The 71543-nt window shown below is 40.3% G+C and overlaps 4 protein-coding genes and 1 long non-coding RNA gene across 6 annotated transcripts; 2 read left to right on the top strand and 3 right to left on the bottom strand.

Moving 5' to 3' along the window:
• Nucleotides 1-21874: 21874 nt before the first annotated feature.
• Nucleotides 21875-24300, top strand: LOC141642565 (autophagy-related protein 8C-like). The gene is made up of 6 exons (XM_074451405.1): nucleotides 21875-22053; nucleotides 22173-22231; nucleotides 23173-23228; nucleotides 23330-23382; nucleotides 23690-23808; nucleotides 23988-24300. The coding sequence occupies exons 2-6, from the start codon at nucleotides 22195-22197 to the stop codon at nucleotides 24092-24094; spliced, it is 372 nt and encodes a 123-aa protein (XP_074307506.1). The 5' UTR covers nucleotides 21875-22053; nucleotides 22173-22194; the 3' UTR covers nucleotides 24095-24300.
• A 1409-nt stretch (nucleotides 24301-25709) lies between these two features.
• On the top strand, nucleotides 25710-34011 carry LOC141642559 (arogenate dehydratase/prephenate dehydratase 1, chloroplastic-like). The gene is made up of 11 exons (XM_074451400.1): nucleotides 25710-26520; nucleotides 30290-30357; nucleotides 30439-30531; nucleotides 30611-30811; nucleotides 30988-31068; nucleotides 31171-31266; nucleotides 31619-31696; nucleotides 31833-31922; nucleotides 32044-32111; nucleotides 32702-32783; nucleotides 33633-34011. The coding sequence occupies exons 1-11, from the start codon at nucleotides 26211-26213 to the stop codon at nucleotides 33690-33692; spliced, it is 1227 nt and encodes a 408-aa protein (XP_074307501.1). The 5' UTR covers nucleotides 25710-26210; the 3' UTR covers nucleotides 33693-34011.
• LOC141642560 (uncharacterized) lies at nucleotides 26593-29835 on the bottom strand. The gene is made up of 2 exons (XR_012543337.1): nucleotides 29489-29835; nucleotides 26593-28943 (listed from the first exon to the last, which is right to left on the bottom strand). It is a non-coding gene; the product is annotated as an uncharacterized LOC141642560 (long non-coding RNA).
• Nucleotides 34012-34602: 591 nt separating the features above from the next.
• Nucleotides 34603-42785, bottom strand: LOC141642564 (lactoylglutathione lyase GLX1-like). The gene is made up of 9 exons (XM_074451404.1): nucleotides 42651-42785; nucleotides 41474-41609; nucleotides 41115-41239; nucleotides 40220-40284; nucleotides 39913-40125; nucleotides 38270-38317; nucleotides 38081-38188; nucleotides 37516-37668; nucleotides 34603-34852 (listed from the first exon to the last, which is right to left on the bottom strand). Exons 2-9 carry the CDS (start codon nucleotides 41587-41589, stop codon nucleotides 34811-34813), a joined length of 870 nt encoding a protein of 289 aa, XP_074307505.1. The 5' UTR covers nucleotides 41590-41609; nucleotides 42651-42785; the 3' UTR covers nucleotides 34603-34810.
• Nucleotides 42786-44035: 1250 nt separating this feature from the next.
• LOC141642561 (vesicle transport protein GOT1-like) lies at nucleotides 44036-49733 on the bottom strand. 2 transcript variants are annotated; one of them, XM_074451401.1, is made up of 8 exons: nucleotides 49472-49733; nucleotides 49325-49361; nucleotides 49114-49209; nucleotides 47269-47360; nucleotides 47087-47167; nucleotides 46886-46983; nucleotides 46732-46813; nucleotides 44036-44473 (listed from the first exon to the last, which is right to left on the bottom strand). In XM_074451401.1, exons 3-8 carry the CDS (start codon nucleotides 49142-49144, stop codon nucleotides 44435-44437), a joined length of 423 nt encoding a protein of 140 aa, XP_074307502.1. In that variant the 5' UTR covers nucleotides 49145-49209; nucleotides 49325-49361; nucleotides 49472-49733; the 3' UTR covers nucleotides 44036-44434. The 2 variants fall into 2 exon arrangements, with proteins under 2 accessions (XP_074307502.1, XP_074307503.1); XM_074451402.1 differs by having other exon boundaries at nucleotides 49114-49204; nucleotides 49472-49657.
• Nucleotides 49734-71543: the final 21810 nt, after the last annotated feature.

Below are 71543 nucleotides of genomic sequence, written 5' to 3'. Positions count from 1 at the left end.
TAATTCCGAAGCAGTTATTTGTTACCACTCGTGGCTTGTAGAATGACGTCCTTGATTGAACCCTTCTTTCGGCCTCTCCTGAAACAATGAACAAACTGAGGGCTCGGCTTTGGCCGAGCGTACTCACTCCGACGCTCAAGTCAGTGAACTTAAAGAGATAAGTTATGTGTTACTTGGCGAAGTATATGTTGTAGAGAGATAAGGAAGATATTACCAGATTATGAGGTGTTTAGGTTAAATTGTCGATCCTTTCCTCAATGAGAGTTGAGGAGTATTTATAAACTTTCACCTTTTGTCACGTAGTGGCCAAGTGGCCAAGTGGCTAGTAGGTGGAAAGACTGATGTACCCTCGGCCGAGGGACCCATGGCAGGCCGGCGGGCCCTGTTGACTCGCCGCCGAGGGGTCTTGGATATGAGTACGCGGATATGTGCACCGGCTGACTAGTTGTCCCAGCCGAGGCACAAGAGACAGGCCGACAGGCTGCGTCGGTTAGGCTGTCTAAGTCGTTGACTTGCTGTGGATATCTTTGACCTTGCTCAGTATGTTGACTCGGTCAGCGGGTGCAGAATATGCCCCATCAATTTGCCTCCAGCGTAGTCTATGCCGTGGTATGGACCTTCGATGAGTGTTGAGCGTATTCTGCGCAAGTAAAAATTTTCTGCCCCGGCTTCTTCTACCTCGGCTTGGTTCTGCTTAGGCCGTACCGTATCATATCCCCCCTCCACATGGATGTGTAATAGTCATCAGATGTGGAAAAGAAAGTGGCGCTGGCTAAGACCGAGGTTGTGAGTGCCGTGTGCTTTTGATTGCCCCCAGCCGGTGCTGCCAAGCTTGGTTGAATCAGCGGGCCGTTGGGCAAGTAGATACCAAGGAGCGTGTTTGAAGAAGATACGTCGATTGGCATTCTGTCAAGGAGCGTGTTGAAGAAGCTTTGTAACTGTTTGTCGATTGACATTCCATGGCTGCATGCTTGACATGTGTCTCGTTGTTGATTGGTTGACGCTTCATGGGCTTTGCCCTGATTGGTCGGATTGAGTGGGCTTTGCCCTATAAATAGGAGAGTTAACCCCTGAATTTGGCCTTCCAAATTCATTTTCTCAAAAAATTTCTTCTTTCTAGCCCTCTTTGACGAAACTTCTCTCTAGCTTTCAGAATCGTTACTTCGGCGTAGCACTTTTTCTTCAAGGTAAACAAACAAATTTTCCAACTTTTTATTGTTAAGTTTTTGTTGTGAACATGTCTTCTCGCGCCGGACCTAGTAACCTGCATAGGGGGGGATCCCCACACGTTTTTGACGAAGAAGAGGCACTAGCCGCCATCCCGCTGAGGTCCGGGGGCCCTAGGTCTCCTTCTCCTGAAGTTGATCCAAAAGCTCTGGAGGATTGGGAGGATGATGATGATGTTGATGATGACGGTGATGATGTTGGAAGGACTCGTCCTAATGAGGAGAGGCCGTACATCATGGATCACGGCGACGCTGTAAGGTCCGCCCGACCGACCGTGCTTGGAGCCACAAGTTTGCCGTTGTTCGGTCCTGACCTTTTCGAACGTCACTTTTCCTTCGGCAGGGAGTATAGTATTGTTATTCCTGGGGAAGGTCAGGCGGTCTGTTGCCCTCCTCCGGGCTGCATCGGCGTATACATCAGACACCTGGAGTATGGGCTCCGGTTTCCTCTGAATGAACACGTTATGGTCATAATTAAAGCTATGAACGTCGCCGTGGCCCAATTGCACCCGTTGGCCATTAGGACTATAGTCGGCTTTGTGTGGCTCTGCCTTTTCAAGGGGGAGGTCCCGACGGTGAACTTATTCCGCCGGCTTCATCACCTTCGGCCGTCAGCCCCTGGTCGCGTTGGGTGGTACAGCGTGCAGACGGAGCCGGGTTACGTCTCCGTTGATAAGCTTTCTTCCTGCAAGGACTGGAAAGATCGGTGGGTGTACGTTGAGGTTCCGGAGGATTATCCACTGCCCCGGTCCTTCCAGCACCAAGTCAATTTGCGGTGCGAGAGTAAGGCGGAGCATGATAAATGGGTCACTCGGAGTAAGATTAATATGGACGCCAGCAAGGTCCCTCTTAATGAGAATGAGAAGCTGGCGATGAGGCTGTTTGAGGCGGAGAAGAATGGGGTGCCGAAGAGATGGATTCCCCCGACGCAGATCATTCTTCAGGATGAGCTGCTCTGCCATGTCGGCCTCATACCGGCCCTCGAACGGGGTGAGTGGGGTCGGTGTGAGGCCCATTCTGCTTTTAATGTTTCTGTTTCTTGAACTTTGATTTATTTCTTCTACTTAACCCTTGCTTCGTTCCCTTTGCAGACCATTTTGGCCCGGATCTGTCTGAAGATATCCTCCGGAGAATGGGGCTTGCCAAGGACAAGACAGTTGTTGATATGCATCCTAAGGCCCGGGCTCGTGATCGCAGACCGGCGCCGAATGATCTCATGGATCAGCAGCTGAAGGGCTTAAATGTGGAGGCGGCCCAGGCGAAGGTTGCTGGTAACATGCCGCGCCGAACGCGGAAAACAAAGTCTTCGGCGGCGACGGCGTCGACATCGCCCACCTCCCATCCCTTCAGTCCAGAAAGAGACAGTGGAGGTCGTTGATATTACCGCCGAGGAGGTGGTCACCTTGGCAGTGGAATCTCCTCTCTTCCGCAAGAGGAAAGAGCCTACCACTGCCGCTGATGCTTCTGCTTCTACTGCTGCCGGCAAGGAAATGCGTCCTCCGACCAAGAAGGCCAAGCATGGTACAGATCTATCATGTGGCTTAGACTTAGCCGGTTCATTAGGCGTTCCTGATGACAGGCTCTCTGGTATGTCCATGTATGTTGACACTGATGCTTTGATTGAATTTTTTGTAGATCAATCGCTGCCGTCTAGCGGACACAATATTGAACGGCGTCCTGAGAAGCGATCTGCGCAGGCAGGTGGTAATAATGACACCATCGTCACCTCCTTCCCTCAGCCTACCCCCGTCCATATTAGGTCGGAGGGCCTAAGTTTGGCCAGGATGCTGTCGAAGTGGGCTGATACGGCCGGTGCTCTTATTGTGGAGCAAGAGAAGGCCATTGTTTGAAGCCGCCCACGCTCGAGCGGCTCAGGCTTGAACTCGACGCTGCGAACAAGGAAGCTGAGAGGGCTAAGGCTGAGGCCGAAGAGGCAGTCCGTGCTGAGAGAAAACTTAGGGAGGACGCTGAAAAGGAAGTCCTCGCTGAGAGAGCCAAGGCCGAGGCCGCGCGGCCGAAGTGCTAAGTTCTTTGAGGGGCGTGACCACCTTCGAAAAGTCGCCGACTTTCATGCTAAGCGAGGGGACGAATGGACGGGCATGTTTCGAGCCCGGGGAAGGTGGTTCGGAATAAGGATGCTATCATCGCCCAAAGGGAGGAGGACATTGAGACGCTCCAAACCGTTATCCTCCCTAACATGTGCGCCCAATACCGGGACCTGGCCGAGGAAGCCGCCAGGGAAGTGATTGGGGAGCTCTTTCCTCTTGATGGCTCCTTTCCGTGGCCAAAATTTGACGAGCTGCTTGATGACAAGCTTGAAGCTAAGGAGAAGGCCGCGGAGGAGAAGGCCAAGGAGGAGGCAAGGGTGAAGAAGGAGGAAGAGGAGGCCGCGGAGAAGGCGGCCCTTGCTGAGAAGGCTAAGGCGGCCAAGGAGGAAGCTGAGAGGATGAAGGCAGCTGAGGCTGCTGAGGCTGAGGCTGCCAAGAATGCTTCTGGGTCGTCTACAAAAGATGATACTGCTAACGTCGCCGATGGCGGGCAGCAGCAGGCATAGGGAGACGGGCGGTCGTCACTAGGCTCACCCGGCATCTCGGATAGCTTCAGCTGTTCGGGGGCCAATTATTAAGCCTTTCCTCCCTGCCATCTTTTGGAGCTTCAAATGATATATCTGTAACCTTTTGCTCTTCTTTTCCTTGTTTTTTGTAAAATTTTGGTAGGTTGTGTTTTGGCTTATCCCTATGGGGACGGCCGTCGTCTGTATTCTCCTTACTTGTAATCATTTTTTAATAAAGCTTGTTTATTGGCCCTCGGCTTGGCCGGGGTTTTGATCACAATCCTTCACTTGTCTTCTTGCGTTATTAATTGAGCGCTTTTTCGTTTTTACCTTCGGCCTGGCCGAGGCAGTTAGAATGCGTATCTCAACTGTGTTTAACGTCTTTTTCTTAAACATGTTAGCATGTTAGTCGCTTCCTCTTTCACTCTCGGTCTGGCCGAGGCGTCCGATTTGCGATTCCCAACCGCCGCTGTGAACATGTTAGCGTATCGACCGTTGTGTCCCCTGTCAGGCCTTCGGTTGGCCGAGGCGGCTAGAGGTTACGGCTCGACAGCGTTCGTATCTGTAGACATATTGATCGCTTCCTCTGCCAGGCCTTCGGTTGGCCGAGGCGGCTAGAATTGCGTCTCAACTGTACTTATACGTTCCTAAGGCATGTTGGTCGCTTTCGCGAGTATCAACTGCGCTGATAGTGACTGCCGTGGCGTCTACTTCTTGGGGTGACTGCCCGGCTGTGGCCGTGGCGTCTACCTCGATATGACTACGGAGGGGATAAACACTTTGATGGAAACTTGGATGATTCTTCATTAGATATAAACACGCGTTGGGGTGCCAACAATTGTTTTGGACACCTCCGCCGCTATACAAAGTATTTCCTGAGATTGTCAGTGTTCCAATGGCTCATCAAAGGCACACCCTCCATGTCTGTCAGCCGGTATGTACACGGCCTCATTTCTTCAACCACTTTGTAAGGACCCTCCCAGTTGGCCGTCAATTTACCATGAATGTTTCCTTTGTTGGTGGCGGCCGACTTTCTTAGGACTAGATCCCCTACTTTTAAGTCCCTTTTGTGGACTCTTCGGTTGTAGGCTCTTCTCATTCGGTTTTGGTATACTGCCAAGTTGAGGCGTGTCAGTATCTCGGCTTTCTTCGACCAAGTCTAGGGAGGTTCTTAAACCTTCCTCATTTTCAACCGGGTTAAAGGTGGCCGTTCGAATGTCGGCACCGTTGCTTCAATTGCGGATCGCCGGACCCGTAGACTAAGTGGAATGGACTGTACCCCGTTGCTTCTTTCTCCGTGGTTCGCAGGGACCACAGGACGCCGGGTAGTTCATCGGCCCATCTTCCCTTTAGGTCTTCAACTGTCTTCTTCAAACCGTTGAGGATTGTTTTATTGGCTGCCTCCGCCTGTCCGTTGCTCTGTGGGTGGCAGACGGAGGAGTATGCAAATTTGATACCAAGTTCTTCCAACCAGTTCATTATTGTGTCACTCCAAAACTCTCGGCCGTGGTCAAATACCATGACTTGGGGTAACCCAAAACGAGTTATGACATTTTCCCAGATTACCTTTCTTACGGCCGCCGTCGTCTTAGTTGGCACTGCGACAGCTTCAACCCATTTGGTGAAGTAGTCAACAGCGACAATCAGGTACTTTCTTCCTCCGGATGCCGTTGGAAATGGCCCTAGTAGATCCATCCCCCACTGTGCAAAAGGAAGGGGACTAAGCACCGGCTGCAGGTCTCGGGAAGGTGCATGTATCACCGGAGCATGCATTTGACAGTTGTTGCATTTTTTGGTTTTGGTTCTGGAATCCTCAAGCATGGTGGGCCAGAAGTATCCGGCTCGGAGAGCTTTGTGGGCTAGTGTTCTTGCCCCCATGTGATGACCACAGATGCCTTCGTGAATTTCTGTCAGTATTAGCTCCGCGTCGGCTGGGCCGACACATTTCAAGAGTGGCCTTGTCACGGACCTCCTGTATAATTCTCCTTCAAACACCAAGTACCTTGCTGCGATCCTCTTTATCTTCTGTGAGAGACTGCGGTCCTCCGGTAATTCATTCATCAGTTTGTACTTCATTATCGGAGTCATCCACGTCGTCTCGGCCTCTATGTCGTCCACCATGCCGACGGTCTCAGTAATGCTTTTGGCATTCCTGATGTCCACCAGCACGGTTCGACTGACATTCTTGATGGTTGAACTGGCAAGCTTTGAGAGAGCGTCGGCTCGGTTGTTCTCAGACCTGGGAATGCATTGTATCTGGAAAGATTTCAATTTTTAAGTGTCGGCTTTTACCCTTTCCAGGTATCTTACCATCCCGTCGTCTCGAGTCTCGTACTCTCCTCTGATTTGATTAGCCACTAAAAGTGAATCTGTTTTCAAAATGATGTGCTCCGCCCCAGCGGCTCTAGCTAGCTCGACCCCAGTTATCACCGCCTCGTATTCGAATTCGTTGTTTGAGGCCGAGAAGGTAAATTTCAAGGCGTACTCAAACTCGTCCCCGTTTGGGCTGATGATAAGTATGCCGGCTCCTGAGCTGTTCGCCGTGGAGGACCCGTCGGTGTATACTTCCCATACTCCGGGGTTTTGCTCTTCTTGATATGTGCACTCGGCCAAGAAATCTGAAAGTGTCTGTCCCTTTATCGAGGGCCTCGGCTTGTATTGAATGCCGAAGCCGGATAGCTCTACTGCCCATTTGATGAGCCTGCCGGATTGCTCAAATTTTTCCAATGCTTTCTCCAATGGTTGGTCGGTTAAGACCGTCACGGGATGTGCGTCGAAGTAAGGCTTCGCTTTCCTTGCGGCAACGACGACGACAAAGGCCGCTTTTTCAATCGGTGGGTAATTTCTTTCGGCGGGCAACAATGTATGGTGACAAAGTAGATTGGGTGTTCTTTGTTTGTCTTCTTCTCTCGATGATCACGACCGACCGTGGCCGAGGTAATCGCTATGTATAGATATAGAGTCTCCCCAAAGATCGGCCGACAGGGTTGGGAGAGTTTGAAGATGAGCTTTCGGTTGCTTGAAAGTCGCGCTCTGTTCCTCCCCCCCACCAAATCCTTATTTCCCTTCAACACTTTGAAGAATGGGGTGCTCTTGTCGGTGACCGAGAGATAAAACGGGCCGAGCCGCCATTCTCCCGCCAACATCATAACCTCTTTTCGATTCCTCGGCTCCGGCAGTTCGGGATTGCTTGGACTTTCTCTGGATTGGCATCAATTCCCCGGCGCCGACAAGCACGCCGAGGAACTTACCTGACCGGACACCGAAGTTGCATTTCATTGGGTTAAGTTTCATCTTGTATTTCCTTAGTGAACAAAATGTCTCGTGTAAATCGGCTAAGTGCTCGCTATCAGACTTGCTTTTTACAATAGCATCGTCAACGTAAGCCTCAATGTTTCGCCCTTTTTTATTTTGGAACACTTTGTCCACCAGTCTTGTGTAAGTCGCGCTGGCGTTCTTCAAACCGAACGGCATCATTTTATACATGTATGTGCCGTTACCGGTGATGAATGCGCATTTAGGCATGTCTTCTTCGGCCATGAATACCGATGATACCCTCGAGAAGGCGTCCAAAGAAGCTCGGATAGTGTAGCTCGCCGTGGCGTCGATTAGACTATCTATTCGAGGCAAGGGATAGCAATCTTTGGGGCACGCTTTATTAAGATTGGTAAAATCTACACACATCCTCCACGCCCCCGATGATTTCTTCACCATTACAACATTAGCTAACCACTCAGGATAAGTACAAGGCATGATAAAGCCCGCCGCTAGTAATTTATCTACCTCGGCTTTGATGGCTTCATCTTTCTCGGCTGAGGAGTTCCTCATCTTCTGCTTGACAGGGCGAGCGGTGGAGAGTACGTTCAGCTTGTGAACAATTACCTCCCGGCTCACGCCTGGCATCTCGGCTGCTGAGTAAGCGAAGACGTCTTTGTTCTTCCTCGCAGTCTAGGAGAGCGGCTCGAATTTTGGCTCCAGGTTGACACCGATTCTTCGGTGCGCCCGGGTCAATTTCCACTTCTTCGGTCTCGGCTCCTTCGACCATGCCGACGGTTGCATCCATGAGGTCGCCCTCCTGTTGTAAGGATGGGCTCTTCCCCTTCTCTGACTTCTTCGCCACTTTGAGGGATTGCATGTTGCACCCTCTGGCAGATATCTGGACGTTGACCACTTCGTCTTTCTCATCCTTTGAGACGAGCTTTTGCGCTTCCCCCCGGTCCGAGACATACATCAGTGTCAGGGCCCGGATGGACATTACTTCATCGGCCTCGCTCAGAGTAACTCGGCCTATGAGAACGTTGTAGGCGGACGAGCCGTCAATGACCACGAACTCAGACAAGACGTTCTTAGCCGCATTCCCCTCGCCGAACATCACCGCGACTGATTGACCCTGGGGTACCAGGCCGGCCCGGAAAAATCGTACAACGGATTGGTGCGGGGGCTCAAGTCCTCAACCTTCGACCGAGGTTGAGAAAGCACTCCCGAACATGATGTTCGTGTAGGCGCCCGTGTCAATCAGGCACCTCTTGACCATGTGGTTGGATATGTCCAAGTGGACTACTAGTGGGTCGCTGTGCGGGGCGATGACTCCTTCGTAGTCCTTCTTCCCAATAGTTATGTCGGGGATGTTGGAAGCGGGGGTCGCTGTTTTGGGCACAAAGTTGATGGCCTGATATAGTTCGTTCAGGTGCCGTTTGTGCCCATGAGCAGACCCACCGTTCTCGTTGCCCCCGATGACAACATGGATTACTCATATCCGTTCAAAGACGGACTTTTTATTTGAGCCGCCGGTATCCTTCTTTTGGCCTCCGGCAACATACTTGCTGAGGCTCCCCTTCCGGATCAGCTCTTCAATGGCATTCTTCAGATGCCGGCAGTTGTCAGTTAAGTGACCGGTGTGGTCGTGGTACTCACAGTACTGGCTCGTGTCACCGTCCCCCCTCGCCTTGGGAGGCCTTTCCCACTTCTGACCCTCGTTCTTGCTCAGGGAGAAGACCTTGGCAGCAGATACGACCAAGGGGGTGTGGCCATTGAACCGCTTTTGGTAGTACGGTCCTGAACTCCCCCCGGCGCCCGCCGAGTTCTGTTTCCTGGCCGATTTGTCAGACCGTGACCTATTATTGTCACGGCGTCCTTCATCCGGGTTGTCCTCCCGGCGGTTCTTTCTCTCTGAGTGCCCGGCCTCGCTGGGGCCTACCCAGGTTTTGTGGTAGTCCTCCACCTTTATGGCTTGGTCGGCCATCTTCCTGGCGGAGTCTAGGTTCAGGCCGCCGCACTTGATGAGCTCATTTTTTAAGTCTCCTCTCGGGAGGCCTTTCATCGCTGCGAAGGCCGCCAGTTCATTGCTCACTCACGAATCTGCTGAACCTTGGCGTCGAACCTCTTCACATAACTCCGAGAGACTCGCCTCCCTCCCGTCGATAGTCGGGAGGTCCGATGTCTCGACGGCCCTCCTCTTGTTGCAAGAATATCGGGCCAAAAATGTGTCCCTTAGGTCGGCATAACAAAGATACCGACCCATCGGGTAGCCCCTTGTACCAACTTTGTGCCATCCCATGCAGAGTCGTTGGGAAGACTCGGCACCAAACCTCATCAGGTTGCTCCCATACCGACATGTAAGACTCGAAAGCCTCGGCGTGGTCGGTTGGGTCGCCTTCTCCTTTGTATGATATGGGTGGCAACTTTAGCTTAGTCGGCACCGGGACCTCTAGGACATAGGCATCGAGGGGCTGTCTGACCACGTGTCTAATGACACGCGGCGATCGGTGTGGGGTAATATCCGTATAAGACCCTTTAAATATAGGACTATAACGTAAATTTAACATGTGAAATATGGTCATAAACGAAATACAATATAGAAACGACAAAGATAAAGAATCAACCTCGGGTCCTTTGTAGTGCGGCGTAAAGAACAGAAATCAACAGAGATTCCCTCCTAATTGTTGCACCCAAGACCGTCTGAGACTATGCCCTTGTGCTAGAAATGCTCTCTAATTGACTTGCAATATTGAGAGAGCTATTGTGAGGTTTTCAGATGTGAGATCTAGGTTTCAGAGAGAAAACGATCTCCAAAACCCTAATTTTTATCAAAAATCAATTCCGTTTCAAAGGAGAGGAAACCTCTCCTTTTGATGGCCTCGGTCCGCGGGTCACTTAGAGGAGGGAGTGGGCTTTCCACTTTCTCCTCATTTAACTCGTGATCCGACTGATCCGACCCGTCTCGCTAAAATGTATATGACGCGGTTTATATTATAAATCGTCATCGGTTATCGGCTATTAAAACATCAACTAATAACATGGGTTAGTTGAAGTATTAATACATGTCCGACAAAGACGATATTGTATAATTTATTCAATATAAATTAATTAAATATAATCGTTTATATTTAATTTACGAATTAACTGTTTAATTCGCCTTAGCCCATTTTATTTAATCCGTATTAAATATAATATCTCAACATCACATTTTGACTAATTACTAGTCAAATAACTCGGACTAACTGGTTAGTCAAATTTGGCATCAACATGACTGTATTTTCATACTGTCACATCTCTCAAACGTATCCTATAGGTGTGACTTTTAGGGACCAGTTGATCACCGCCATCTGTATGACAATAACGTCAAACTTATCTAGCAAGCCAACCGTTATTGATAAACGTGGATCAACTGATAATAATACCAAAAGTATGCCCTTTGATCCTTTTAGAGATTTATAAGTCCTTGCACTAACTGTTAAGGACACCAACCCCAACAAGCTCCCACTTTTCCGTACAAGTGTATGTGCAATGACGTTATCCGCACTAACTGGAGGACACAAGCTCCAACAAACTCCCACTTGTCCGTACAAGTGTATGTGCGATAACCGATTCTCATATTCATTTAAAAATTTCTCCCACTCAATGTAAAACAATTTGCAGATCCGGATCCGCAAAGGTCGTATTTTACAATCGATCTGTATCAAGAGTGGTTTCCCCGACTAGAGAGTAACTTAACTGATAAAACGAATCCGTATCCGAGCATGGCCATGCATTTCGATTCTGACTCCTCGAGTGGGCCCCGAGAAATATCGAGTACCTGATAAAGGCTGAATATTTCCTTCAACTCGACTCCTTCCGATCTAAGCACAGCATGAAATGACCCAGAAAAAAATCTACTTGGCCCCCTGTTACGGATGACCGTGAGAAAGAAACCAAAGTCACCCAAAATCTGTCGTAGTCTCAAGAGACAGTCGATAGTCAAAAGAATCGACTCTTAGGATCACCATGGAGGTCCTATCCACGACCGGGCAGCGAATGTTATAAAACATTTAGGACTCCACGTCGATGTCACAATGGTGTCCTACGAGATATCCGTATAACTCGCCTCGTGATTGGTCACCAACCGGTTGACTTATGGCTCGTTGAACCCACCATCAACCAACGTCACAAAATAATTGCCAGAGTTATCAGCTCATGTGGGCAATTAAGGACTAAAAATATAATGTTTGTTCAGTTCACTTTGTGGTGTTCAAAATTGTCGTACAATTCCACATGAAAAACAAAATATATAAATATCAAAACGATGATGTTGTATAGAGTACAAAAGAGAATGAATCTAATCCATAAAAGAGTACTACAACTTAGGAACACGTTTAATTCCCATGGAATTAACGTGCCCTTCATGCTTATCTTTTCGTAATGGTTTAGTGAGAGGATCTCGCTATGTTTTCATCTCGTAGCAATCTTTTCTATCACTACTTCCTTTTGCTCCACGTAATCTCGGATTAGATGAGCTTTCCGTTGTACATGTCTAGACTTGTTGCTAGACTTTGGCTCCTTAGCTTGGAAGATGGCACCACTATTGTCGCAATAGATGGTGATCGGGTCATTCGAACTAGGCACTATCGATAGTCCATGTAAGAATTGACGCATCCATATCGCTTCCTTTGTAGCTTCGCACGCGGCATAGTACTCGGACTCGGTCGTAGAATCTCTTAACAGTTTGTTTGGAACTCTTCCACTGATCTGCAGCGCCATTAAGAGTAAAAACGAATCCAGACCGAGATTTCGAGTCATCTCGATCCGTTTGGAAGCTAGCATCTCACGAATCCGGTTGCGCATAGCTTTTGTTCGCCTCCATAAGTCAATGCCCAATCTTTAGTCCTCCGTAGGTACTTAAGAATGTTCTTGACAGCCAGCCAATGTGATTCACCCGGATGCTTTGTTGGAATCGACTTGTCATACTCAATGCATATGCCACGTCCGGACGTGTGCATATCATGGCATACATGATTGATCCTATAGCCGAAGCATAAGGAATCTGTGTCATGCGCTCTTTCTCTTCTGGTGTCTCTGGTGCCTGAGACTTGCTCAAATGCACCCCTGGAGCCATAGGAAGAAACCCCTTCTTGGAATTAGTCATGCTGAATCTCTCTAGGACTTTGTCTATGTAAGACTCCTGACTGAGAGATAACATCCGACGTGATCTATCTCGATAGATACGGATGCCCAAAATTCTTTGTGCCTCACCCAGATCTTTCATCTGGAAATGGTTTTTCAACCATACTTTCACCGAAGTTAAGAGAGGTATGTCATTCCCAATCAGGAGTATGTCGTCAACATACAATATTAGGAAGACAATCTTGCTCCCACTCGACTTGATATATAGACATGGTTCCTCGACCGATCGAGTAAATCCATTTTCTTTTATCACTTGGTCGAAGCGATGATTCCAACTCCTTGATGCTTGCTTAAGTCCATAAATGGAACGCTTAAGCTTGCACACTTTCTTAGGGTGTTCTGGATCGATGAAACCTTCGGGTTGTACCATGTACAACTCTTCCTCCAAAAAACCGTTTAAGAAGGCGGTTTTCACATCCATTTGCCAAATTTCATAGTCATGATAAGCGGCAATCGCTAAGATAATCCGAATGGAACGCAGCATGACTACAGGTGCAAAAATCTCATCGTAGTGCAAACCTGACACTTGGGTGAAACCTTTAGCAACTAGTCGTGCTTTGTAGATATCTTGTTGACCTTCCACAGAATGCTTTATCTTGTAAAGCCATTTGCATTGAAGGGGACGAACCTTAGCAGGTAAGTCAACAAGATCCCACACGTTGTTCTCATACATGGAGTCCATCTCGGATTGCATGGCCTCAAGCCATAGCCTTGAGTCAGAACTAGTCATGGCACCTTTATAGGTTGCGGGTTCACTACTCGTTAAGAGTAGAATGTCATCTATGTCATGTTCCTCGACCATACCAATGTATCTGTCCGGAGAAATAGAGACTCTACCCGACCTCCTAGGTTCCTCAGGAATGTTTATCACAGCCGGGATTGAAGGAATAGATTCCTCCAATGATTGCTCGGTACTTGGTTCTGGAATCTCCGACAGTTCGAAGGTTCTATCACTCTTTGCATTCTCGAGAAATTCCTTCTCTAAGAATGTCGCACTAGCCGCAACAAAAACACGTTGTTCGGTTGGCGAATAGAAGTAATGACCAAATGTTCCTTTAGGATAACCTATAAAGTATGTCTTGACCGATCGCGGGCCGAGCTTATCCTCGTGTCTCCACTTGACATAAGCCTCGCAGCCCCAAACCCGTGTAAAGGACAAGTTAGGGACCGTTCCCTTCCATAGTTCATATGGAGTCTTGTCAACAGACTTTAGACGGACTTCGGTTAAGTATTAGAGCAGGTGACGAAGAGCATAACCCCACAATGAGTCGAGCAACACGGCGTGACTCATCATGGATCGAACCATATCAAGTAGTGTTCGATTTCTCCGTTCGGACACACCATTAAATTGAGGTGTTCCAGGTGGAGTTAACTGTAGGGCAATCCCACAATCCTTTAGGTGTTGATCAAACTCGTGAGAAAGATACTCGCCACCACGATCCGAACGTAGTGTTTTAATCTTTCTACCCAGAGGGTTACTGTACCTGTTCGGTATTCTCCGAATTTCTCAAAGGATTCACTTTTGTGCTTCATTAAGTAGACATAGCCATATCTACTTAAATCGTCCGTGAAAGTGATGAAATACCTATAGCCTTCTCGTGCGGTGATTGACATAGGTCCACATACATCCGTGTGTATGGGTCCTAATAGGTCGCAGCCGCGCATTCCAACACCTTTGAAGGAAATCCGAGTCATCTTACCGATGAGACATGATTCACACGTGCCAAATGATTGAAAATCAAAGGCCGAGATAGCTCCATTCTTTATGAGCTGTTTAACGCGTTTCTCATTAATGTGTCCCATACGGCAGTGCCATAGATACGTTTGATCTTTGTCACCAACCTTTAACTTTTTATTCATTACGTGTAATATTTCGGTTGTCTGATCTAAAACATAAATTCCGTTCATGGAGACTTCCTTGCCATAAATCATATCGTGTAATGAGAAAATTCAAGTATTATTCTCTATTACAAATGAAAATCCAAGTTTGTCAAGTGCAGAAACTGAAATAATGTTTTTGGAAAGACTGGGTACATAATAGCAGTTATGCAAAGATAACTCAAATCCGCTAGGAAGCTGGATCACATATGTTCCCCTCGAGACGGCAGCCACTCGTGCTCCATTCCCGACACGCAGGTCCACCTCACCCTTTACGAGGGGTTCGATGTTTCGGAGCCCCTACACATGATTACACAGATGAGAACCACAACCAGTATCAAGTACCCAAGTTCCGTAACTTGCGTGGTTAATCTCAATCATATGAATAAAAGTAGAAGAGGAAGAAAACATACCAACAGGTTTAACACGACCTGCCTTTATGTCCTCATGGTATACGGGACATGTACGCCTCCAATGCCCAGTCTTGTGGCAATGGTGACATTCCATGTTACCATCCTTGCTCTTTGTCGCGCCTGATGAGTTGCTCGACTCACCAGGACCACTCTTACCTGAACCCGACTTCTTAAACTTCGCTTTACCTACTGCTAGGTTTGCCTGAGCTTTGCCCTTACCCTTGCCTTTGTTTGACACAACGAGAACATCCTGTTTCATGCTCCCACTGAACTTCATGTCCTTCTCGGTCTGTACGAGAAGGGAGTGCAGTTCATGGGGAGTTTTCTTCAAATCATTCATATAGTAATTCGCTCTAAAGAGCGCAAAACCATCGTGGAGTGAATGAAGCATGCGGTCGATCACAATGTTCTCGCTGATCTTACAATTAAAGGTCTCCAGCTTCTCGACATTCTCAATCATGCTGAGAATGTGTGGGCTAACTGGTTGGCCCTTCTGGAGTCTCGCATCAAAGAAGCGAGTGGTATGCTCATAGGTCACGATTCTCGGTGCTTTCGAGAATTACTTGGTGAGCGTGGTGAAAATCTTGTTTGCACCATGGGCTATGAAGCGTTTCTGCAAATTGGGTTCCATTGCAAAAATGAGCACGTTTTTAATCGCACCCGCTTCCATACAGAAATCATTAAACTTGGTGATTTCAGCAGCTCTAGCCGTGGGACCTGGGTTTGCCGGGATGGGCTCTAATAGATATTTGAGCTTCCGTCGCCAGCGGCAGATTCCGTAATGCCGCCTCCCGGTCCGCGAAGTTTGATCCATCATTCTTCACCGAGTAGACCGATTCATCCGATTCATGAAGATCCGAAGCCGGGACTCACGGTCCAATGTGGCACTTGGCATTGGGTTATCGAGAACCACCATTTGTTTTTAGCAGTTTAAAAGTTCGTGTTCTACACTGAAAAAGAAAGAAAAACAAAAACGAAATAAGCAACTCATCGAGGTGATTTAAGTCTATTTAATTTATATTAACGTGTAGACTCAAGCACTTGCATAATTGATCTCCCTCAAGAACAATACAAGTGATCCCAAGACTCAACTTCTGTAAATTGATAAGCCAACTATTTAGCTAATTCTTCCGTAAGAACTCTTGGTCGATAGATTTCCGTAAATCCTATCTATAGTCCACCATAATCACAGGATCGTACGAGTGACCATAGTGTTGAGATAAAATAGGTCAATCGGTTCCAACTTACCCGACGTAGAAGGGGTCATATTATGCCTACCGACGAAGAAGGGACTCATTGGAGTTTGACCTATAAAGACCGTTCTCAATTTTTGTTTATACGAGGAAGATCCCATCAACTAAATTATAATTCATATTAAGTGAACGAATAACTAGCGTCTGCGTGAATGAATTAATTTGGGTGATGGCTTAAAAATCGTGTGACATGAGAATGTCAAAGAAAACTAACTCGTGACCTCTATATGTGTCAGTTTTCATGCAATAAATAGGTGGTTTGGTTTTTAGGCGGAATATGATGCATATTATCGTTGCGAAAAATAAATAAAAGAATGCAATACGTAAATAAAATTCCTAGTGTGGCCTATCCTAATAAAAAGAACATAAAACAACTTTGGAATCCACCGTTGGACCCGAGAAGCTTGTCTTGATGTTCCATCTTGATCCATGTAGCGGGAGTGAGCATCCGGTCTCCATCTTTGGTCTTCTCAAAAATTACAAATAAAATTACAAAATATAAACCTATTTACATTCTAATTAAAAACTGTAATTACAAGTGAAAAATCCAAAACGGAGATACAAGATCTCAAAATACAACCAAGACCGTGTTCCATCATTACGGTAACACGTTCTACTAAGGCCACACTAAGTTACAACCGTTTGTAAAATAAATAAATACGTAATATAAAGCATTCACGGCATTCAAATCAACGATAAAAAAATGCATCAACTAAAAACAAATTCATTCGTGACATAATTCCGTAATTATGTTAAATTTATCCAAACCACCTTTTAATGATTAAAATTCATGTGATAAAACCGCTTCTATCAATTTAATTTTAATCAAATACAATCCGTTACTTTAAATACGCTTTAAAATAACTTAATGGTACGTGTGTGAACCGTTTCACAATCATAGCGAGTGTACAATATCCGTATAATGTACATTTTATGGCCAAAAGAGAATTTTTAGACAAAAAGAGTAAAATTCAAAGCTGCCAAAACAAAATCCCTCGATCCAGGGACAAAAGTGCTCGATCGAGGAACTAAAGGGCTCGATCGATCAATCGCTAGTCGATCGAGAGGTATGCTAATCAGAAGTATTCGATCGGCGAACCGGTGGTCGATCGAGGACTTATATCAAGACATCTTGCTCGATCGAGTACGAGGACTTCTCGATCGAGCGTGTGAAGGTTTTTAAAAGTGGTCGATCGAGTACAAAGAAGGACTCGATCGAGAAACAACAAGACAGAAAAAGCTCTCGATCGAGTAGAAATCCACTCGATCGAGACCAAACAAGTTCTGAAAACCAAAACCCTCGTGAAAACAGATTTTACGATACAAAACCAATTTCAATTTGATCTAAAACACATAAAATCAAATCAACAATTGACAAAACTTGACATGTTGCTATAATCTCCGTATAAAATAACAACATGTAAAAGAACAAATCGAAAAACAAACCAAAACAGCCGTGTAAAACATGTGACGGCACAGTTTTCTAGACAAAAACAATCGTTTCAAAATCGTTTTATGAAAAATCACAAAGAAAATTTACGTGGCCTCGCTCTAATACCACTTGTGGGGTAATATCCGTATAAGACCCTTTAAATATAGGACTATAACGTAAATTTAACATGTGAAATATGGTCATAAACGAAATACAATATAGAAACGACAAAGATAAAGAATCAACCTCGGGTCCTTTGTAGTGCGGCGTAAAGAACAGAAATCAACAGAGATTCCCTCCTAATTGTTGCACCTAAGACCGTCTGAGACTATGCCCTTGTGCTAGAAATGCTCTCTAATTGACTTGCAATATTGAGAGAGCTATTGTGAGGTTTTCAGATGTGAGATCTAGGTTTCAGAGAGAAAACGATCTCCAAAACCCTAATTTTTATCAAAAATCAATTCCGTTTCAAAGGAGAGGAAACCTCTCCTTTTGATGGCCTCGGTCCGCGGGTCACTTAGAGGAGGGAGTGGGCTTTCCACTTTCTCCTCATTTAACTCGTGATCCGACTGATCCGACCCGTCTCGCTAAAATGTATATGACGCGGTTTATATTATAAATCGTCATCGGTTATCGGCTATTAAAACATCAACTAATAACACGGGTTAGTTGAAGTATTAATACATGTCCGACAAAGACGATATTGTATAATTTATTCAATATACATTAATTAAATATAATCGTTTATATTTAATTTACGAATTAACTGTTTAATTCGCCTTAGCCCATTTTATTTAATCCGTATTAAATATAATATCTCAACATCACATTTTGACTAATTACTAGTCAAATAACTCGGACTAACGGTTAGTCAAATTTGGCATCAACATGATTTGTATTTTCATACTTGTCACATCTCTCAAACGTATCCTATAGGTGTGACTTTTAGGGACCAGTTGATCACCGCCATCTGTATGACAATAACGTCAAACTTATCTAGCAAGCCAACCGTTATTGATAAATGTGGATCAACTGATAATAATACCAAAAGTATGCCCTTTGATCCTTTTAGAGATTTATAAGTCCTTGCACTAACTGTTAAGGACACCAACCCCAACAATCGGCTCCTCACATCCTTAGTCCGGCTCCTCTCCCCGTGGCGGGAAGGACTTCTTCTCCGACTCTGGTGAGTCGGGCTTCTTCTCCGACTCTGGTGAGTCGGATTTCTTCTCCGACTCTGGTGAGTCGGACTTCTTTCACTCCTCTGGGGCAGGCCTCGTCGGTGCTGCGGCGACACTGTCCTCCCGCGGGTGCGGGAAGGACTCAGGTCTACCACTAGCACTTTGGGCTCCCCCGGCGTCTTGACAGAGTCAACTTCCTCCAATGCTTCGTTCAAGTTTCTCGGAGTCACATTTTGGGCCCTGGTCTCCTGTGCGGGTGCCGCCGCTCTTGTCGTTGTGACAGTGTGAGTCAGCGTGCCACCCATTAGGTCTAGGAGTAGCTTCAGTTTAGCAGCATCAACCACATGTCTCATGATGGTGACTTGGTCGGCGGGCAGCGGCGTGTCTGGTATTATTGGCATCCCGTACGCCGGTTGAATTACTCGGCCGGTGGAGGGCTGCACAACCCTGCATGTGGACGGTATCATCTTCGCGAGACTTCGGTTTCGTCGACCACAATTGCTTCCGGCTGTTTTGACATCTTCTTAGCTTGTTGGGTGGGTTTTGTTTTTGTGTTTTTTTTTTTGTAAGGGATTTGACTAGCTTCTAGTATCTGTTTTCCCACAGACGGCGCCAATTATTTCGGGTGTAATTCCGAAGCAGTTATTTGTTACCACTCGTGGCTTGTAGAATGACGTCCTTGATTGAACCCTTCTTTCGGACTCTCCTGAAACAATGAACAAACTGAGGGCTCGGCTTTGGCCGAGCGTACTCACTCCGACGCTCAAGTCAGTGAACTTAAAGAGATAAGTTATGTGTTACTTGGCGAAGTATATGTTGTAGAGAGATAAGGAAGATATTACCAGATTATGAGGTGTTTAGGTTAAATTGTCGATCCTTTCCTCAATGAGAGTTGAGGAGTATTTATAGACTTTCACCTTTTGTCACGTAGTGGCCAAGTGGCCAAGTGGCTAGCAGGTGGAAAGACTGATGTACCCTCGGCCGAGGGACCCATGGTAGGCCGGCGGGCCCTGTTGACTCGCCGCCGAGGGGTCTTGGATATGAGTACGCGGATATGTGCCCCGGCTGGCTAGTTGTCCCAAACCGAGGCACGGAGACAGCCGACAGTGCTCGTCGGTTAGCTAGTCAGTTTGTCTAAGTCGTTGACTTGCTGTGGATATCTTTGACCTTGCTCAGTATGTTGACTCGGTCAGCGGGTGCAGAATATGCCCCATCAAAGACAATGTCTCTTTAGATAGACCTCTTACGGAGTTGATGTTCCTCAACAACATAACCGACATACCACACTTGGTAGAACATACCATTATGAGTTATGTTAAAAATTCATCATGTATATTCCCTTTCCTTCTTAATAAACATCTTTCCCATTGCTTCTCAAGGGTCAAACGTCGTTTATAACATTGACCATTAATACGTCAAAAATCATGGTCAAACTAATTCATTGACGACTCTGCAAAAGCAATACACAGGATCATTGCGAAGAGTATGCCGTACATTTAGTGTGAAATTCCTAAAAGATAATGAATTTTGCTCCCAAAGTCTAACGGGACTAAAATACTCTACAAAGTCTCGAATAATAGGAAAAAAAACGACTCCTAACAGTAAGGATGTCATACGAGCGAGGGAACAGGACGAATATAGGCTTTCTCATACCCATATTAATTAGAAAAATTACATGCCTTTAGTTGTCACAAGCAAAAATTTTCAAAATCATACATCAACTTGTGTAGATCGTAAAATAGTTCATTCCATATAAATGTTATATTCTCGCTTATTCTATAGGTTTCAAATATTTCTGATATTTTATTTACCCAGGTCTAGCTAACACCCATGGTTGACGTGATTTAAAATTCAGTTTGAGTCTGAAACTTTATTTATATTCGCTGCATCTAAGACAAAAGAGATATAATTGGACAATTGTGATAGATTTTCCTCTTGATCAAATTTATTTTTTCTTATTGTAGATTTAACAATTTTCTTATATGGCACGCTATTTATTTTGAACAATTGCTTATTTATTCTATTTCTCATGATTATGATATATACGTATTTTGTGTTACAATGTCTCATTGCTAATATTTATTCTGAACCAATAGCTATATTTATTTTATTAATCAAGTTTATAAAATTAAAAATGTAACATGAGATTAACTCCTAACAATAGGTTCAAAAGTAGGTAAACATGGGCAAAAAAAAATATCAAAAAGAAATTAATTTGATTATGGAGGTCAAGAGATCATGAAATTAAAAATCTCATATTTAGGCTCTGTTTCGAAAAAAATAAGCTTAAATTTATCTGATCAAAATTTCATTTATCTTTTTTGTTGTAAGTATTTGGTGGATAAATTATTTATCAAAATAAGCGAAGCATGCGCGAAATAAGCTACCTGCTTTTTTTTTTTTAATAGTTCAATTTATAATATTAAATATGGAGTACTTACTATGTCTTTTTATGCCATATTTTCAAAAAAGCTATCTTTCGGTTAGTTAAAAAAGCATTTTTTATTTAATGGTTAAGTGATCGGTTCCGAATTTTCAGGTATCTTCTAAGCTCAGTTTTTAGGTTTCGGTTAATTTTAATAATGAAATATGAGATATAATATATGAATAATGTGTATGACATTAATATACCATATAATTATTTACATAGTGTATTTTGATATGTAGCACCTACTATTTCATAATGGTTAGATTACTTGGATATATGCTGGCGGTACATATGAATTTTTGTAGTAGATGAAATTAGGTGATACTACTAATGAGTGGGTCTAGAACCGATCATCAATTCATCATATGAATAACACTATGAGTTGTTTCATTGTTACACAAAAGCTTTGAGTTGTTTAAACCCCCAAATTCTACTTCAGTGTTTTTCGGTTTCATTTCTCCATCTAATGATCTCCACATTCTTATAGAAAGTAAATTAGTTAAACAAAAACAGTAATACATATAGATTAGTGAAATATTTTATGTGTTGATAACTTGAATGTATATGGAGGCGTTTATATTTATGATTTCTATACACACACTCCAATGATTATTTAGTGATTACATTTTGATTAAATCGTAATTTATACTTCGCGTAACTACGTAAAATTACACTACATCATCTTAACATAACTCTTTAAGAAAATAAATTCATCTTTTATCCGCCAGCTTCTTGAATTTTGATGCGAAAATACAAACTAAAAATGTATGAGACCATAAATGGAGGGAAATAAATACAATAACTTGAACTATTATAAATTTCTATTATCTATTTGATAATTTTAATCATCTACTTATATTAGGATAACTTTATTAAAATATATTTGATCTACTTATATAATTTTATTAAATTTTGTTTTAAATATTAAGAAATCTACTTTTATTAGGATAATTTTATTTATTTAATTTTTTTCGAATCTATTGATTATTTATGAGGAGTATTTCACCAATGTGAACAGAAATTGGGACGGCCTTTCCTTAAAAAAAATAGAATTGGGAGTTGGGACCGACTAGGATACTTGCAAACAAACTTTATATTTTCTACATCAAATTTCCAAAAAAAAAAAACATATAAAAAGGAAAAATTCCAGTTCATAACTCCGTATTTAGGTCTCCTCAAAAGTCAAAACCCTTTCGAGTTTTATTTCGTTTGATCATAACAGTACGAGAAGTCACACAAATTTATCCAGGTGCTGTTTTCTTGCTCATTAATTAATTTTCTTTTTTCTTTTTTATAGTTTTTTTTTTCTTTGTTTTTGCTAATTTATGCTTTTGTTAGTGATCAAAGTGATTATGTTGTTTCATACAGATAATAATACCAATTTACTGAGATGGGTAAACGATCATTCAAATTGGAACACCCACTTGGTATGTTTTTAGTTTTCAAGTTTTGATTCATAATTGATGATTTGTTTACTCATGTTAAATTTTGAGTCTGGGAAGTCTTATTATTGATTGGTAGTATATACTTGAATTGTGTATGGTTTTAGTGGTACACTTGACTTTTGGTTACGTGTATCGTGTCCGACACTTGTAGCCGAGTCAAGTCCTGCAGTATAATTGTATAAAGTATTTTTGCTAGCATAGCATAGTATTGTTATTTGAATGCAATTAAATTTCATTGGGGTCGGTCATATTATCATGGGGACAAGGACAAGTAATTGACTTTATTATTTTATTATTCCAGTATGGATTTATAAATGGAGTACTAGTTTTAAGACTCTTGATTCATGTCAAAATTGGGACCTTTTTTGCCTTTATTTGTTGGATAATGTCCAACAACAGCATTGCCTCGGCTCCCTATAAATTGCGGGGTAAGGGTGAGTCGTGTCTTAGCAACACAAAAAGGTTGTTTCCAAATTATAGGATAATGTCCCAAATATACAAATTCTATTTAAAAGTGGTTTGTACTTACTGAGATAGCCTCATGATATTGTATATAATGAGGAATACAGATTCTATCTAGTTAACTGAATTTCAGGGAAGTGATCGAGGATATAAGGAATTGATGACTAGATTGCTGTACCCGGAGAAACTTAATGTTTTATTCTTCGTTTAGCAATAGGGTTAATGACTTGGTTTCATACAACCGTCTAGCACAAGACTCACTCACATACAGACAATAATTCTCGATTTAGCTTGATGTTTTGAGCAATGGTGAAGTTTGAATTTTTGGACCATGTTGTCTGTTAATTGAATATTTCCGTCAGTGTATTGAATGTGTCTTAATTACTGACACATGTCCGGTCCATTCTGTCTTGATAGAAAGTAATTTTATACAGAAAGTAATTAGCTTTTCATGGTTTCAGAAAAGAGGCAAGCAGAAGCTGCTCGGCTCAAGGAGAAATACCCTGATAGAATACCTGTAAGGCTGTTTGTGGGTTATAAAACTGTTAATTTACCTGTAACTTTGTTTTTAGCTCGACTGATAAATCCTAACCCACTCGGTATATGTATATATTGCAGGTGATTGTGGAAAAAGCTGAAAAGAGTGACATTCCCGACATCAATAAGATAAAGTAGTGGCTAATTCTCTTCTTGACTGTTCCTTAATCTGTGCGCAAAATTCTTTTCTTGTTACCCCTAAAATAGCCGATCTGTTGACTGAGAGTGTTAAATTTATATGGAGTATTAGCTTTAACAATTTGAACTAGTCCCTCAACCGCGACCACTAGGCCAATACTTACCTCATCTGTCTCGACACTTGTTTTTATGCATAGCTTTAGTGATGTTTCTGTCTTTCGCTTTATGGCTCGCTTTTTTTTGTATACATATGGCTTTAATTGATGGCAAGTTGTGAAACATCTTCTTCATAAATTATTGCAGGTACCTCGTGCCAGCTGATTTGACAGTCGGACAGTTTGTGTATGTCGTGAGGAAGAGAGTAAAGCTCAGTGCTGAGAAGGCCATCTTTGTGTTTGTCAAAAATATTTTACCGCCCACTGGTGAGCTTTAATATATTCTTCTAATGGCATATACTCTTATTTATACCATAAATTAATTAACCAAAAAACAATACGTGCAAAATATGAATGAATGAAGATAAGCTGATTAAGTTTCGACAGTAGTTGGCTTTGGTATGTTTGTGCTGTGAGTATTGACTTTAACGCTGACATTGTCACAGCTGCCTTGATGTCGGCGGTTCATGAAGAAAATAAGGATGAAGATGGGTTCCTCTACATGACTTACAGTGGAGAGAACGTGTTTGGATCGAGTTGCAGCCATAACTGAAGCATGGATATTTAGGTTATTGGTAGGTAGTTGGCAAATAAACTTAGGCTTGTAAATTCTTGGTTGCAGCATTTTGCAGAGATCCTTACTCCATTTCTTGTTGCAGAATGCATTTTATTACGTAGCTAAACATGGGTTAGAAAATGTTGACTTATAATCATGGTATTAGACAAATAATACTCTTTAATACAGATTCGTACTCTTTAATACAGATTCGTTTAACGCTACTTCGATATAAAACCATCAATGTTCACTCTTATGAGTGGTGAAAGTTTTACTCCGTTGTGTTAACAAATGGTGTCATGGAATCTATTCTTTTAACCTTTTTTTTTTGCCCTTGAAGGGGCTACTAATTAACTTAAAATTGCTTGGTGTTACTAAAAGATTCTCATCTCTTGAACAAATACAGAGTAGATAATAATCATCTCATTTTCATTTTGAGTATGTTTCGTTGGTAAAAACTCGCCGATATCAAACAAAAGTTTGGCAACCCTAATTGCTCAAAGAAAACTTTCATTCTTTCAAAGAAGATGGCTATAGTCTACGAGTCTATAACTACCACAAAAGAACAAGAAAGAAATTAGCGTAAAATGTGAAAATTGAAACTTTGACTGTATAATGTAGCACAAATTCTCATTATAGACGGATACTATTTGTTTATAATGAAAGACGGCCAAATACAATACCACTTTCCTAATTAGACAAATAATAAGTGGGGTGGTGACAAAAAAATGTCACCACTTTCATTGTATTTGACCTGTCTATAGCAATAAATAGATATACCCGTCTATAGCAAGACTAGCTGATAATGTAAACCATTAAAAACATTGATAGTGCTTTTTTTCTATTCATTTCACATGTGTATATTTAACCCAACTTAAAATTTTCTAATACATTCTACTCAGTACTTTTCTACATTTTCTAATACATTCTACCCAGTATCAAATACTCCCTCCATTCAACTCCACACTACATCTATTCCTATTTGGGACATTCAATTCCACACTACACCTTTCTAAAAATGGCAAAATAAAAGTCCATATTGTCCCAATTAGACAAACATATTTACATAAAATGCCACTCAATAACCTATTCTAATTGGACAAAGCATTTTTACTTTCCACCTATAGTACCTTTTATTATTTTCTATTGATTTCCTTAATATTTGTGCAAAAAGCTCAAGTGTCATGTGGAGTTGAATGGAGGGAGTAACAACTAGTCAGTACTTTTTTACATTTTCTAATACATTCTACTCGGTACTTTTTTTTCTATTCATTTCACATGTGTATATTTAAACCCAAACTTAAAATTGATAGTGCTCATTTAAATTAGGTGGCTTTAAACAAGAATTTGTGATGAAAGAAACATAAAAACTTCATTTACATAATAATTACTCCCCCGTCCCGGTTATTTATTGTCCTTTTTTCATATTGGGGTATCTCGGTGAGTTGTTGTCCTTTCTATTTTAAGAATGAACTTGATGAACAATTTGATCATTTACACTCAATTTATTCCACTTGACATTTATTAATCGACTATTTCCTCTCTTTTTTTGTTCTGTCTTTGTGCCAAAATCAAAGAACAACAATTACTTTACGGAGTGAGTACATTCATTGCATTTGCCCCATTTCAGTTCTTGTTCCGTTTTGTTCTTCACTGTTTTTTTATCAACAGTTTTTATCAACAGACATAAAACGTTCCTTTTTATTTTATTCTATTCTATTTTCCCTCATCCTTTATTCAGATAAACACATCCATACACAAAATTAACTTCACAATTTCAATCTTTCTTACTCACATTTTTGCTAAATTCCTTCATACATTTATCACTTTCTTTTCTATTCTGAATAGTTATAACTTAATTGCGTGTAAATTTAATTAATTTGCTCACCTACCAACTCTCATCTACTTTTCTTCACAATTTTCCAAAACAATTGGCCTCTAATTGGTAGTATAGTATTAAGATATTTCCTTGGAAAAAAGTTGTAATCTTTAACATTGTTTTTGACAATGTTGAAATGGGTATCTCAAAATCCAACTTATACTGCTTATAACATTTGTGGGTATATCAATTTATGCTTGTAAACATTGAATTCTGGTTAAATTTGAGTTAAAAATGGCATTGAAATGTGATGGAATTGTAGTAGTAGAATGTGGTGTATTATCAAGTTTTGAATTGTTGGGAAGAAGGAGAAGAAGGGATTATTTGGGAGGTGGGTTGAGTTTTAGGAAAGATGTTAAGAGAATGGGAAAGTGGGAATGTTGTTGTGGGGTTTTAGGACAAAAGGCTATTACTCCTGTTGAAGATGACAAACCATTGAAGCCTTTAGCTTACCCGAATCCGAATCCGTTTCCGAATTCTAACCCTGCTGGTGTCAATCAGATAAAGCATATTGGCTTTCACAAGGATTTGAATTCACTGCCTAGTAAGTCTACTTCTTCAAATTACTCCCTTTGTTTCCGTCATTTGTTTACGTTTTATATTTTTCTATGAAGGGTATTTTAAACAGAGGTAAACAAATGATTGACACGGAGGGTGTATACGTTTTTTAATGTTAAATGTAATGGTATGTTATTGTCGGTGATTTGGAAACCGCCTCTTTGTGGTGCTAGCACAAGGGTAAGGCTGTGTATATCCTCCCCCCTCCCTCCCTAACCCACAATTTGCAGGAGCCCTTGAGGTTGTAGGGGTAATATTGTTATTGTCGGCAAGGAATGGTTCATAGTTGAAATCTGGGAAATGTGAAAGATTTTAGCTTTGTAAGGAGTTGAAATGGTTGTGTGAGACAAGGGAACATTTTGATTGCTTGATTTTCCCATTTTCTATTGTTGTCGGAGAAAGGATGCAAATTGTTCCCATAATTTTAAAATATGCCACTACCACTCTAGGGTAATGAAATCATGATGGTGATAATGTTTAATGGTATTTGCCTTGCATTTTTTATGTTTTCAGTAAACCCCCTTGCGTACTTGACAGACCGCAAACCATGCTTACTAGGTATTCCACCCTTTCTAGTAGTGTGCACCATCAAGACATAGTTTAGGCCAGATTGCTCCTATGAGGGTTTGGAATTGAGGCCAATGAGTTGTACACTAATCACATTTCAAGTGAGGCAACCCATACCGGTATCTCCCTTATATTTTTGACACATGACCTTTGTGAGTTGTAAGATTAGTCTCAATTGTGTGCTATATTATTGCTATATGATCTTCTAGTATCATTGGCTTACGTAACACGAATTTCAGCTTGCTTTTTTCCAAGGGTGATTATAGTCATAATGATGATAACTTGTGGTGATGTTTCTCTTGGATTGTTGATGCCAGACCAGTGTGAAATGCAAGACTAGTGGTTTGTCATATTTGTATGACATGACCATCTAATATGTCAATGGGCTACATAGCTGGAATTTGAGCTTTTCTTCTAAAAAATATTTATTTGTTCACTCCTTGGGTGCTTTCTCGAAGCCTTGTTTGTTCGTTTATTGGTGGTTCCTTGGTCCTAGATTGTTAGTCACCCATGGACTTGCTCACAAAGATTGAAAAGAGAATGTAGTTCTGAGGAGAAAGATGGAAAGTCTTTATGGGTTGTTAAAAAGGATCCAAATTTAGATGAAAAGTTAACTTATAATGGGACTTCTAATTTTGAGAATGCAAGTAGATTATCTAGGCGTCTGAAGATAAGTTACTTATAAATGCAATACATTGATACCACTTACATTTGTATACGTTCAATAGGAAGTGATACATAGTTTAAGATGTACTCCATAGAAAGGATCAAAGGTTGAGACTTGTTTAAGTTCTTGTGCTGAAGTTGAACTAGATTTTTTGTTACATGATATTTTGTGCCGTGAGACTTTCCTATATCGATTTTTAGTATTGAATGTCTAGGTGTTAAAAGGAAATGTAGGATTAAGTTGCTTATTGAGTTTTGTTTTTCTGTCTAAGGATACTTTTTAGGATGCTTATCTATTTTTTTTTTATCGTGGTCCCGTACGTACTTTGTAGACAAAATAAGAGAAGATAAAGTAGTTGTGAGAAAAAAAAGGAGGAAAAGTCTGTATATGATCTTAATGTGGATCCAAGCTGGCCAAAATAAGGGAGATTAGACATTTTGAAACTGGTTTATGTATTAATGTCATGTTCTCATGGATAATTGTATTTGTTATTGTGGATGGAAGTCATTGTTAAGAACTGGGAAGAATATTAGACTACTGCTTAGTTTGAAAAGGTGAGCCCTGGTCTGGATGAGGCACTATCCAAAACGCCTTGGTGCGATTTAGGTGTGCCTTTTAGATAAGCTCACTTAGCGGGGTTCATTAGTACATCTAAATCGTAATATGCCTTTTCTTTTCCCCAGTATTCTTAAATTTTACTCCTTTAGATGTTAGTTGACTTGAAAACTCCTAAAAATGGTATTGTTGCCCAAAATTTTATTTGGTAAATAAAATAAAGTTCCAAAAATAAGGCGCCTCGCGGCTAAAAAGTGTGCGCCTTCGCCTCATGCCCTGCGCCTCAGCCCTCAACGCCTCAGTGTGCCTTGTGCCTCTTCAAACTAAGGATTAGAGGCTTGGAGCTTTTCAAGGTTTTAGTGTTTTACACTATAGCTGGACCAATTTTCTTAAACCGTGACAATGGTATATGGGATAATCATTGCTCTGGACATGTAACCTTGTGCGACACAGCAAAGTTTATTTAAGTCTTATATTGTCTGTTAAGAGCCTTTAGTAACTTTTAGAGGTAATAACAGATAACATAACTTCAGCATGGAGACATAGCCTTATTAAGGGTGTGGATCCTATTCAAATGGTATTTCAGGAATGCTTACTTATTTTTGTTGACCTGTTTGAACCTAACCCTTCGACATGGTTGAGAGTGATAGAGCACGATATGAGATTTCTGGGGCTTGAGGAGAGTATGGTGACGGAGAGGGCACAATGGAGGGAAAGGATACATGTGGATTTTTAGTATTTGATGTTTTTTTTTTTTGACATATTTATTGTTTTTATTTAATTTAAAGAAATTAAATTATTTATTCTTCTCTCCTTTATTACACTTTTTTACCAACCACTTTCTTATATATTTTACTTGGTTTACTTTTAAGGCATTCCGAATCCTTAATTCTATTTCGGTTTTCAAAATCGTTTTAATCTTTTCTCTCGATTTAAATTTTAAGTTTTTATAAAAGAAATCCGGAATTCGATTTTAAAACCTCTAAGTTTACCTTGACTTTTCATTACATTTTCGTTCTCCCTTTTTGTTTTTCATTTTCCCTTTTCTATTCGCATTTTGAGGCGTGCGTTCACCAATGGACGGTTCGAAAGGATGATTCATGTCAGCCGACCCCAAATCATTTTGGGATTAAGGCTCTGATGTTGTTGTTGTTGTTGTTTGAACCTAACCCTTTGTCCTTATGGGTTATGCACACTCCAAAACAAATAATTAGATGCGAGGAGATAGATGCATAGGAAATTGCATTTGTGAGAATAAAAGGACCCCAACTTAAATGCAAGCAAATGAAATGGGACATTTTTGTTTGAGAACGAGCGTGCTTAATTGGTTGTCTATTTTAGGTGTAGACTTGTGTGCTTTGCTAAGGATATACTAACTGCCCTTTTGCCAAGAATGGGGTTGCCTTGACTTTGGTAACTTAAGTTTTGGTTTTTCTGAGGGCTGAGGTGATATTCTTTCTTGCTCTAGTCATGTTCAGCAGTTAACTTTGACTTATCAAAAAGAAAAGAAAATGTTTTATTAAATGATGGCGGCACACTGAGGCAAGGCTTTCGTTGATTAAGTTGATCATGTGCTCTTTTACCATTTTGTTTAGCGTTTGCGTTTTGCGGTTTCGAGTGCTTACATCTCTGGATTTTTTTGGGCAACATATTATACAATGTGGTTGGTGAAAACTTGAAAAAAACCTTTTGCCAGATAATTAGTAGTACCTATGTTTGTGCGTATATTACCGAATCTTTTCTATGGTGCAGCCAAGATCATTTTATCGAACCTCCGGATCCCTACTTTCAGCTCTGGCTACTCCAAAAGATTGAGAAAGTTTAGACATTTGTTTGAAAGGGCCAAGGTTTAGCAAGACTAGTTGATTAGATACATGATACATTAAATAGTAATGAGGGATTCAGTCTTCCAGATGCTCTCACTAGACTCTATTTATTTCCTGAACTAACACATTTCAAACTGCAGAACCTTTGACGGCCTCTGTTCTATCTCCATCCCGAAAAGATGGTTCAAAAGTCCGAGTTGCTTTTCAGGTGAATGCTCTCTGGTTGCGCTTTCATTCACCAAAGAAAATAAGTTTCCTGTCTAACATGTGAGTACTATCATTAATATAGGGGGTCCCTGGATCATATAGCGAGGATGCAGCTTTGAAAGCATATCCGAATTGCGAAACTGTTCCTTGTGATGGATTTGAGGCCGCTTTTAAGGTTCAATTATTTTAACCCCATTTTTACCTTTTTTGAAATTCATTCATACAAGCTTCTAACACTCACCTTTTTTTTGCAGGCAGTTGAACTCTGGTTAGTTGATAGAGCAGTTATACCAATTGAGAACACAGTTGGTGGTAGTCTTCACCGCAATTACGATTTACTCCTCCGTCATAGGCTGCATATAGTCGGCGAGGTCCAGCTAGATGTTAATCATTGTCTTATGGGATTGCCTGGAGTTCGAAAAGAGGATCTGAAGCGTGTCCTAAGCCACCCTCAGGTTCTTAGAAATGGTCCCATTCCCCATGATTTCGCAATATTGTCAGAAATTATATTTATGGGAATTAATTTGGTTCTTCGTCATTTAATTATAAGTTTATTGGGAGCCTCTCAAATGTAAGTCCGTCTCATATGAGTTTTCGTGTACTTGTTACTGATGAAGTTCTCTTTTTGCAGGCACTTGACCAGTGTGAAGGGACTCTGAGCAAGTTGGGTCTTGTTCGGATCAGTACAGATGATACTGCTGGTGCTGCGCAAGTGAGACTTAGTAGGCCCTTGATGGGCCTAAGTTCATGGTTTACTTAAAGTGTGATATGGATGACTGTGTATTTAACCATTTTCTTATATTATATTACCCAGATGGTCGCTTCCGAGCGCGCAAGAGATACAGGAGCTATTGCAAGTGCTCGTTCTGCTGCTATTTATGGCCTCAATATCATTGAAGAAAGAATACAGGTATACCTCTATGTTTGGCTGGTAGTTTAAAGAATATGATTGATGCCGTCGTCATACTAGCAACTTTATGGCTGCCACCTTGCATCTTGTGTGATAGCATCAGTGACGTAGTAGGAATAATCTAGGCGTGGAGTCTTAACAAAATTAGTGGGGTCGTGTATACCAGAAACAGAGAACCAAAATCACACTCATTTCATAATGCAAAAATTACAAAGCCGTTGATTCATCAGTAGCATGGCAAATAGGCAATGATATCTACTCAGTTCATTTTTTTTGGTACAGTCTAATCAGTCAATAATCTTAATATTGTTAAATCTATTCTTATCCCTACTTTTGACATGACTCTGAGCAGGATGATGATGATAACATCACGCGTTTTATGCTTCTTGCCCGAGAACCTCTTATTCCTGGCATCGATAGGCCTTACAAGGTATAATATTGTTTGTATATTACTCAAAGTAAGAATCCTAATATCCATCTATCAGTATAATGTAGGCTACAAGTTGAAATCATAGCGCCTCGAAACCATTATTTCTTCGTATAATTGGTACTTTTTTTTTCTTCAGACGAGCGTTGTTTTCTCCTTGAACGAAGGTCCTGGTGTACTTTTCAAAGCTTTGGCCGTGTTTGCCCTTCGAGATATCAATTTATCAAAGGTCAGGCTAGTATATATTGTGCTAACTTTTATAATTCCTGTCAACTAAAGCTCTTTGCTTATGTTGCTAGCAATTATACTTGAAAAATTACTTATCCAGTGTCTTTTGGATGCTTGTCCAGATTGAGAGCAGGCCACAAAAGAATCGTCCACTTCGGATTGTGGATGACTCAAATAAGGGTAGTGCTAAGTAAGTGTATAAATTATACGCCTCTGTTATTTTATATAATGACATTCTCACCTTCTAGACACTCTCCACAGTATCCTCGGAGTATGATAAAATATCATGAAATACTCTAATGAAAGCATTTTTCGCTACGAATATGATGATATATTTAGTTACATAACGCTCCATTGCCAAAGTTTTTTTGTTTTGTAAATTGAAAGTTAAACCACTCGGAAACGTCTTTTATAAAAACAGTGGCATATGCTTCCATATGACAAGGTTCCCCCTTCCCAACCCCACCAAGTGTGAGAAGCCGTTTTCAGCCCCATGTGGCTCATTTTGCCTAGCCCCTATGCTTCCCGTGGTTGCCTCACAACCTTAAGGCTGTGGTTGAAAAATAAATTGGAGCTATAGCTGACATGGAAATACAAAAGTAACAGTAACTATCATAAAAAAAAAGGGATGACCAACAGGAGGGTATTGTCCGTTAAACTTAACTGGAACATTTGTTATAGATTAAGAGGGTACCAGATAACATGTTAGTAATGTCATCAAAATTTGTTGCTGATTTTTTTTACATTATATTTCTTGTTTGCCTGGTTTTTTGACAACAGATATTTTGATTATCTTTTCTACATCGACTTTCAAGCATCCATGGCGGATCCTCAAGCCCAATTTGCTTTAGGCCATCTCCAGGTCAGTTCCTACATAGCATGCATATCATCATCGTCATCATCATCATATCCTTTCTTTATGCATTGTTCAGTACTTTAGTTAAAATATTAGTCTATTTTCAATTTTGAAGATACCCCGTTTCACTGCTACACATGACACCACTGACATGCTAACTATTGGCAATTGATATTTTCCGATGATCATTTCTTCTATGTTCCAAGTTTTTTGATGATGTAGGGATAACAGCCATCCTTGCCTGTATGCCTCTGTAGAATACTTTTGTAGGACACTTAGATTGATTCTCAATTCTAGTTACTTTATTAAATCTCAGTATCTCATCCATTTTGTCTACATGTTCCTTTTCTTCAGCGAGTTGTTTCTGTATGTTCCTGTTTTTTGGTACGTTTTGTGTATTAAACAACTAATAAGCCATGTCATTTGTGTTGTGAGTTGTACCCACGTGCCTGGTGGATCTTGCCAATATTCGAAAACCAAATTCAAAAACAAATAAAAGCAAATGAATGAGATACCTAGAGACTGGAGTACATAAGATTTTGATTCTAAAGGAGGGCCAAATTCAAAACTAGTGTAACATCAATACCCGTGTCCTGTGGTGAACTAGTGAGCATTCCTGCCATCGCGTACGAGGGCCCGCCTTAGCTCCGCTGCAGGTTTTCCTGATTAACCTCTGAGCGGAAATGGTTCTTTCTGCCTGCGTGAATAGTTTTATATTATGGACTGCCTTTTTGAATGTGTTTGATTGATTCTCTGCTACTGCATTGAGTGTGCTTGCATCCAATTTCCGTTACTAGTCTCGGCTACTTTTCTCAAGTGGTGGGATATGTGATTATTATGTGTATAATTTCGCAGGAGTTTGCTAGCTTTATTCGTGTCCTCGGCTGTTATCCGATGGATACATCGCTGAATTGACGAGTCAAGACTCGAGCATCCTCGTACATAAGCTACATTTATTGAAGACACTCAGCATTTCGCTGACCCATTTTTACAGAATCTGAAGCTCGAGTAGCCTACTTGTTTTTTCGTCTTCTTCACTATTCTTTAGTCAAATTTCTTTTTAAACGGGTCAACACACTGCCTTTTTTTCCGGATGTAAAATAGGATGAATTTCACACAAACCTTTTTTCCCCTTCTGGTGTCATTCTTAAGTACTCGGTCTATTTGTTGAAAAATGTATATTACAAAGTATATTTGTAACCGGATGAATTTATGCAGATTATTGTTGTGTCAATGTCTTCTCAGTCGTTGAAATAAATATCGTGGCGTTTTAGTCTCATATAACTGCTTTTTCAACAAAACTGCCATTATATACCGATTGCAGACTACCAAAGTAGTGGCTGCGGATTCTCATTGTCATCGGAAAAAGATAGTTTAAAGCAGTCGGAAGGCCTTTAAATCCTGTCCAAACACTGGAAAATCCATCTTTGTTTTTACGGTTCCAGTATCGAAAGGTTGGGAGTGAGATTATGTGGAAATTCAAGTGAACATATTTTTATGCGAATCTCATTCAATAGGCTGGGAAGGATAAAAATCATTGAATTAAATAAAGCTCCCACAATCGTTGTCAAAAAAAAGTAAAGCTCCCACCATTTGTAAATATTTAAGAAAATGGTTTGAATTTAAATTTTAAAAAAAAATTACTTAAAACAAAAATGTGAGGATTTCGTTTACCTCCTTAGATACGGGGTGAAAAAGCTTAAATAAAAGAGTTGCCATATCATAAAATTCATTGAGTTTCAAATTTCTAAAAGACGGTTTGTTATCAATTTTTAACAAAAAAATTACTTGGACAAAGATTATAAAAGTTTTAACACAATCCCTATTGACGTGAGAACACAAGAGGACTTATTTCTCTAGTGGAAATTGCGAAATTCTCCTGAAATAGGAACAGCTTTTAATAGTCTCATACATACTCAAATAGTTGAAGATTTCTCATCCAACTTTCTCATTAAAGATCTCATACAGACAGTGATTCATTTATTTAAGCAAAGCCGATGAACCGCGAGCAACTGATAGGATACTAATTCCAATCACTGCAACTCTTTGAGGAAATCTTCATTGTCAACAAGAACCTGCATTTTCATATAGACCCACATATTACTTCTTCCCATATGAAAACCTTGATAGATCCAAGCATGAAATGTTTAAAATCGCCATAACTTGAAAAATTCATATATACGGAGTATTACTTTTTGAACATGATAATACAATCCATCATTCACTCAAAAAACACTTGAAAATTTCCAATTAAATGTATTGACAAATATAATGTCGTAACGCTCCTGTTCTAACCCACTTATTCTTCGCTGACGACTCAATTGTTTTCTGTAAGGCAAATAGGAGGAACGCCGAAGCAGTGATGAATGTCATCAGAACGTATGAAGAAGCTTCAGGACAGCGCATTAATGTTGACAAATCAGAGGTTTTTTTCAGCCCGAATACTCGGAGTGATGTGAAGGTCGAGGTTGGAAATGTGTTGGGCGCTAATGTCGTGAGTCAACCAGGGAAATATTTGGGGTTACCTGCTATTGTGGGCCGAAGGAAAAATGAAGCTTTTGCACCCTTGAAGGAGAGGATATGGAAGAAACTCAAAGGGTGGAAGGAGAAACTTTTATCCTTTGCTGGAAGGGAAATTTTAATCAAAGCGGTGGCGCAGGCGATCCCCACTTACCATATGGGTCTGTTCAAGATACCAGCTTCCTTTTGTGCGGATTTGGATAGAGTGATGGCTCGGTTTTGGTGGGGTTTCAAGGATGAGAAACGGCATATTTTCTGGGTTGCCTGGAAGAAACTTTGCAAGAGCAAGAATGATGGGGGGATGGGGTTTCGACATTTAGAAGCATTTAACCTGGCTATGCTAGGGAAGCAACTATGGCGTCTCCAACAGCTCCCGAATTCTTTAGTTGCTCGTCTTATGAAGGCACGGTATTACCCTCAAACCAACCCACTCGAGGCGTCTGTGGGGTATCACCCTTCTTTTGTTTGGCGAAGCCTAGTGGAGGCACGGTGGGTAGTGAGACAGGGATCGAGATGGCTTATTGGCAACGGTGAAAGGATCAAGTTCTGGACTGACCCATGGAAATTATCTGGCCCGCCTTTTCGTGTTTGGTCCCCGAGGGAAAATCGTCCAGATTCTTGGGTGGCAGAGTGGCTCAATGATGGGGGGTGGAACGAGATAAAGATAAGGGAGAGTCTGCTGGAGGTGGAAGCTGAGGAAGTGCTAAAAATTCCCATCAGTTTGGAAAGGGGCGAGGACCAGCAGGTATGGCACTACTCAAAAAATGGCGACTATACGACGAAAACGGCATATCACTTTATCCGATGGATGATGACAAAGGACGAGGCGTCAACTAGCTATGGTGTGAAACAGGAGCTCTGGTGCAAAATCTGGAAACAAAAGCTTCCACCAAAGGTCTGCTCTTTTCTTTGGCGGGTTGGTAATGGAGCACTTCCAAGTGGGGCAAATTTGCAACGTAGGGTCACTGAGATCGACCCAACATGCTGTAGGTGTGGAGCGGCTGTTGAGACGGATGGTCACGCGTTGTTACATTGCCCGTGGGTGAGACATATTTGGAGTACAGTGGGAGTGGACGTAGAGGATGAATGGGATTGTTTCATTAATGTGAAAGAATGGCTAGCTCACATTGTGGAAGAGAGGGATGAGGCTAAGAGGAGTCGGATGCTGATGATGATTTGGGCTATATGGAACGAGAGAAACAACCTGTTTCACGGGGGTGAGGTACCACATCCGAAGGTGTTGATTGAGAGGACGTACAAATATCTGGACACTTTTCGAGAGGTCAATGAGGAGAGAAGACTGGTGGAACCACACAATGTAGAGGGAGCTGAGGAGAAATGGTGTCCCCCGCCTTTGGGTGTGAGTAAAATAAATGTTGATGGAGCTATTCTTGGATCAAAGGGTAGTGGTTTAGGAGTCATCATTAGAGATGAGAATGGCCAGGTAGAACGAACGGCTGTGCAGCAAGTTCGTCTGTGTTGGGACCCGGCAATTGCCGAAGCAAAGGCTGCTCTGTTTGGCCTTCAAGTTGCATCGCAAATGGGGCTAAGGGATGTGATTCTGGAATCTGATTCTCAAACACTAGTAAAGATGTTGAAAGCAGGGGTTCCACCTACTACCTATTTGGGGAACACAGTGAAGGATATCCGACATCTTGCTAGTAGTTTTGAGAGGGTCTCCTATGAGTTTGTAAGGAGAACCGGAAATCGCGCTGCTCACTGTATTGCTCATTACCATCCTATAGCTTACTCAACGCGAATTTGGGTTGATTTGGTTCCGGAATGTATTAGTGACATTGTCTCTACCGACTTTATGTCGGCTTTAATTGAATAAATTTAATTTTTCCCTCAAAAAAAAAAAATATATAATATGTAGAAAAACCACCACCCCTCAAAACCTCAGTTAATTTAAAATGGTGTTATACAGAGGGCGAATATGAGACATTTTTCCAGCCATCGTGTTTTCTAAAGATTATCAAAAAAAAAAAAAAAACTGCAACGGTAACAAATGCTTTATGATGTTACAGATCTAAGAAATTCTCTCTTTTCAGTTGAACTTTTTAGGGGTGCAGTGGCCAGTGGGGGAAAATTGTAACAGATTTCTCATAGATTACTCCTGTTTTATGTAATTATTACGAACTTGACTACGAACCTATTTTCCTTTATTCTTAACCAATCCTCTATATATGCTTCAACAAAACAAGAACAGGATACTTACAGTCTTCCAACCATCTGGGTCCAGAAAAGCGACGATCTTAGTGCCGAGCCCAGGAAGAGGACCAGCTTGACGAGTAATCTTTCCCCCAAGCTCTTGATTAACCAAATTGACAACCTCCCCACTCTTATAGACATCATCAGTACTAATGGCAATCTACAACAATCACACATTCATTGACTTGTCAATATTAAACAACAATAACTACTACTACTACTACTAGTAGTACTACTTGAAGTTGACACCAGCATCTCAAGGGTTTCTGTAAATGGCACGGTGAAAGAGGGGCATGTTCACAATCTTACCAAAGGTTACCTTATATATGTGTCAACAAAAAGGAACTCTCATGAAAATTACGTAAGATTGTCAGTTTATACTTAATATAATAAAGTGCACCCAGTTTAACGAGTCACTTCGCTTTGTTCCTATGATAATCTATAGCCAAATAATAATGTCATTGGTTCCATTGAAAATTACAAGCCAGCTCATTTAGTGTACTCGGTTACACCATCAGATATAACATCAAAGAAAATGAATATAGTCAAAACACGTGAAAGTTCATACATACCTGAGCATATGCAGTTCCTTTAGTGTACTCAGTTACACCATAATTGTAGGTCAGCTCCAAAACAGTTGTCTCTGGTTCAGGGGCATATCCCATCATGGCGATGGAGTACTGCATGATTATTAAAAATTAAATGAATGATGCTCAAAAGCTTTATGATTAGTAGTTACATGAGAGATAAGGTCTGAGTACCTTTTGTTCTGGCCTATCAACTTTCTTCACGACCTTCATCCCTAAGGCCTGCACATATGAGACGCAATAAAGAACTTCGTATAGCTAACAAGAAGTATTTCTCATATAGACCTAAACTAACCTGAATCATTGTTTGAAACCAAAAATAAGAAACAAAACTATGAAAACCAAAGAAATGACAGCCTCATTAAGCCATAAAGAGAAAAAGGTAAAAAAAATTTGAACAGTAGGAGAGGGGAAAAAAAAAAGAAATGTGGAAATAAAATTTAATGAAAATGTGAAAAAGAATGCCATAAAAATGTGGAGAACTTTTCAAAGATTGTTCATCAAATACTTAAACGTGACTTAAGCATATATATTCTGGACAGTATAGAAAGTATTAAAGTGAAAATAAAAGGTCTGAATATAAAACAACACAATAGATGAAGAAACAAACATATGCTCCGTACATCAAATCGCTAAGCAAACACAATCTTAGTTTAGTATAGAATAATAACCGAATCTTTACCCTCATAAGAAAGACAATTAACATTCCATTTAACACAAAATTTTGGAAACTTCCACAAAACTGATAACTGGATTATTCATTTACGTCCGCCTTAACAATCGAAGAAATAAACGCCATCTGTCTCTGCTCACTGTTATAATTAGGATTTCAGCTAAATGATAGTACTAGAACATTTTCTAGTGGCAAAGATTCCCACGCCACAGCAGGAACACAAGAACAACTAATTCTGCTCACAAGTTTTGGCCAGAATGGCTCAACATATTTCCTCCAGTCCACCCATTTATAATGTTCGAGACTTTAACAGTCAATCAATGTCAATTTTGAGCAATATTTTTCACAAACTCACAATACTTAACACTGTAGTTACCACACTATAAAAATGATAGTGTTAAAATAGTTGTCCTAATAAACACAACACATTTTACATTATATCTCTATTAAGTTTTTGAAATAAAAGAAAATGGTCAAGAATGACTGTGACAGACCCCCAAAGTCAAATTAGAGAATTAATAATATATTGCGAACAAAATGGGATCACTGAGAAAAAGCAGATGCAAAAAATTGGAAATAGTTTTCTATTTTCTGACAGATTATCCAGCGAAGACATTAAGGGAGGCTCTTAACTTGCATAGTTACATAGTGGCATATTTCCTCATACACCACTATTGCCATCTATGTTACTCAGACTCCTCTAGTCGTATCCGGCAAAATATGTATCGGAGTATTTGCCATCTATGTTACGATTTCTGAATGAAAAACATACTAATTCCAACTACTTAATACCGTCATGGTCATAAATCTACATTTGAGACTTTGAAATTGGCATTTGTCCACCATAAGTGACCAAGTGTGGCCAATCACTCATCAAAATGCAGTCATGGTAAGTTTCAAAATATTTACAATTTGGTTTGGATACCGAGATTTAATACTATGGCCATTGCCAATTCACCGAAACATGGAGCACACAAGCAAAACCATAGTATAAAGTAAGTTGTCTTTCAAAAGCAATGAAAATGAAAGTTGGGTCAGTTCACAGGAAAGGGGGAAACCACAGACGATCAGCATGCAAGCAGCAATTTGTTTCAACATCAAATCACGAGTAAAGCAACTTCATCACCAATCAAAATTTCAATACCTTCTCATAGAACTTGATAGAGCGCTCTAAATCACCAACACGGAGCATTACTTGACAAAGAGGTTCCGGAGTTGAACTTCTCTCAATGATCTCAAATAGGTAACCAGTGGGATCCTTAACAAACGCAATTACAGTTGATCCCCCTTTCACAGGGCCAGGCTCTCGAGTGACGGTACCACCCTTAGCTTTTATGTCCTCAACCAATTTGTAAACCTGAAGTAAACAAAAAAAAAAACAAAAAAAAAAAAGATCATGAGTGAAATTTGCAAAATTCACTCAAATCCTTCATCGGTAAAATGTCACTTACATCCGGGGTTGCAATTGCAAAATGTCCGAATCCTGTCCCAATATCATAACTGTCCACCCCGTAATCTGAAATGAAATAAGAGTAAGAATGCTCATTAAACAATGATACTGAATTCAGTTCATACAACCTCCACCACCATGCCCGCACTCACTCCCAATTGGCTCAAACTCTCAAAATCTAGCTACAATGTTGCAATGATATGCTAATGGAAGAGTACCACTTTTTCATGTTCTTCTTACCATAGTACTTGTAGAAGTTTAAATTTTTGGCAACGGTAATACAACAAACGTAAACTTTTGATTTACACCGGGTCACATTGAGAATGTAGGTACTTAGCGCACAATGACATAAATCAAATAGCCAATTCCCTAAAATGTGTAGTGGTACTAGAAGGTGACAAAACATCTTGTAAAACCAAGCATGGAGAACTCTCAACAAACAAGTATCCAAACGAAAGCAAATGCATAACGCAGCTAGAAGACACGTCCAATCATGACTGACGTTTTCCTGCCACCATTGTCTTTGATAACCCTATCTAAATGATTTGGTTATCGACTAAGCTCATAATCTTCATTACGAAAATTGCAACATACATTTTCAAGTACATAATTCCACCTAAAAACAGAATCTATATTTAGGCAAACGTTCACATATATTGTGCAGTTCAAATTTACAACTATTATAGGATCCTTAGCCTCTTCTTACAAGACCGGAAGATGTGGGGCATCACAAACCCGCAGCGTGGTAGATCCGAGTATCGAGCATAGACACTAACTACTGGAAGAATGAGAAGTGAAATTGTCGACTACATGACGGTTCAAAGAAAAACTAGAAATAATTACCAGATATTAAAAACACTAAATGCTAAAGAGCTATCCTTGAATAGATTACTCACTGTATGTCAACTCCACGACGAAATTTGACTCTTCAGGGCCAAACCCGAGAAATGCATTTGTATATTTCTCCTCTGGAATATCCCGCTTCCTCAGAAGTTTCATCCCAAAACACTCGGTGTAAAACCTAGCATGAATATTGTAAAAAGAAACAGATGAGGGCCCCAATCCCTTTAGCAATGAGTCCTCTATGAAATGGTCTTAAATGTGAGAACCCAAATCCTTATTTATTCTATATTTAGTAATATAGTTAATGGGTAGGTCTCACATGTGAGACCATCTCAATTACCATACAAGTATTTGTGTCTATTTAGAAGCACATATCATAATTCAATACTGTTAGCAGGCTGCAGTGCATTACTTAATAGTTTCATCGAGATTGCCAACACGGTACACAACATGCAGGAACCTTCTCTTGTCCTTTTGGGGCCATTCCAGCAATTCAGCATTGGGAGCAACAGCTTCAGTCTCAGCCATTTCAAATTGTTGCAAACTGTCTGTTGTATGAAACATCAACGAAATATACAATAAGAAAAACAATACAATGTACAAAGGCAACCCACATTCAGTAATTCAACTCGAACTAGAGTCCTCTTAGTTGAGAATAATGTGCTAATATAACAAATTGACAACCATATTTAATTACTATAACAACAAAGAAGGGCACTGCAGCAAAACGAATAGATACACCATTCGAACAAAAAAACAAAGTCTACCTAAATGCTTCAGTCACCTATTTCTCACCGGGATTTAACAAAATGTCAAACAAAAAGGGATGTCCACGACAGTTGACTTATAAGACTTACTCCCTCTGTCCCATCATTTGTTGTCCTTTTCCATATTGGGGTGTCTCAATCAATTATTGTCCTTTCTATTTTAAGAATGAACTTGATGAGCAATTTGATCATTCACACGCAATTTGTTCCACTTGTTATTTAGTAATTGGCCCATTCCTCTTTCCTTGGTCTTTGTGCCAAAACCAAAGGACAACAATTGATCAGGACGAAAAAACATATCATAAATTACCCGGTGAAGATGAAGCCTATGGTACAAGTCTCTAATGCAACAAGAGCATGTAACAAACAGCGGAGAGCACAAACTTTATCCTCCATTTACGTCTACAATAGCAAAACTCCCTAATATGCTCTCTATCTACTCGATTTACATTCAAAGAAAAACAATTAATTTCAGTAACACTCAACATAGTTGGCCTACCGTACATACCAAAAGAAATGAAAAAGACAAAAACCGGTGTAAACCTTCAACATTCCCATAAGTGGCGGAGCCAGAATTCAAAGTCGGAATGCTAAAAACACAGGCTGAAGATTTGGAGGGTATAGTAACCTTGCACAAAACGGATAATTTTAACTAGAAGTTTCAAAATTTCCATGGCTTTGCTAACCCTAATTCACATGTATCTAGACAGGGAGTATGTCCTGATGAATTAACAGTGTTGATGATCAATCTTAATTAAAAGTATTAACAATAAACCATCGAAAAAATGTCAACAATAATTAGAAAGGGGGAGAGATTCGTACCAGAAAAATTGCGATAATGCGAAGCAGAGAGTGGAAAATGGTAATGAAATGATCAGGATGTCTGGTTTACTAGAAGTGTCTATTTATAAAGCAGTACTCGTAATATTCTTGCAAGTGTACGCTTGTGGCCTGTGGGCTGTGGCATATTATGCTTGTGCCAAGTGCCAACAGACCAACAGTCGAATATGTGAAACTAAATTCGGGTCGGGTTATTTCGGTTCAGTCTCCTTTAATTTCGTTCTTTTTTTTTTTTTTTTTTGTCAATTTAATTGGATTATTATTATTTTGTGTTAATTTTTGCGGCTTATTTTGGGTCATTTTATTTGTAATTAATGTCGGTTGTTGGAACTTGGAATGTGTAGATAGATAAAATATGTGAAGATATTTTGATTGGTTAGTTTTCAAATTCGTTTAAATTGAGCAATGTTTGGGTCATTCATTGATTGAAATGATTGGATTTGGCGGAATTATGTTTCTAGCCATGTTAGAATAGATGCATATTTTGGTCTAATTTGAGATTGGATCATCATTTATATTGGGTCCTTCTAGTCATTTCCAATCGTTAATTATTGGATACTCCCATCCTTACCATAATTTCCATATGTATGGAAATGACTTTGAAAAAAGGGTTAAGGGATCCAAGAACTACTAAAGGTCGAGGTCGAGTTCGAGGTCGAGTTCGAATGTGTGGTTGTGAGTTGTGATATTTGTACACGTGATTAATGTGTCAATCATCAATAATAAGGAAAATGTAGGTTGAACATGGAATTCTGAGTAGTGAGTGAGTCAGTAGTGTATTGAATTATTGATGTTGCTGTTTTATAACACAGTCGACATCTTTTCTGATTTGTGGCCAAAATTGGTCTTCCACTGTTGGTTGAGCTGCCAAATTTGTGCTTGTGATATTGCACACGTTATTTGTAGGCCACTTATTAACAGTTTTCGACGTTCTTATAATAAGATCAGATGCATTTGCGTTCTCATAACTAATGCTTGTACGTTGTAAATAGACCTCATTAACAAGTCATCTTGATTGGGTTCGAGTTCCCGTAAATAGTACCAGTCTACCAGAACATCTCCCTCGAGTCAATTAGAATTCAGGTAATTCTGGCTTTAGCATTATACAACGAGTTGTCCAGGTCAGACATACAAAACATTTTTACTTCACACGGGTTATTTCAAGCCATATCTGACCCGTGAAAACCCATTCCCAAATTACATACTTTATGACCCCATTTGAACTAAGGCAGCCAAACTTTGCAACTCTTGCTGGTAAAAAAAGAACAATCAGTGAAAACCGCAACCCATCTCTTCTCATGATAAGAGTTTGGGGGCATCCGCATTATGATGCAATATGTCAAGCGATCCTAATTTGTTGAACATACTAACAACAGATAAAAGTACCATTAAACATTAATCTGAGTACAAATGTGTTCATCCTACAATGTAATTCAACACTCGATCAAGTCATGAAACAATTGACTAAGCTTGTAAAGCATCTAATTAACTCAAATTTTCAATTTTATAACATTTGTCGATAATCTATGTACTACTTTTGACATGCCCAAATACCAAGTAGAACAGCAGCAGTTTTCTACAAGCCTTTCATCAATCACAAGAGGAGATAGCGATTGGCAGCTTAAGAATGGCAAAAATTCGGGAGCAGGAAGTAAAGGCGTCATGAACTAGGGAGTCTACAGTACCATCATATAGAGGTTTTCAAGAGATTACCCGTGCCAAACGCGTATAAATGCACTTAAAAGTTGGCCCTACCTATGATTTACTCATACAGGAACCCGCTTCCCACGATATCGATCAATCAACTGCATGTCAAAGAAACGAAAATTTTTCAGATAGAAGTCATAGCTAACTGGTTAATTCACAAAAAACAAATGACATCAAATATATGTCCACAACTCAATAAGCATATAAGACATCTGTTCTCGTATTGAATCAGTTCTACACACTTAAAATGCTTCATTGTTGAGCAATTCTCCAGATTTTGTGGTGTAGTCTAACATGAGCCTCATTAATTACAAGACAAGGGCACTTGAAAAATAGAGTATAACTGTAAGTATTCCTGGAAATACAAAGGCTTTGGGGTAACAACCAGTCTCGTGAGGGAGGGCCTCATATAAGTACAATGTGAGAGCAACCCAAATAACTAAGCTCCGCATCCAATAACCCATTAACCTACTCAAAGCTGAAATCAAGAAATAACTTCCCATAATATGGATCGATCTCATCATAATTAAATCATTGAGGATGTCTCATAGAAAAATTTGTGATGGGGTAATGTCAATGAACACAACAAGGTAAAATGTCTACAGTAATTCCCTTTCCCTATCTTTTACCCTCAAACTCCTCTAAACTTGTTACCCCTCACCCTCTAACGAATGGGATTCTCTTACCCTATGACCCATCCACCACCTCACTCTTCAACCAATGTCACGGCCACCACACTTGTGAGTTGTGACCACCACCACCAGAGCGACGACGTCGCCTCCCACTATCACCACCTACTGCCTCCCCATCCCAATCTTTAACATCCACCACCACTGCGACCGCTACCACCACCAACAGCCCCGTTACCACCAGGGGCGGATCCAGGATTTACATGTACCTAGGGCTAAATTTTTTTTCCCAAGATTCAAAATACATTAGAAGGTTTTATGAGTCGAAAAGCATACACGTTTTTATCGATATTATCAAAGAGTATTTTACGTGTCACTTTCGTAACATTTTAACCATGACAAATTTCGTGTTTTAATTTGATGTTTTGTAGACTTTTTAAATACTGATTACTCGTAAACTAAACGAACTATGTTCTAATTTTTTTAATTATTTGAGCGACTAACCAGTTAACTTGAGTTTGTAAGACGATTTTAATGAACCCAAGTATGACCTTAACTCACTTTTGTGGCGTAAAAATGATGTACTTATACATCAAAATGGCTCGGAAAGTTATAGAGAAACAAGATCGATGCTCAACGTTTTTGAAAACTACGGTAGACAAAAAGCTAACTGCTCAAAATACATTATGAGGTGTTAATAATAAGAAGAAAAAAAAATGAAAATTAGAAGAAAAGAAGGGTATAAGCTTAGGCATTAATATTATTTTGGTAGTATTTACTAAAGTGGGAGGAGGAGAAATAACATATCAAGGAAAAGTAAAAGAAGAGATAGAATAAGTCCAAAGAAAATTAACTAATCTACAATAACATTTAAAAGAAAATGTCCAAAACGAGATTTGAACTTGGGTCCCAAGCGTGGGAATTGACAAGTAAACCATCAAGCCAAAGTAGAATAACTGATGATATACTACTCTATTAACTATATGTAAATTTTTTTCTTGAAAACTACTCGGGCTTTAGCCCTAGTAGCCTGGGCCTGGATCCGCCCCTGGTTACCACCTTAAATCACTCGCTACCACCACCCTGCGACCGGTGACACCTCCAGGCTACCAGCGCTGGCGCCTCTCCTGTCCCACAACCTCTTGCCCTCAAACGAAACCCCCGCCATAAAAACATCCCTAAAGTCCCGAAAAACTCTCCCCCATCACCAAAGTTAACCTCCCCACCCCTAAAAACACCAGAGGGCGGTGGAGAGAATAGCAGTGGTGGGGATGGTTTTCCAAGGCTTTTGGGTGGTGTTTAAGGTGGTGGGTTGTACGGCAGTGGGGTAGGGGGAGCGTCGGTAGGAGTGTCGCTGGCGTCTGGCGGCTGCTGAGGGCGAGAGGCGGAGGTAGTCTTAGCTACTGGTGGTGGTGGTGGTTGGTGCTTGAGTATTAAAATGGGTGGTTATTGGGGTTAGTTTTATGCTTTTTGATGAACTAACCACACAAGGTAAATTTGGGTAGTTTCAGTTCTTTCCCCCTCTTTCCCTTTCTTGATTTCATTCCCTTAGATGAACCAAACGCTGCCTAAACATTAATTAAAATTTACCCCACCCACAATTAATGCTACAGGCATAGGTACATTACTAGTATTATCAAGTGCAAACTCTGGATAGCACATAAAGGGTGAACTTGAAACGAAAAATATCATGGTGACTGTAAAAGAAATGAAGACAAACGTCTTACAGATCTAAAGAATGGATGTTGTAATATCCAACCAAGAACAGGAATCCTTTGCACAAAAACCGCCAATGTAGGCCAAAAGCCACTGTGCAGAACACCACTAGTCAGCGACAAGTAAAATGATTATAAGCAAATCATTGAAGGGAAAAGAGGTAACCTGAAGAGTACGAGGAAGCCATATGATTCCAATATCATTCCTAATATCGGCCACCCTATCAGAACAAAGAAGAATCCAACACCAAAGGATATTGTCCCCTGCTCAAGATTAACCAAGAAGAGGAACATTTGAACTCCTGACAATTCACAAAGGAGAAGAAACAGTAGATGAAAGGGACAAAAAGAATAGATATAGTGCTACCTTATAATTTTGTGGTTTCATGAAAAACTGCATAGTGGACTTCAACCCAATTGTCAATGCCAGCCCAGACAAGAATAGGATCTATAAAAATAATGCACAAAGACAAAAGATTTGTGAGACAGAATGCAAACGGTGTAATAAGAGAGGGAAGACAAGAACTATAATAGAGGAAAGATACCTACATTTCCCATCGCAAGTAAACCTTTGTCAAACAAGAAAACAACACCAAGGAATGTGAAGAAGACACCAAATCCGGTCAAACCCAGACCGATTTCTGCTCCATTCCAGATAATAGCAGTAAAAACAACAGTTAGAATATTGATAATATGCTAGTAAAATCACACTATGATTCTGTGAATAGTAAAATGTTTCAGTATTCAAGGCATAAACTCAGGGTCACAAACAGCAAACAGCAATATTGTGACTTGTACAGACACAACAACCAATATCATAGGCTTACATCATGCAGCAAAGCCTCCATATTACCACTCGTACAAACACAACTACACAAGTCACAGAATTGCAAATATCGTTGACCTTACATGACATAAGAGTGACTATTATATTTGTACTAGAGAACCCCAAAATGCAGGCAACGTAATCAGAAGTTCAATTTCCCAAAAACTAACTGTTGGCCACATCTTTAAGCATCAGCACTCCATCCTCAATAAAGCTTCACAAAATTGAACGTGCCATGCTCAGCTAGTCTAGATCACGAATGTCAACACCCACATTTAAAAGGAAGTGATCTTAGATTTATTACACCTAAAGATGGAAACTTGGTTGTCTTAGATTTTTGGCAGGAAAAACTAAAACTGTATAATGACGCATTAAGAATTTATAAGACTACAAATGATATGAAACATATATCAAGACCCAGGGATCAATGTGCATGAATAATCCAACAAGTACAGCATACATTTCTAAGATGAGACAACAACAGAAACACGAGTTTACATGAAATCAGAAGGACAATGGGGCTAATTATCACACCACGTCACCACTTGTGGTACAAATACAGCACGACAATCACAGACCAGACATTAGGACACAATAGCAATAAGGCTATTACATTCTAAACCATTATTCTTGCAACAAACTTATTAGTTCTACCAGTAATCATATAGGGCAGCAAAAAGATGAAAGGCAATACTTCTAAGATAACCTAAGTAACGACTTAAACACTCAAAAGCATCAGAAATTTCTAAATAAAATTAACATATATAAAATTCATAGTGAGTACATAGATACTCACTTATGCTAAAGGTCGCACCTGGTCTTAGTCCACAAACTTGTACTCCCTCCTTTCAAGCGTATGAAAATTACTTGAAAGGAGGGAATACACAACAATAAAACTACAACCAAGTTAAACATTTTCATGATCCTACACAGAAAATAAATCCCCATTATTTTCCAACACTAAACAAAACTACTTTGCACGAGAACCACGCGAGCTAATATTTATTCCCTCTGATTCTCTGAATGACATAGTACATAAACAAAGGCCATCATCCATTAACATTATTTTCCAACACTAAACAAAACTACTTTGCACGAGAACCACGCGGGCTAATATTCATTCCCTCTGATTCTCTGAATGACATAGTACATAAACAAAGGCCATCGTCCACTAATTAGGGCTTCCGTAACTATCACACAAAAATCCCATCTTTGCATACTTTCAGACCATTTGTACTCGCAATCGCATACATATAACAAGACATCATAATTGCATTAAAATGAATGTCTAAATACTTCCCTTGAGCATCAGCCAACCAATTCGAAACGATAGCCATCCATCCATCATCGAATGAGCATACAACTTTGCAAAAAAATGAACACACAACCAAACACTAAAACACTTGCTCACCATCAAAATCTAATATAGCAATGCATCAAAAACGGTTCAATGAAGCTTTTACTACTCATCTTGGAAATCTAATAAGAGATTCAACTACTATCCAAGGTTATTCATCAATCAATTAATTAAAATATTAAACATGAGAAATAAGATCAATGTTGCTCACTTTTTCGATCATTCATCTCGAACGACATCATTTTCACGGTATCAACTGATGAAAACGTCTATCAATCTTCAAATCTCACAAATCGCACAATCTAATCTGCGAATTTCATTATATAATCGGATTACTATCAAATCAGCTCAAATTTCAACAGAACAAGCTATAATTCAAACTTAGCTAATCATCAAGATCATTTTACGATTCAAAACCATACCTCAAATATTCGATCCAAATATCGTCCGCAAAATCTCCTGCATTTTCGCAATTTCAACAACAATAATTTCATCATTTCACAAACTGTAATATAAACCTAACTAGAGAGAAAGAAAGAAATTAATGAAAGGATAGAAAAGAAACTGACCGGCGATCAAATGAAGTTAATGCCGGAGATCTGTATGATGTATAACGGCGAAATTAATTAGTGGATTTATTATTAATCGCCGATGAACTGGAGAAATCAATTGCTCGTAAATTAAATTCTCTCTCCTTTCTTTACTTGCCTTGCCGCTTCGTTTTTGGCAGTGGGCTGCGAGCCTTCGACTAGCCGATCAGGGATGCCCGGATCAGTAAGGGTCAGTTGGGTCTTTTTTTTTCCCGAGGAAACAATTAAACTAAACTAGTTTAGATCCCGCGCAATGAATGCGTAATGCTCGGTATTTATAGAGTTACTAATATACACCTCGTGCAATATATGCACAATATTTATAGAGTTTTATTTTTTAATGCATTATTTATAAAATTTAAATTGACAATTCATTCATTTTTCATGTTTCTCATTAATGTATTTTGATTAGAGAAATAAATAAAAGTTTAAATCGTAAGTAGTAATAAAATGAGTATTTTTTTTTTGTTTTTTTTTACCGAGAAACTAATAATGTTAATTTAAAAATATATACTAATATGAGTATTTTTTAGCTGCAAATTTTTATCATAAAAAGTCAATGAATTTTAACAAATCCTTACTAATACCATCATTTTTAGCCGCAACTTCTTATCATAAAAAGTCAATAAATTTTTATCAATAGGTTTTTTTTTTTTTTTAAAAAAAAAGAATTTTCTTATCCTAAAAAGATCGTAAATAAATTTGTGCAGAATGTGAAATATTAAATGTTATAAATATTTAGATACAAAAGATTATATCCATTTATAACTTATAATGTCCATACATATAGTATATGCTAAAATACCAAGCACTATTCTAGGAAATATTTTTAGGCGGAAAAAGTTGGAGTTTCGCCTATTCATTTAGTAAATAGGGGATTAGATGGAGCTGGGTTGAATTGAAATAAGCTGAGATAATAAATGAAGCTGAACTGAAATAAAAGTTAATTTGTGAGAAGATAAATTCAATATGCCTGAATTGAATTGAACTGAACTGAACAGATTAGAGCTGAACTGAATTGAAGTGAATAAAGTTGAACTGAATTAAAATTAAGCAAGAAAAAACTACGCTGAACTAAATGGAGCTAGCCAGCTAGGGGTGTTCATCAATCGGAAACTGAACCGCATAACCACTTGCCCGAAAATCGGACTCGGGCCGGGCCAGAATCGTTTAGGTTGGTTTTTTCCGGGTTTGAACCAAACTGGATCTACTTTAAAGGGTAAATTGAGTTTTTTTTTATATGGACCGGACCTAAGACCGGTCACCATATTTTTTGGGATCGAAGACGAGACCAATATATATCCAGTCGAGATCGGACCACTTTTTGATCAACACCCTTAAATGGAGCTGGAATAAGAATTAATTTTTAAGGTCATGTTCTTTTTGTCTTATAATAGTTGAATGGAGTTGAACTGAACTAAAATAATAATAATAATAATAATAATAATAATAATAATAATAATAATAATAATAATAATAATAATAATAATAATAATAAGGGTAAATTGATAACTTATACCTATAATAACTCAATTTTTTAAAACTTATACCTAAGATAAATTTTTTAAAAAACTTATACCTAAAATCCTAAATTATCTTAAATTTAATACCAAATCTCAAAAAAATATTTAAAAAGACTGTTTTACCCTTATTAATTAATCCACCCACCATTTTCCCACCACCTTGACCCATTAACACCCATATCCACCAGACAACACCACGCCACCCTTTTTTTTCCCGCCGGCATCGGCACCAGCCCCCATTGACGGCGCCTCATCACTGCCCTCCCCCGGGCGACCCCTCTAGCTCCACCCACATCCCGCTGATTTAAAACAAAAGAAATGGAGCAAACATATGGTCTTCTGCCAAAATTACCAATTGCACAAGTAATTACCAAGACTGAACTTCTCTTCATTTATTGCACAAATCATTATCAGTGACCCATGCGATCATAACACGGGTTCGATTTCGACCGAAGCGGATGTCATTTGTTCCCACTTCTCTTCTTTTGATTATAATTTGAATTGAACTAGATTTGTGCTCGATTTCGGGTCGACGGTAGCGATAATGTGCGATGTGAGCTGGTGAATGGTGAAGGACGTGGTGGTCTGAGTAAAAACGAGTTTGGTATCTGAACTCGGGTTTCATTCTGAGCTCGAGCAAACGCACCTGATCAAGGAGTTCGAAAGGGTGGTTCGCCGACATGAGGGCAGGAATGGGGGCTGCGCAGGGCTGGTGGCGGTCCTGACGGGGAAGAAAGAGGATGTCGTAGTGTTAGCTATGGAGCCTATGATGGATGTCGCTGTTTATGGGTCAAGGATGTGGAAAAATGGTGGGTTGACAAATTAATAAGGGCAAAATAGTCTTTTTAAATATGTTTTTAAGATTTGGTATTAAGTTTGTGAGAAAATAGGATTATAGGTATAAATTTTTAAAAAAGATTATCTTAGGTATAAGTTTTAAAAAGTTGAGTTATTCTAGGTATAAGTTATCAATTTACCCTAATAATAATAATAATAATAATAATAATAATAATAATAATAATAATAATAATAATAATAATAATAATAATAATAATAATAATAATAATAATAATAATAATAATAATAATAATAATAATAATGGGGCATATTCTGCACCCGCTGACCGAGTCAACATATTGAGCAAGGTCAAAGATATCCACAGCAAGTCAACGTATTAGACAAATACCTAACCGACGCAAAGATGTCGGCTGTCACTGGGTCTCGGGTGGGCAACTAGCTAGCCGGGAGGCATATCCGCGTACTCACATCCAGTCCCCTCGACATGGAGTCAACCAGGCCAGCCGGCCTGCCATGGGTCCCTCGACCGAGGGTAGAACAGTCTTTCCACCTGCTAGCCACTTGGCCACTTGGCCACTACGTGACAAAAGGTGAAAGTCTATAAATACTCCTCAATCCTCATTGAGATATCGATCCACAATTCATCCTAAAACTCACTATTAATCTGGTATAAACTCCCTTATCTCTCTACAATATACTTTGCCAAGTAACACACAACTTAATCTCTTTAAGTTTACTGACTTGAGCGTCGGAGTGAGTACGCTCGGCACCAAGCCGAGCCCTCAGTTTGTTCATCTTAAACAGGAAAGAGCGAAAGGAAGAGACAAGCAAAGACTTCATTCTACAAGCTTACGTGGTCACAAATCCTGCTCCGGAATTACACCCGGAACAAATAATAATAATAATAATAATAATAACAACAACAACAACAACAACAACAACAACAAAAACAACAACAACAACAACAACAACAACAACAACAACAATAATAATAATAATAATAAACGGGAGGACTTACCGTAGTGTGCTTGGGTATAGTCTAGGTGTTCCGTTATTCGCGGTATCTAGGCCCTGTCCTGCTTGCTCTCGGGTTTTTGCTGAGGATGTTTTTGGGGACCACGCTGTTTCTTGTACTGGTACTGTGGGCGTTAAACATCAGCATAACCTCGTTCGGGACACTCTTTTCGACATCTGTTATAGATCTGGTATTACTGCGGGAAAGGAAGTTGATATCGGTTTGGTTGATGGGCATAGTGGCTCTCTTCGTCCTGCGGATTTGTTGCTTTATTCTTGGGACAGAGGGCGTGATGTGTGCGTTGACTTGACAGGTTCTTCTCCTTTGACTCAGACTGGGATGACGAATTTTGTGCTGGCACAGCGGGTTGTCGGCCGATCTTTGCTCAGCGAAAGTGTGCTAAGTATGGGGATTTGTGCGCGGCAGCGGGCTATGATTTCCTTTCTCTTTCTCTTCTCTTGGGGAGCTGGGTTCGGATGCTGTTGCCTTGCTCAAGCGGATCCAGAAATTCTCGGTATCTCAGGATGCGGGGGCTCGGGTGGCCGCTTACATTTTTACTAGACTTAGCTTTGCTGTTGCTAAGGGTGTGGGAGCCCAGCTTGTTTCTCGGCTCCCCACCAATTTCATGTAAACTTTTATTTTTCTATTAATGATAGTTGCGCGCATCCTTTTATAAAATAATAATAATAATAATACTAATAAATAAATTAGTGAAATATTCTCAACAAACTTTCTCTAATTAATTTATTAACATGAAAAACCTTAATAATAATAGTTGTGGTACTAATTGGGCATACTAAAGAAAAATGTCGGGTAAGTATGAAGCCAAGGATAGTGTCTAGAGCTACGGAGAAGTCACAGCCTGTTTCTGGGGGTCCAACAATTCCAAGGTTGCTCAGGAACAGCAGGCTCCGATGATAGTTCCTGTGACTGTTGAGGAAACAGTTGAGGTTGAGTATACTCCTTCATCTCAACAACTTGGCATTGGGAGTTTATCACATAAGAAGACATCGGTTATTCGAGATTCTGTCGCATCTAATCTTGAGAACATGTTTCACATCTTAGGAGATATGGCTGGGGTATAAGGATACTGTTAGTGTATCACAAGTTGCTGAGTTGGAGGATTTGGACCCTGGAGAATTAATGAGTCATAATTATATACAAACTTATGCCTCCCCTTGATTGCTTTTGATACGGTTTTCGTGCTAGTTTATATCATTTACATGCCTTTTATGTTAGAATATCGGTACTTCCGCTTTTTGATGTTTAATGCAGGAATGATGCATTTGAGGAGTAAAGGAATGAAATGGGAATCGTGGATTAGGCACGAAAGGATACACGAAGCATGGCACGATAATCCATAAGAATGAAGGAAGAGAAGTTAAGAAGAAAACACGAAGAAGAGCTTCTTATTACTAGTTCATACTTCGAAGAGCCATATATCGAGTTCTATAACTGATATCCAAGTGATTCCAACTGGAGGTGAAAGCTTATTTTCTTAGCTGTCCAACGCCGTGAAAATCGTTTGTTTATGACAAGTAACGAAGAAATGGCGGTCGTTTGAAGTTCAGTGCGCGAAGCAGGAACTTGGTTCCTCGATCGAGTACAGTGAGGCTCGATCAAGGAATCGAGAGTTGGGGTTCCTGAACTTTGGTGCCTTGATCGAGTAAGACCAGGCTCGATCGAGGAAGTGGTGACTCGATCGAGTGCACCAAGGGCTCGATCGAGGAACCTCCAGTTTCTATAATTCCCGCAAATTTTCCTTAAGTCGGTTATGTATTATTATAAATATCTAAACTCCTATCCTAGGTTAACGACGCTTTATTTTCCGTAGGTTTAACATAGTTACTCTAAAAAAACTCTCTAAAATACTTAGTTTAGTTTATATTTATTGTTCTTCCTTCCGGATCTAAACATTGCTACTTTACGGTATTGTTCTAATCTTTCAATAATTATAATTTCAATTGTTTGTTCATCTTTCATGTTCTTAATTATGCCTTCTATTATTGTTATTGTTGCTATTATAATTAGTATGAGTAGCTAAACTTATCATCTAGGGTGAAAGGGGATCTAGGTTGTTAGAAAATGGGTTATTATGAATTCATTGTTAAATTGATTTCTATTGTTGTTCAATTCTTGTTTGACCTCTAATTAGTTGATTACTGATCAGAATTAATTAATTATTATCGCATAAACTAGGATTATCACCGAGAGGGTTAAGACTAGTATAGGCCACGATAATTGAATTAGACCAACTTAATGATAGCAATTGCATGTTAAGTTAGATCTAAAAAGACATATTAGAATCGACTGATTTTATGACTTTCAACAATATAAATTGCACAATCAATGAATTAAATCCTACCCTTTGATGACTACCTAGTGAACCCAAATCCCTAGACTCTTTAATATTATTGCTATTCATCTTTATTTAATTTGCTATTAGTTGTTAGAAATCAAACCAATCAAAACCCCATAACTTCTTACCTTTAAGACGGATTTAAATATAAATAAACTAGATAATCACCGCCTTCCTGTGGATTCGACCCTGACTTACCGCTAGCTATTTTGTTAGTACTAGGCTAGGATTTATTTTGATTAAGGCAAACGACTGAAATTAACCTTATCAAGAATTCAAACCTCAATGATTATTACTTTATGGAATATTCGAGGGCTGAATGACCTTCTTAAGTAATGAGAGGTTCTTGACTTTCTATTGACTAAAAAATTAGATTGTTGTGTTGTGAGTCATGTTAAAATACATCAGGTAGCTTCCATTTATAGAGGTTACTTTCCAAGATTTTATATGGTTGATAATTACCAGGCTCACTATAATGATCGTATTTGGATTTTGTGGAATCCCGTTGTTATTTCTCTTTCTAATTTGGGTTTAGTGCTCGAATTATCCATTGTGCTCTTTATTATTTGGCTTCTAAATGTCAATTTTATTGCACCTTTGTTTATGCATTTAATAACGCTTTTGCTATGAGAGACTTATGAATATCTGCAAAATTTTGTTGCTTCTGTTAATGTTCCTTGGATATGTCTTGGTGATTTTAATGTAGTCCTATCTTCGTATGGAGAATAGGTGGGTTTATTTATCCTCCTTCTATAACGAAGGACTTTGAGGATTTTCTCGACTTTTATAAGCTTACTGATCATGCAGCCACTGGATGTCACTACACCTGGAATAACAGTCAAGGTTTTGTTATTAAGTGGGCTAAATTGGATGCATTACTTAAGCTAGTTACTACTGCTCCAGAAATTCCCTAATCCAAGTTTTTTTAATTAAAATTCTTGTGAAAAATAAGAAAATTGGGCTGAATTTCACTTCTGGTGAAACTTACCGGCGGCCTTGATTGCTCCAAATGAAACTGATGGGTTTAATTTCACAATTGAATAAAATTAAGGGGCTTAATTACCACTTTTCCGCTTTATTAATTGTTAAATTGGAATCAATCTTTTGAGTCATCTGGGATATTAGAATAGTTTTAGGATAAATGATGATTTAAAAGTTCATTTGATTGGATTTTAGGTAAAAAAGGTTACTAAGTGGAATGTATAAGAAAAAAATGTATGTGAAAAAATAAAGTTCGTATTTGAAAAAGAAAAACGTATTTATAATAAAGGTAATAATAATAATAGTTTTAATAATATCTAGTTTTGTGAACCGTGAAATTCACGGGTTCGGTTTAAGGATCGTTCATGCATTTTTCCCTCTAGTTTTTTTTTTTAATGATTTTTCCATTTTTCATTCGTGGTCTATCTTTCTAATTATTTTAGCCGTTCATATTTTAGGTATGTTTTACTGAGCAAGAAAATTAGTCGTTTTTATGAATCGATAACAAAAATAAAATTGACACATGAGACCCTCCCCGATATCTCATACTAATATACTCATCTTTTATGAAAGTAAAAGAATGGGCTTTTAAAAAGAATGATGAATTTGAATTTATGGCAAATTAATGAAAGAATTAAAACTTAGAAAAGATGTAAAGACACACAAAGCATTTGTGTAGGGTTCTAATTATTACAATATTATGATAGGGAAATTGAAAGGATGAGGTGTGGTTTATTCAATAGGAGATAACCTATTGTGAAAGTGTAAGAGTTAAGCTATAACTTTTCATTAATTTGTTGGCGTAAATTTTTTTTACAACTTTTTGTAGTAGCTTGATATTCAGTTATTTACGATTTTACGTCATTCTTTAGTATTGTTTTTGGGACTTGCTAAATACTGCACATAACTTTACTAAATCCCGCATTTTTTTCGCCTTATTCCGAGTTTACCCCTTTCATTTCTCACAAACAAAGAACCCTAAAAAGGAGAAAAGAGAGAACAATTGATTGCACCCACCCACCTCCCCTCGAACCACCTCAACCAGCCGCTCCTCCAACCACCTCACCTCACCATACCAGCCACCCCTCCAACCACCCCAACCAGTTGATTGACGACAGACCTCTTTGTTCGGCTCCCCTCACTCCGTTGTTTTGCTGTGCTTGATTTTCACGCTAGAAATTCATACGATCCATTAAAAATTATACAACACCAATCATGCTTTTATATCACATCTAATATTTTTGAATACGTGTGATCATGGTTGGAAGAAATCACTTGTGATCAGATTAAGAATTTGTTAACTCGTAAATGGACTAGGTTTTCTTTATTAGTTATGTCAATTTTAGTGTGTGTTTGACCTAGTTTGTAAAAGTGTTTTTAAGTGTTTTTGGACTCAAAAACACTTTTTGGCCAAACACATAGTTTTCTAAAAGTTAAACAAAATTTCTCAAAAACTAAAAATCCATATTTTTGCCCATAGAAATAGAAACAACTATTTATTGTTTCTGCTTTTGAAAAACACTTTTGAAAAATTAAATCTTTCACAGGTCATTTTTTGTTAGAATTGTGAGAATTTATGGATATCGTAAATCGTAAACAATGATTTGAAAGATCTGTAATATGTGCTAATCAAGATCGATAATCGTCAAATTATTAACAAATTGGTTGGATTTTGGGAGGGGAAGAAATTTTTTTTTTTCCTTAAGAAGGGTAGTCGTGGAAAAAAGTGACAAAAATGTGTTGGATGTAGTAAAAGGTAGTGTAGGATTTAGCAATTACGGTGTTTTTTTATTGTAACCTATTATTTTGTTATTCTCATTCACATTACTTTTGTGACCAAATGATATCATTTTTGTTCAACGTCAAATTTGATATTTTTGTTAGTCAACTTTATTAAAATGATGATACTCCGTATTAATTAAAATAATAATTAGTATTAAACATAATTTATATACCTCTTTTTTTTAGTTTGGAAATAATGATGATATTTAAGACTTAAAATATTTTTCACTCATTTTCTCTTAACTATTGTAACGTTTAATCAACTAAAAATAATTTAAATAAGGTGGTAAAATAGATAAAACATTCATTCTCACATTAAAAATTAAAAGTAGAAAAGATATTTTACTCATTAGTATTATGTTGTTTTGGGATAAAATGTAAGTAATTATATATACTAAGAGAATTAATATAAACAGATTATCGCAAATCGATTTATACAATGTATTTTTGCCAGCTTATCATCAAAGTAACAATAAGACAACAAAATCAAATGTATCCTATCTCATCTCATTAGTATTCAAATCATAAAGAAAATATTGATTTACCCATCTAACCAACTGTAGATACCTCATTTCTGCACCTCTCGCGAACCACTCGGTGATGATTGGGCTGCATGTTTGGTACGCGGAACGATTTGTGACAGTTCGTAAGATTATCGTCAAGTGATTGCTCAAATATTAATATCTACCTCTTAGTTGTCATCTACGTCCCGATACGGTCGTTTTGACAAGAATTAGAGTACATTCGGGCCTAAAACCGTCTCCATTTTCTGATAACCATTAAATCCCGAGTCAGAATGTTCTGGAATGTTCCGGATATTTCTATTCCATATTTCATAAATTTTATCTTTTGGCAAACAATTTCCCGTAATATTCACATAAGATATTAAGGAAAACTGAATTATTTCCGTCCTACCATAACTCAAACACGGAAATCTTTCTTCCGCAGGAGGGAACCCCTTGGGAACAGACGCAGCAGGTGTTGCGCCTCTTCCAAGAGACGCAGTGGCTGCTGCGCCTCTTCCCAGGCCCTTTTCTGCGTATTTCTCGTATATTTTTCATATCTTTTCGAGATTCACTTCCAAAGACTCTCCGAAACCCTAATTCCTTCACGTGATTAGTATAAATAGGAGCCTTCGCTCCTCATATTTCTCACACGAGTGTCCGCCCTTCTCTTCTCCCTTTGCATTCTAGACTTTGTTCTTACTTTTTGGCGTCTACGTGCTTGAACTTTCGACCACGTAAGCTCGGATCCTTCTGAGTACCAGCCTCCCTGTTTGCATGACCGACCAATTTGACCAACTCCACATCAATCAACTTAATTAACTTAATCGTTTTTCTCTTACGAGGGCACTTTCTTTGCATTCGCGTCGAGCATCACTAATCGATATCTTTGTCCTTCTCGTTTCGTCAACATGTAAGTCTGAGGGTGTATAATCTCTTTTTTATTTATTGTATTTTATTGTATAATCAATTGTAAGGTTTACGTCGAAAATACCATTAAAACCGATTTCTAAAACCATGTTTTGAAACCTCTTTTTACGGATTTCCAGTAGATAACCGTCGAGAAAGGACGCAGCAATTGCTGCGCCTCTTCGAAGAAGCGCAGTTCCTGCTGCGCCTCTTCGTGAGGCTGCCGCAGTTCCTGCTTCCTTTCTTCGTCGTTCGTCCTCTGTTGTTCGTCAAATTCTTTCTTTTGTTTCGTTTGTTTGTTAACTCTTCATCACGATAGCATATAATTCACATGTATATTATAATCATCATCATTAACATGTTTTAATCATCGCAAATCCGACTTAAATCCCTAATAATCCAATATTTGCGGGTTTTCGTCATTAAATTCAATCCCGGGTTATAGAGATTCAATTCATCAATATTGGGTTTCTGGAATTCGTCTTTGATATAGTTTTCATCTGTTATTTGTCGTATCTATCGCATATTCGTCATTAATTCATCATGTTTAGTTTAGTCTAATTAATTTGTTTAGTTAGTTTGTTTCACTAATTAATCGTTCATTCATGTAATTAATCCATCATAATTCCGTCTCATCCATGTTTATTGCTTTTATGACCCATTCGTATGTTAAATAAACATGCTAATCACTTCCATCCGAGTAAATAATACCAATTGATCATTAAATCACCAATTAACATTAACGGCTTGCAATTACGGCTTCACAGCCAGAATTGAGCCAAGGAACAGACGCAATGTTTGCTGCGCCTATTCCAAAAGACGCAGCTCTGCTGCACCTGTTCCTGGCTGAGTTCTGTCCCTGAACTCCGTTTCTGCCTTGACCTAGTTTAATTGGCTTACATATTAACTAACTATTATCCGTAATATCACGCTAATTCCTGTTCGTTAATTTATTTGATTCTTTCTTTTATTCTTTTATTTCTTTTTCTCAAATTATCCGTTTTGAAGGTATTTTCGACATAAATCGCCTAATCCGATGTAATTATTGTAATTTTCATTATTGTAATTTATAATTATTGTAATTTTATTTTATTAATTGAATGTTTTCACATGTAATTGAGCATTAAATCCTACTTCGACCCAATTGTTTGCTAATTAATTGTCAACCGACTTAGTATTAATTCTCACATGCTAGGATTAAAACTTGGATGTTGCATTGCATGCATATAGCCGACGATATATCAAGTATGAATAACTTCCATAATCATTAGTAGAGGCCGCTATCGAGGCGGGCGGGATTAGGTGTTCGATCAAAAGAGCTTCCTAATACGTACCCTCACCCCTTACTCCAGATATCTGTGAACACCCGTGTTCATTGGCATCCACGAGAGTCATTCTAGACATAGAATGCTAAGGGTAACGATTGCTTAGTGTTCATGTCACTACTTTGTGTTTTGACATGACACGAGGTATTCGAACGGTTCCAATTTCCCATAAAAATTGGTGGCGACTCCATAAAAAAATGCAAACGCTTGTTTCTCTTTTTCTCCCAAGCGCCCCCGTGGGCCCCCGCTGTCCACAGTTTGGCGACTCCGCTGGGGAAAATACACTTACGTGTAGCTAAGGGTGAAACTTGAACAAGGTTAGGGAATAATTTGTACAAGACAATTGTCGGTTTTCATAACTCGGTCTTCCTAGACCGTTTTATTCGGCCTTCCTAGGCCCAACCCAACCCATTCGACCAATCGTCCCGTCTAAACGGTCCTAATTCTTATTTGGGCCTAAGGATGGATAGCGATTGACGTCATCCATACCATGATGCTTACTCTTGTTTGTATCAAGGGCCTTCACTACTTGAGGAAATGGACTAGGAATCGGCCTTACTCTTGTTTGGTACGAGCCTCTCCACAGACTTCGGGTTTGATGGTTCGGTATGGCAACCCACCCTTTAAACCAAAACCTTTTTAAATGCACTCAGCATCTCGTTATAATGCTTGTATAAACGTGTGTACCTTACGTGATCACCACTTCTAAACAAAACCATGACGATTTTTCAAAAATCAAAACCCGTTTTCAAACAAAAATTTCGAAATAGGCTTTCAATTAGCGCAAAATCCGGTCAAAACTCGGTCCGTTTTTCGTGTCAAAAGTCGGGCCACAAGCCCATTTTAAAACCTCACTTCGAGTCCACTCCTACAACTACACTACAGTTGGCTAGGACACACATTTTCAAAAAAAAAAAAAAACCTTTGTCTTTCTTCAAAGCTCACTCAACACAAGTGGCACACACCCACTGCACGAGTCAAAACATTTCTTCTTTTACCAAGTGTGTTAGAATGGTCGATCGTGTTTTGATTCGTCGCCGATCTCTTATCCAGTTTTCAAGATGCACAGATCAAGTGATGAAACAAACCTCCACCAACTTCAAGATGGTAATGATCGAATCCTAGCCGCGCTAGCCCAAATGCAAGTCACCCAAGACCAAGTCTATGACCGCCTCGAACTCATTGAAGGCCGTATCTATGCCGTAGAGGGAAGGTTGTCTCCTCATGAAAGTGAAGTACTACGTGACTCTGACAATGAATCCAAGGATGAAAATCCTCTCATGGGGATGATCAGAGGCGAGAAAAGACTCCAATACTTAGAGGAGCAATTGATGTACCTTAAGGGGGATGACATTTACAGGGAGAACAATCGCAAGTATGAGGCCGTCAATTCCAAATTGCCAACTAACTTCAATATGACGGATATCCCTAAGTTCAAGGGACACGAGAACCCTTTGAACCACATCTGTGCCTTCAAGGATTACATGTCTATCAAATGCATCAAACCCGAGATGTTCTTAAGGATCTTTCCTTCATCTCTTGACACTATCCCAAGGCAATGGTTCTACTCCTTAGATCACAAGAAGGTCGCTACTTGGGAGGACGCCGCAATCGAGTTCTCTAAACAATATGCGGATAATGCCGAGATCCAAGTCAACATGCGTACTCTAGAGGTTCTTACCCAAAATGACAAAGAGGGATTCACCGACTTCCTAAGTAGGTGGAGGAAGACTAGCACCCAACTAGTTGAACGCCCGGATGAAGCTACCCTTGTGGAAAAGTTTGTGGACAATCTCAAACCCATCTATGCCAATCATTTGAGATACCAAAACATCAAAACTTTCAAGGACCTAACCGTACTAGGGACAAGGATTGAAGATGACATCCGTAAAGGACTCTTGTCCAAAACGGTAGGTCGAGGATATCAAGGGTCCACAAGTCGTTCATACGACTCTACTAGCAAGACCGATGAAGTTAACCTTCTCGAGCCATCTAAGAAAAGTACCCCACCAAGGAAATTCACAAATCTTGGGGACACTTACTCCAACGCTCTAAAAAGGTTAATGAAGCAAGGTAAACTCCAACCCATTGGACCTACTCCCGAACCCGAAAGAAAATCCAAATTCTGGGACGAGAACTCGTACTGCGAATACTATAGGGGCAAGGGGCACGACACGGAAAAATGCTACAAGTTGAAAAACGTGCTTCAAGACATGATTGAAGATGGTCGACTACCAATACCACCGGGAGGTAAGCCCAACAACACTGAGAATCCTCTTGGAGTTCTAGTGATTACAAGTGACGAATCTACCTTAGATTGCTCGCATCTCATCTCCCCGAAAGAAGAGGTCATTAATGGGATATGGACGGATAGTGAGGAGGACGTCTACCTCCAAGATCTTCCCTTAATCAAAAGCGCCGAAAGCATCATAGATGAGATCATTGCCACGCTTGGGACTGCAGAAACCAACACAAGACAACAGAAAGGATGGAGAAAATCAATCAAGTGGACCAACAATCAAGGAAGACTCTTCAAGCTCACCACTGGAGAAGGAGAGATGTTCAAAGGAGAACCAGAAGACGATGAGTTCGAGTCGGAGTCGGAGTCAGAGTCGGAGTCTAGATAAGTCATTAGAAAGTCTACTCCCGTCGTCATCCCCACTCCCTTTGTTTCTCCTAGCTTAGCCTCGAGTAGTCACGATAGTTCGGAAATGCTCCAACCATCTGTCCTTTGCCGCCACCGACCATGGATCAGTTGGCTTCTTTGTTTCAACTTTACTCAAATTTTAATATGAATAAATCGGGTTACTCGCTTACTCTTTGTGTTATCTTGAGTGCAATTCTGTTTACGATGATACTGAGGATGACCAAGACCCAGACTCGATCGAAATACCTCCCTACGTAGCCAAAGAAATACTACAGGAAGGGGAAGGGGGACCAGTAATAGAGGACACCGAACCCATCAATGTAGGAACCGAACTAGAACCCCAAGAACTTAGGATAGGGACTACCTTGAGCTCTACCGAAAGGGCCAATTTCATAGACCTCCTAAATGAATTCAAAGACATTTTCGCTTGGTCCTACAAAGACATGCCAGGGATCGACAAGGATATCGCCGAACATAGGATTCCGATTAAGCCAGGTTTCAAACTCAGAAAACGAAGCTTCGACGAATGAGAACAGAATGGGCTCTAAAGATTAAGGAAGAAGTTGACAAGCAATTCAAAGCCGGGTTCATCAAAGTTTCCGAGTATTCTGACTGGGTAGCTAACATAGTACCCGTACCCAAAAAGGATGGGAGAATCCGTGTTTGTGTTGACTTTAAGGACTTAAACAAAGCAAGTCCAAAAGATGACTTCCCTCTACCTCACATCGACATATTGGTGGATAATACTGCAGACCACGCATTACTATCCTTCATGGATGGGTATGCGGGATATAATCAAATCAAGATGGCCATGGAAGATATGCACAAGACCGCCTTTGTCACCTAATGGGGAACCTATTGTTATACGGTAATGCCGTTTGGATTGATCAACGCCGGAGCTACATATCAACGCACCGCAACTACGCTCCTACATGACATGATGCACAAAGAAGTTGAGGTATACGTAGATGACATGATTGTCAAATCCAAGGAAAGAGAGGGACATATTGCGAACCTTCGCAAGTTCTTCGCAAGGCTACGAAAGTACAACATGAGGCTCAATCCTCAGAAATGCACATTCGGGGTAACATCTGGCAAACTCCTGGGATACGTTGTTAGCCAACGAGGTATAAAAATAGATCCTTCCAAAATCAAAGCTCTGATCGAAATGTCGCAACCTCAAACAGAAAAAGAAGTCAGAGGATTCCTGGGAAAAGTGCAGTACATAAGTCGATTCATATCAAAACTTACAATGATTTGTGAGCCTATCTTCAAGAAACTCAAGAAAACAGACCACACCATGTGGGATGATGATTGTCAAAAGGCATTCGACCAAATCAAGGAGATATTGGCTAAACCACCAATGCTCATGCCACGACAACGAGATCAACCTCTTGGTTTATATCTCACAGTAACCGAAACGGCCATGGGTGCCATGCTGGCTCAAACTGTAGGAAATGAAGAAAGAGCTATCTACTATCTTAGTAAGAAGTTCTTGGAGTACGAGTGCAAATACTCCCAACTCGAAAAGACATGCCTCGCTCTTGTGTGGGCAACGAAGAAGCTACGCCATTACATGCTTAGCTACTCCGTCAAAATATACTCCAAAATGGATCCAGTCAAATACCTCTTCGAGAAGCCCGTCCTCAACGGACGCCTAGCAAGATGGACACTGATGCTCTCAGAATTCGACCTCAATTACGTGCCACTGAAAGTTATAAAAGGTCGCGCCGTCGCCGAATTTTTCGCAGAAAATCCTATCAATGACGCACATACAATAGATACTTGGTCATTTCCAGACGAGGATATACTCCAAACTGATGTAGACTCCTAGGACCTGTACTTTGATGGAGCATCGAACTTAAGAGGATTCGGAATAGGAGTGTTGCTCATTTCTCCTGAAGGCGAGCACACACGAATTGCTGTCAAACTCGACTTTGAGGTGACGAACAATGCTGCAGAATACGAAGCTTGTCTCATTGGACTATCAGCGGCAGTGAGCTTAGGCATTAAAACCCTCCGAGTACATGGGGATTCATCACTGATCATCAACCAAGTTACAGGATCTTGGAAAATCCGAAGCGAAAGCCTCGCACCTTATCAGGCTAGAATAGACCAAGTCGCTCAATTCTTTGATCACGTAACCTACCAACACCTACCTCGGGAAGAAAATCAATTTGCAGACGCTCTTGCGAAATTTGCATCTCTGATTAATATGCCGGATCACATGATGGAAATGCCTTTGTGCATCGAACGACGGTCAGAGCCGGCTTATGTCCACCAAATCACCGATGAAGAAGAAATCGCGCAGGAACCCTGGTTCCAAGCAATCCTGAATTTTAAGCTTAATGGTACCTATCCACCGGATATGGACAAGAGGGGACAACGTGCTATATGCTTACTAGCTTCCCAATACATTCTCATGCAAGGAGAATTGTACAAAAGAACACCTCTTGGTGTAGTCCTACGTTGCCTTGCTCATTCACAGGCACGAAAGGTGATGGAAGAAGTCCACGACGGAGAATGCGGTCCTCACATGAGTGGGCCTATGATGGCAAATAAAATCACACGTTTGGGGTATTATTGGACCACAATGGAATCCGATTGCATCAAATACGTAATACATTGCCACAATTGCCAAATCTTCGGGAATGTACAACATGTCCCTCCCTCGCTACTCTATACAATGACATCCCCTTGGCCATTTTCTGCATGGGGAATTGACATAATCGGGAAGATAACCCCAGCCGGAACAGGAGGTCACTGTTTCATTCTAGTAGCAATCGACTATTTCACCAAATGGGTAGAAGCGGCTTCCTACACTAGTCTTACAGCTAAAAATGTGGCAAAGTTCATACAAAACAACATCATCTGTCGATATGGTTGCCCACATGAAATCATTAGTGATAACGGATCACATTTCCAAGCTGAGACCGAGCAATTGCTAGCCAAATACAAGATTAAGCATCACCACTCTCCGCCCTATAGACCACAGACTAACGACGCGGTAGATGCGGCAAACAAGAATGTTGTCACAATTCTCAAGAAAATGATTGACAACTATAGAGATTGGCCAAGCAAGATACCCTTTGCTTTGTGAGGGTATCGTACATCTGTCAGGACACCCACTGGGGCTACTCCTTTCTATTTGACATACGGCATGGAAGCTGTACAACCAGTTGAGCTAGAAATACCATCCTTGCGTATTTTACTAGAAAGTCAAATTCCGGAAGCCGATTGGAAGAAGGATAGATATGAAGAACTCATCCTCCTGGATGAACGTAGGCTACGCGCCTTACATAATGTCCAAACATATCAAGCACGTATCAAACGAGCTTTCAACAAAAGGGTTAGGCCCAGAAACATCAAAGAAGGAGACTTAGTGCTCAAATCGGTTAGAGCTCTTTTACCTGTCGACCCACGGGGAAAATTCAAACCTAATTGGGCCGGACCATTTCTACTCAAATCCATACTCCCAGGGGGTGCGGTTAGAATCACAGACCTAGACGGTAATGAGTTTTCAAACCCAACAAACCTTGACCAACTAAAACGGTACTATGCCTAGAATAGGAGCAAAAAACGCGCCTCGCGTAAACCCACGTGTCGCTCTTGTGGCACTAAATAAACGGCCCCTGGCCAAGCTGAAATAAGCTAATGTCACTATGCTCTTGCATTTTGACAAATTTGTCATCCTCGTATCATCAAACAAACTAAATTCGCACCTTCAGAGTAAGCAAAAGCTCATGCTTATTTTCTACGTTCATCACAAGCTCTTGCTTAGAACAATTATTCTTTTACATTTACTCGAACTACGCGTAAGGGTTTGATTTCACTTTTTTAAGTGAATACGTAGGCAATCCTTCACAGGATTCAACCCGTTATATCTAAAATGTAAATAGAAGGACATTTGCATTGCATTTGAAATTCGACAAGAATAATAAATAGAAAATCACAACGGTTTCATAACCACTTAATCTTTTTATTTCATTCCTTTTCTGATAATAATAGTACGCTACATAATAAAAATAGAATAGGCTAGGATTCTAAAAACCCCACCTTTTTTTATTACAACAACAATAAATAATAATAATAATCAAATAATAAATAAAGATTCGGGCTATTCCTCCATCTTCCCCTTGCCCTCGTCATTCTTATCATATTTCTTGTCACGACCTCGAGCCGGGCGCTCTTGCGCCACTTCAGACCTAATTACCAACGGTCTTTCTCGAGGCCTAGCCTTTTCATTCTTGCCAATCACCATTTCCGCGACAGGAGTAGTCTTTTGTTTCTTTGAAGGATGAACAACTTGAAACCCGGCTTCTTCTTCTCCCTCTGTCAGATGCTTCTCCTTCTCTTTCTCTCCCTCGCGCACCTTGTAGTCAACAGGCTCGCGTTTCCTCAGTCTCTCGCGCTCTTCCGGAGTAGTGGCCTTTCTCCATCTCAGATAAGAATCCGACACCCACAAGGCATTGGCAGATAAATTCAAGAACCACATGTTTCTTTGGGCCCATTTAATAGCCCACTCTCGTCGGCTCTCTGTAGTAAGCGCCGTAGCAGTCTGCGGGACGGTGTCAAGCCTCGGGATCGTCTGTTTCAGCCCAACTTGTCTCATCAGTCTTTCCGGGAAGATACACACCATAAACTCCAATCCAGGAATGCGCACGGACCTAGTAGGATCCAAAGAAGACACTCCAGTGACAGATTTGAGGTGCCACCATGGTACGACCCACCTAATCAACGGGCCATCGTCGCTCTTCAGCTTGTTCTTCCAATAATCACAGACCCGAGTGAAGTCCACCATGTACAACCTCGTCCTCATCGCAATCGAGCGGGCATGATAGGAAAGCACATGAACTGGGGGCTCGATCAATCGGAGCCGTTCCATAAGCCAAACCTACCAAAAAGCAGGTATTAGACATAAAAAAAAAAAACAAAAAAAAAAAAAAAAAAAAAAAAAAAAAAAAAACGTCTTTTACCTGCAGAAGGACGGGACTTCCCAAGAACGGTAGATCGCGGTTGGATTTCCTACTATCCAAGCCCAAAATGATCTCCCTAAGCATAAGCAAGCTGGGCTCTGCGCGACTCCATCTCGCTCAACAAGGCCCAAAAGACGGGGATCACCTCTCAAGTCTTCATCAACATGCCCTTGGAAGACATACACATGCAACAAGCAAAAGCCAAATGCCCTCCTCCTAGCAACATGGGAAACGGTGGGGTCAGCTCTGTTGATGAATCGATCTATGAAGTCCAACATTCTCACGCCTTTCGAGATAACTAGACGGTCCACCTCAAGTCTAGTCAATCCAAACAACTCTCTAAATTTGCTCTTATACCCTTGCGAAGTAGAAGGAATGGCAGGCAAATGTTCGGGATCCCATCCACCAATAGCAGCAATTTCTTCAGGAAATGGGCAAATATCACCTCCGGGGAACGCAAAAACATGGTAATTCGGGTCCCAATAGTCAAGGCAAGCATCCAAGAAAGGTTTAACAACCTTGATGAGTTTTAAACTCAACAAAGACCCAAAATTATAAGCACCCATATCATGCTTCTCCATATTCGAAAATTCGTTAGTCCATTCCTTCAAGCGGATCTCCAAAGTATTCATGATGAAAAATTTCTTTTGAGAATTTTATGTAAATAGACGAAGAAGAGACGGAAGAATTATGCGAATTAAAGCTCCAATGACGCTTCTATTTATACTAATTTTTGTTTCCAAAAATCCGTCAGAACGGAACGCCTTGGGAACAGGCGCAACACCTGCTGCGCCTCTTCAAAGGGACGCAGCTCATGCTGCGCCTCTTCCCCAGCTTCACTTCAATGATTTTCCGCGTTGGATCTTTCCTAATTCCGTGACGAATAATTTCCTATTCATACGGGTTATTATTTTGGTAAATACGAGAAGATTACCATGTTTTAGGTTTCCTAATTTCGCGGGCACGCATTTCGAGGCGACGTCGACACTTTTCCATTTTATCACACTTGTATATTTTCATTTTAGGAAGTAATTTTCATTTTAATTCATCATTTTAGAGAATAATTTTCGTTTTTTTAATATTTCTCATTTTTTTCATTTATTTTACCAAATCCCAACATTTCTATATTAATCTCAATTTCTTAATTTCATTTCTACATTTCTAACTTATAGATTTCTATTTTTTTTCTTTTTTTAGGGGGTAACCCTCCCTACCGCCCGGTCATTTCCGGCAAAATTTTTGCATTTTTGCATTCTTTTGAGTCACTCATTTTGCGCTAATTAAGGCCATATGTATATATAAAATTATAAATGTATGCTTTGCGTGTTTTCTATGTAAATTTCGGCAGCATGACGGCGTAAACCGTCATCTACCAAACCTGTTCAAAACTAACCTGCAGATACAAGCAACACAAACCAGCAGCAAGGGCACTCAGGCCGTCGTATATACACCAAACAAAGGAAATGTGCAACAAACTGGGGGCTCGAGCCCCAAACAAAGTCCAAAAATGTTCAAAATGATGGTCCAAATGTACAAATGTACAAAATACAGCCAACAAAAAAAAACTACACAAAACTACTGCTGGGTGCCCTCCAACTCTGCAACTCTCACCGCAAGAACGGCGATCTCGGCGTCCCGAACCTCGAGCTCCCTCAACAAGCGAGCTGTCTCCTCCCGAGACTGGGTCAACTCTCGCTCCAGCCCGCGGTCACCCTGTAAACAATAAATTGGCTCATGTCAATCGATTCAAGCAAAATCAGAAAATCAAAAATCAAAAATGAAATAGGCGTAAGGTTCATACCTGACGACCTCGACCGCCGACAAGTGCCTCGACGGCAGTAGCTCGCAGCCGGTTGGCCACCCTCCACAACGCCACAAACCGAGACGGCGCAACCTGCATTTTCAAAAAGAAATTCTCAACAATTGAACAAACTCAATCAAATGTGTTCTTACACAAAAGTCATACAAGTTAGAGGCTCACCCTCCGAATCAGATGATCGCGCCAATCGTCCAGGCCGGCCAAGATCCGTCACGCTACGTCAAAGTCACGCAGCTCGGAGATCGTCGTCCTCCCGGTCGCGTCGGTGTACTCGAGGGTCTCGGGGTACTGGGGGCTCGATGCCCGCCACCTCGACCCCGCAAAGACAAATGGTTCTCGTTAATCGATGATCTTTCATCATAATTCTCAAAATCAAATCAAGAGGAAAAATAAAAGATGCTCACCACCACCGCCGACGCCAACCTCCCGTAAAGGAACGCCGAGTAGTCCTCGTCGGGCGAGAAGGAGGGCGTCACCACCAAAGACCCCCCAAGTCCGCCTCCCTCTCGGACTCGAAGGCTCCCTAAACATCGTCCCGGGAGGATTGACGGAACCGTCAATACGTCCCGAGAGCACCGACGAGCCAAGCGCTCGCCTGTACCACACAGACCCATCGACGTCCTCAACGCGATCGGCTCGGGCTCCTAGGCCGAAGGACCTCGGCCACGAAAGGAGGCGCTCCAGCATACTCCGCCCAAGGTCTGGGCACCCACTGTGACAAGATAAAAAGGATCATTCCTATGATCAATTAAAAGCAAATATAGGAAGCACGAAGTGAGATACTCACGCTGCTCAGCTGAAGAGCGTTCACGTCCCGCCGGTAGACGTTGTGAGAAGAACGCTTGCTCTTCGTCCGGCACATCACCCAATCCCTCACCACGGGATAGGCCCTCTCCAGCGGCTCCGTCCTCCTGGGCGCAAGGCTCGGGAAGTAGGAGTACACCCACGCCTGTAAAGCAGAATAATCAATGACGATCTTTTGTGATTTGATAAAGAAAAGGAATTTACTTTGGTCTAAAGGAAGGTTCATACCTCCAACAAGAGTCCAGTCCGACAAACACCAGGAGAAGTCCCCTTCTCCATCAACTCCGGACGAACCATGGCCCTCATGAAGCGGATGAGGACCGCAAAACCGCCAGTGACCCGGTCCCCAACGCCCTAGGGAACTCGGTCGAAAAGGAAGGGAAGAAGCTTCGTCGACAGCCTCTCGCCCTTGTCTCCGAGATAAATCGAAGACAGAAACCACCAGAGCCACAAACGAGCCCTCTGCTCAGCTGTACAGGGGGGAGGAGCCGTCTCCCTCCCGTCAATCGTCACCAGCACCGGGGTCTTGCCCGCAAAGTAGTCTCGAACGTAGGAACTGGGTATCAAACCCGGCGCTGTAATAGCCTTCGGCGACAAATTCCAGCCGATC

Source organism: Silene latifolia, chromosome 2 (assembly GCF_048544455.1).
Source record: "Silene latifolia isolate original U9 population chromosome 2, ASM4854445v1, whole genome shotgun sequence".
In the NCBI taxonomy this organism is placed as follows: domain Eukaryota; kingdom Viridiplantae; phylum Streptophyta; class Magnoliopsida; order Caryophyllales; family Caryophyllaceae; genus Silene; species Silene latifolia.
Note: the sequence above shows the minus strand (reverse complement) of the source record. Positions and strands in the feature narration are given on the sequence as shown.

Excerpts from the sequence above, each read along its gene's own strand:
- LOC141642565 (XM_074451405.1), top strand. The coding sequence starts at position 22,195 with ATGGGTAAACGATCATTCAAATTGGAACACCCACTTG. Across the intron at positions 22,232-23,172 it reads CAAATTGGAACACCCACTTG|AAAAGAGGCAAGCAGAAGCT; the intron begins GTATGTTTTTAG and ends TCATGGTTTCAG. Across the intron at positions 23,809-23,987 it reads AAATATTTTACCGCCCACTG|CTGCCTTGATGTCGGCGGTT; the intron begins GTGAGCTTTAAT and ends ACATTGTCACAG.
- LOC141642559 (XM_074451400.1), top strand. The coding sequence starts at position 26,211 with ATGGCATTGAAATGTGATGGAATTGTAGTAGTAGAATGTGGTGTATTA. Across the intron at positions 31,923-32,043 it reads GAGATATCAATTTATCAAAG|ATTGAGAGCAGGCCACAAAA; the intron begins GTCAGGCTAGTA and ends ATGCTTGTCCAG. Across the intron at positions 32,784-33,632 it reads TTGCTTTAGGCCATCTCCAG|GAGTTTGCTAGCTTTATTCG; the intron begins GTCAGTTCCTAC and ends ATAATTTCGCAG.
- LOC141642564 (XM_074451404.1), bottom strand. The coding sequence starts at position 41,589 with ATGGCTGAGACTGAAGCTGTTGCTCCCAATGCTGAATTGCTGGAATGG. Across the intron at positions 38,189-38,269 it reads TTGATAGGCCAGAACAAAAG|TACTCCATCGCCATGATGGG; the intron begins GTACTCAGACCT and ends ATAATCATGCAG. Across the intron at positions 37,669-38,080 it reads AAGGAACTGCATATGCTCAG|ATTGCCATTAGTACTGATGA; the intron begins GTATGTATGAAC and ends TGATTGTTGTAG.
- LOC141642561 (XM_074451401.1), bottom strand. The coding sequence starts at position 49,144 with ATGATGTCGTTCGAGATGAATGATCGAAAAA. Across the intron at positions 47,168-47,268 it reads GTTTACTTGCGATGGGAAAT|ATCCTATTCTTGTCTGGGCT; the intron begins GTAGGTATCTTT and ends TTATTTTTATAG. Across the intron at positions 46,814-46,885 it reads GGCTTCCTCGTACTCTTCAG|TGGCTTTTGGCCTACATTGG; the intron begins GTTACCTCTTTT and ends TGTTCTGCACAG.